Below are 62,836 nucleotides of genomic sequence, written 5' to 3'. Positions count from 1 at the left end.
CAAAAAAGAAAAAAAAAAGAAAGACATGTAAAAAAAGGTAGAAGGAGAAATATAAAAAAATTAGAAAGAAAACAAAAAGAGAAATCTCTCTTCTATAAAGAGAGACATTTCTCTCTCTCAAGCGGGCTTCGACTGAACCAGTATTCACCTCCATTCCCTCTCTTCTTCTCCTTAGCTCTATCTCAACCTCATCTTCCCCTTCTCTCCTTCGACTCTCTCTCTGTGCACATCTCTCTCCCTGCTACATCTTCTCCAATGGCTCTCTCCTCTACAGGCTGATCAATCACCTCCATTTACCTGTAACACAGCTCCTCTCCACGTCTTCTTCTCACAGCCCTCCCTCTCTACGTTCTCAACACAGCCATTCTCCCTTCATCTTCCTGCAATAGCCCTCCACAGCAGCCCCCATATCATCTCTCTCTCACATTCTACTTGTTGCAACGCACCCCACTTGCATCACATCTTCATCTTCTTCAACCTTTATCATCCCTAACGACTCAGCCCCCTCTCTTTCTCTGTTGGCTGCTGTACCAGCTCCCAAAACCTTCTCTGCACTTCACCCCTTTCACATATCAGCCCTTTCACCTTCTTCTTCTTCGGCTGGACCTGCAACATCACCTACAACACAGCTTGCAACCATCTGCCCAACAACACAGCATCCTCTCCTTCATCTCCCTCACGTTCAGCCCATATTCAACTTGTTATTGCAACGCCCCTTTGCTGCCCAGCACGACAGTCACTTCTCTCTGCCCAGTCTCTTCACACATTGTTACAACCTCTCTCTCACTGCCCTCGACTCTCATGTCCTCACAGCGGCAAATGCTCACAAGCATTCCGATGATACCTGAAGGAATCCATTCACTATCCTTGTCCAATAGGTAAGTATGTATATATATTTTATTTTATTTTTAACTTTTGTGTTCTCGTTTTCTCCTCGCCCTTCATGGCACTTTTTTTGTATTAATAGAATTAGGGAAATATGATCTATGTAATTTTTATTTGTACTTTTATTTTCATCTTTGCATATTGGTGAGATTAGATTTTTTATTTTTATTTTTTTTACGTCGATACGATTAGGTGAATATTTTGTTTGTGTGCTTTTTTTTTATTTGTTTTTGCACATTATAGGAATAGGAGAATGTCTATGTTCTTATGTATTTTTTTAGTCTTGTCTATTGATCAGATTAGGATTTTTTTTATTCTTTTTTATGTCTTATTTTGTCGTTGCGCATTGATAGGGTTATGAGAGAATTTGTTCTCATCTTTGTTTTTATTCTTTATTTACTTTTAGTTTTATTTTTATTTTTATTTTATGCATCTTTTTCATGAGCTTGTGATGATATAATCTTTGTGTTTAAGCATGATGGTTCCATATGATTTTTGCAATAGTTTTGTGATAAATTGGTGATTAGTTTAGAATTTTTTTTCATGTGATTAGTATACTCATTGACTTGACAAATATGCGTGTTGTCGAATGATAGCTATTTGGACAAAATCAAAAATCATATAGGCATCCTTGTTTTTATTAGTGTAAACACCCCATTTTTGCATCTGCCTAATTCGACAATTCATCACCCGGTTACCGTGAATTCCTAATGATGATCGTAAAAAACTCGAAGGCTTGTGAGTACCATCCCTGATTCCTTTCGTTTTCACTCTTTTCATCTCTCCTACTCGTTACGACTCAACATAGAAATTTATGCACGCTTAGGAACGCTACACGTTACACCCAATTTAGCAAGCACGTACGTTTAGGTTCGCTACATAGTTCGATAACCTAGAAACCTCGCTACGCTAGGAAAATACGATTGTGAATAATAGAAATAATCACGTTGGAACCGAAAGAAACCTCTCGCTAAAATTCGTAAAAATTTGCAAAATTGACAAAATGACGAAAATACCCCTAATAAATTTTGAACCTCTAAAAGACCTCGAAAGTACCTCCATTGCACTCAGAATATGGTTTCAAGTCTAACGGGACCCAAACCGACGAAAACAGAGAAATTTAGAAAGAATCATAAAAATGATCGAAATGCCCCTCAACTTTCAAATTCAACATAGAGATCCTATCGTTAGGAAAATGCAATAAAAATTAAAACCCAATTAAAAATCCGATCTATTAAAAAATAAAACTCAAATTAAAAATTAAACAATTCAAATTAAAATCAAATGGGAATCAAATTGAAAATGTAATAAAAAGCAAATCCAAGATTAAAAAATTAAACTCAAGTTCAAAACCAAAATTCAATGAAAATTAAAAATGACTCAACCGACTAAAATTTCATCGAAATTAAATTAAAAATCAAAGTCAAAATTAACTGATCAAAATCAAAATAAAAATTGAAAACCAACTAACTAATAAATCAAAACCCAACTAAATTAACAAATTCCAAATCCAACTCAATCGAGCGACGAAACGAAATCAAAAATCAAATGGCCAATTAACAATTAAAACTCAAATTAAAAATTAAAATCAAATTAAATTTTTAGTCAAACTCAAAATAAAAACTAACCAATTAATAAAACTTAAAATTTTAAAAATTAATCAACAAACAAAAAAAAATCAAAACAAAAATTAATCAAATTGATAAAATAAAAATGAAACCGACCAATCGTAACTCGACAACTCGAGACTATAATGATACGAGTAGCGGGGGATCAGTCAACCTCCATTCTCTTAAAAGAAGGAAAATACGTGTTAATGGGAAAAAAGGAGAAAGAAAATAAAAAAAGAAAATTAGAAAGAATGAAAATAGAAGTCTTTTCTTATAAGAAGGACGTCTCCTTCTTCGTTTGGGCTGGATTCTTTCTTCTTCAAGGCTGAACGGCTTCATCTTCTTCTCCGTTGGACGGATGAACATCTTCCTCTCTGATTCACGCCTCCCTCTCAAGGTCATTGGGCTGAACCTGAAGCACAGCACTGCTGCTGCAATAACAGACGTCTCCTTCTTCTTGTGGTCTGTCTAACGTCCTTGGGGCTGCTTCCTTCACAACTTCTTCTTCCTAGACGTCCTCTTCTCTTCTTCTTCTCCAAGGTAGCTGCTCAAGGGGCTGAACACGACTGGCTCCTCTTCTCTTCTTCGGCTAAAAACAACTCCTACGACTCTCTCTCTGCACTCTTAACTCCCTCTTCTCTAGGTCTCTTCTCTAACAGCAACAGAACTGAGACAGCCCTCTCCATCCTCCTTTCTCTCTCACGTTCTATCCTGCAACCCTCTCTCCCTGCACTTATCCTGCAACCCTCTCTCTCTCTGCACCAATAGCCCTCCACAGCAGCCTCTTTCTTCTCCAACGTGCAACCTTGCGGCACTCCATCCCCCCACCATTACAGCCCTCTCCAACGACCTTGCTGTGCCAACGCCCTTGCTGTGCCAACGCCCCAGCCACCTTCATACAGCCCTTGCTGCACCATAGAATACCTCCTTCTCTTCTCCATTAACGCCCCAGCCACCTTCATACAGCCCTTGTTGCACCATAGGACACCTCTCTCTCTTTTCCATTAACGCCCCAATAATCTTTTCCATCTCTCCAATCGCTGCAACGCAATCCCATTCCTGCCATTAAAATAGTCCAACAGCCCCTCTCCTTGCTATCTTTGACACCTCAAATAGCCTCCATTGGCAGCCCCGAGTCAGTCCAAGACCACGCCCCTATAGTATTACTGCAACGCTTATTCCCATCTCTACTTTCAATCATTATCCCAAGAGCCATCTCTTTCAACCATTGTGTTCCTTGCACTTAATACAGCCACTCCTCGGCTCAGTTTTTTTTTAATTGCTATCACGGCAACATCACAGTACACATCTGGGCGTCTGTTCCATTATCCTCATCACTCCAGCGTACATTCACAAGCCTTTGAGGATCGTACCTGAAGGAATCAATTCAATATTGTTTTATTCTATAGGTAAATCGTTCTTTAGTTTGTTTTTATGTTTTTTTTTTATTTTACTTTTACACGTCCATAGGATTAGAAGAATTTTTTTATGAATTTTTATTTTTTTCGTATTTTTGCATAGCAATAGGATTAATATAATATATTTTTTATGCATTTTTTATTTTTATTTTTATTTTTATTTCTTTTTGCATATTGATAGGATTAGTAGAAGATTTTTTTATGCCTTTATTCTATGTTTTTATCTCTTTTTACATCTCAAGGATATTTTTTATATATTATTTTTGTGTTTTTATTTTTATTTTATATCGATAGGATTAGGAGAAGTTCGCTTGCTTTTGTATATTGTTTTTGTTTTTTTTTTATCTTCGCATAATGATAGGATTAGAAGAATTTTTTAGGTATTTTCTAGATTTTTATTTGTCTTTGCACATTGATAGGATTAGGAGTGTATTTATTTTTTTTATCTTTATTTTATTTTTATTTCTATTTTATGCATCTTTTTCATGAGTTTGTGATGATACGATCTTTGTGTTTAAGTATGATGGTTCCAAATGATTTTTGCAAGGAATTTGGGATGAGTTGGTGATGAATGTACCCTTTGACTTGATGACTATGCATGTCGTTGAACAATAATGGTTTTGGAAAAAATTGAGAATTAAATACGCATGCCCATTTAGTTGATTTAAAAATTGGATGAATGAGAGTTTCTTTTGCGTTATCTATACTTCCAATTTGGTGATTTGTTACGAATTCGTGATTTTCTACTGTGAGACTCTATGATCTAAAATCCTTCTTTAAAAGTTATAAATTGTTGAAATTTCTTACTCAAATTTGCTATTCCAAAAAGGTGTGAACAAAATTTACATTGAAAAATTCATATTTGGAAAGTTCACTTTCATGGAAATTTGGGAATCTCAAATTTAGAAACTTACATTTTTGAAATTTTCTATTTTGAAAAATGTATCTTTTTGAAATTTCTAATTTGGGAACTCAACACATATTTTTTTTGAATTCTAATTTGGGAAGCTTCAAATTCCAACTTTGGAGATCCTAAGTTCTAATTTGACAGTTTCTATTTTGGACAGTTTGAGAATTTCTTGCAGGTAGAATCTCTTAATTGATCTTAGATCATGGAGCTAATCAGGAATTTTTCAAATTCTTCCATATTTTATGGAATTCAAAGAATGATCATGTAATAATTGGGACAATTTCAGCCATAGGATTTTTGTTTGGCAAACCCAACATAAGTTGATGATGATGATTGGACTATGACATTAACCATAGTCTCTGTATGTTGACCATAGGATGATCTTAGATTGTAGTAGAGACCGATTATCTTGATCGGGCGAGTTCGGTGCCTAACACTTTCCGAAACCCGTAATCTGACCCCTTACCCATTTCTTTGATCCGTGGATCGACCCATATTCATTTGGAATTATTTATGGTTCCTAGACCTAAACTAGGTGGCGACTCCCATTTTTCAAAAGTCCCCCATTTAATAAATCGGACCCCTAACTACTATTTAGTGAAGACGGGTCGAGGCGATTTCAGTTAGTTTAAGGATTCGATGAACATGAAAATTTTCTTATGGATTTTCCTCAAAATTGAAAATTTTATACAATGATATTTATCAATCTCCAATTTTGTAAGTATGATAACCTGAATTCTTTGTTGTTTGGTAAATTTTCAATTTGACAATTCTTGGCAAATTCATAATCTTCTAATTTGGGACTTCATTGTTTATATAATTCTCCTTTTTGGAGATTATTTGTGGATCATTAGAAAATTCATATTTGAAAATTTTCTAATATGAAAATTGCATAATTTTTTATTTTGGGGAAAATACTATTTATAAATTTCTATTTTAGAAATTTCACGTTTTAACAATTTCCTAATTTAGAAAGTTTTGCATTTTCCTATTCAGTATCGTGTCCATAAGAATTTGAGATTTCCTAATTCAGAAATTCGGTATCTTTCGGAAACTTTCCATTTTGGGGAATTCATTTTGTAAACTTCCAATTTCGTAATTCATCATATTTTTCAAATTCTAGATTAGGAAAATTCAAGTTCCTAATTTAGAAATTTCACAAGTTCCAACTTGGTAGTTTTGGTATTCATATTTTTTTTATTTGGATAATGTTCCGGGAGCTTTCTATTTTGAATAATTTGGGAATGTTGCTACATGAATTCTAGAATGTGAGGTGCGATTCAAAGCTTTTTCAAAATTCCCCTTTTGTTCAAAATTTAAGAAATAATTAGGACATTTGTTTCCATAGGATTTGTTTGGCAAACCCAATATAAATTGATGATGATGATTGGACTGTGACCTTGACTGTAGTCTTTGTATGTTGACCATAGGATGATTTTGGATTGTAGTAGAGACCGATCATCTTGATCGGGCGGGTTCGGTGCGTAACACCTTCTGAAACCCGTAATCTAATCTCTTACCCATATTTTTGATCTGTGGACCGATCCATATCCATTTGGAGTTATTTACGATTCCTAGACCTAAATTAGGTGGCGACTCCCATTTCTCAAAAGTCCCTCATTTAATAAATCGGATCCCTATAGTGAAAAAGGGTCAAGGCGATTTCAGCCGAGGAACAAAATGACCACCAATATTTTCATTTATAAATCTGACGGTGTTAGTCTCCAATAACCACCCAAGGATTATCAATACTGGCCAAGATATTAGTCAATGAATTCCACAACTTCAACCTTTCTAAGGTGAAATTTCAGCATAAACACAAGTAGCCGAAAATTTTGAATTATCATCAATGAGGTGCATCTTGCAATGAATAAATTGTGTAGACTCGAAAATCTAAACTATTCTGACTTTCATAAAATTCCACCCTATCAAAATTCTTCTAGAATCATCAAAGGCATAATTATCTAAGAACTTCCAACGCTTATGAATGCTTCTACGAAAACCAATAGCTCTAACTTTTACAACTTTACTTTCACATAGAACTAGAACATCAAATTTTTCCAAAGTGATACGGCCTTTAACTGCTCTTCTTTCGTTGATATGATTTCAAACCTCTTATATTCCAACAACCAAAATTCATAGAGAATTACCTGATTTTGTACCTTCCACGATAGGCACACCCTTTGAACGAGTCATGATTTCTGAAATCGATTTGATTTTTTTCCCCCTTCTTAGACTTGCTACTCGACCCCTTTTTCTTTTGTTTATTTTTAGCTTGCAATGGTGTCTAAGGAGTGCTACTTTTCATGTAAAAAGAACACATATTGTTCATCTCAATAGAAGCCAATACATAATCTTCCAAATCCTACTTACCATTCTCAACAATATCGTCCAACTCAACTACTGCTAAAAATGGATTGGTTGCATCAATTTGGTAATCACAATTTGAGATCTCTACAAGAGGCGTGATCTCATGCGCCATTATTTCTTACCCATCCTCAAATCTACTAGAGTAGGTAAATCATTGGTTGCTATCTAAATTAATGGTGTAGTTACCAAAATCGGAGGAACACAATCAGGAACCAAGCCGTCATTAATGCTTCTTTCCTTATCTATTGCAACCACCAAATTAAGAATTCTATCGTCTTCCACACCATGATCTGCCCTTACTAGTTCTATGGCCATTGACATTCTTGTGTTATCTCTTTGATCTTGTTGTAACATACTGGCCGACTGGTCATTGAGCTTGTCTCCTTGAGGAGCAGGGGCAGAGCTAGTAAGGAGCTGGTGGGGGCAATTGCCCCCACAGAACTTTGAGACACCCCTATATTTTCAACTAATTACATGCCCCATTTTTCCCCACTCCCTCACCCCTCTCCCCATTTGCCCCCACACTCTCACCTCCCTCCAATTTTTGCCCTCCACCACCCCCCCCCCTTCAATTTTTTGTTGATGAGATTGCCTCTTGACCAGGCCTTGTCATAAATTAATTGGAAATGAAGTAAATATCCTTTTCTTCAACTTCTAACCAAAAACCTCTAAATTTCTCCCTAAAACCATTCATCTGTAAGTTCTTCAACTATACAACTAACCATAGTTTGCCCCCACTACAAAAAAATCTTGGCTCCGCCCCTATCAACCCTACTGCTAAAGTTTGAGACATCTATCCTTTGAATGATCAAAGGATACACAGTGATTGCAACATTTAGGTTCCCACTCATATTGAATGGATGCCCATTTACATTTAGGTTTCCACTCAAATAGGGAAATATCCCCACATGCATATATAATTTCAAAATTGGTAAAAATCCCTATATGCATAAATAACTTTCGAATGGGTAAAAAGCTCTCATAGACATAAATTGGTAAAATCCCCACATGCCCAAATGATTTTCAAATTGGTAAACGTAGGCATAAATAATTTCCAAATTTGTAAGTGCACCAAATATATAAATAATTCTCAAAAAGGTATAAAAAAAAACCCCTCACATGCACAAATGATTTTCCAAATTGGTAAAAACATCATATGCTGAAGTAATTACCAAATTGGTTCAAACATCATTACATGTATAAATTGCAACCAAATAGGTAAATATCATAACATGGGTACAAATGATTACCAAATTGATTCAATTCTTTCCATGGGCCTAAAATTCAGCGATTTAACTCACATACTACACAATAATGACAATAATTTTTACCCTCCACGTGTACAAAAAATTCAATGAGTTGACTCGACAATATTTCTCAAAAAACCAGGGTTACTTTTTACTCTTCTTTTCTTTTTCTTTTAAGATCTTTTAGAACTCTGTCCTTGCTACCCCATCAAAGAAAAAGTCTTGCCAGAATCATGAGGGGGAAAGGGAAGGGGAGGGGAGGGGAGGGGGGGATATTATAAGTTTTTTCTTTCCTTTTTGTTTCTCTCATATTTTTAGTATCATTTGTTGGTTGAACCAAGAAGAGGATGAAGGGGATCCTCCTTAGATTTCATTCCTTTTTTGTTTTAACTTTGGAAATTATCACATGGTGAGTTCTTTTGGCCGAACCTTAAGATTTTATTTCATCCTCATAGATTGGTTTCGAATCAATCCAATTAGTTTTAACTCTTGAATTTAATTCTTTGATTGGTGAAATTAGTATGATTAGCTCTTGCATTGATTTGTTCGATCAAAGATCAGATTTTTCGGGGTTATGATTGATTTAATTTTTCTTCAGATCTTAATTGATTGGAATTTATTACCCGGATTGGAAAATTTTATCATTTTTTGATCGATGAGTGTCATTTCTGAGGGACAGAATTCATTATTTTTATGAAATTTTGTCATTCTATATAGAAATTTGTTAGTTCATTTTATGACAAATGCCATTCCATATAGTTAAAATCGTCATTTTATGTGAAAATTTGTCATCTTAAGTGTAAGGATATCTAGATTTCATTTGATTTAAACGAATATTATCGAAAGTTTTACTTTTGTTCCTGTGTCACATTTTTCAATCGAAGTGAAGTTTCTAAAGATGATTTAAGCATCGGGGGTATTTCGATCATTTTGTCAATTTGAGCGAATTTCGACGTCAGATTTCTTTTACTCCCAACGTGATTATTTCTAAGTCTTGAGTTCCATTTTACTAGTAATGCAAGGTCTCTTGGTTAACGAAATATTTGGCAAACCTAAGCGTACGTATTGCTAAATCGAATCTATCATAAGCGTGCGTAATTTCAACGTCGAGGGAATTAGAAGAGTGTCTCTCACAAACTTTCGACTTCTTCGCATTATTCTACGCTCATCATTAGGAATCCACAACAATCGGGTGATGACTTATCAAATTAAGCTGATATAAAAATGAGGTGTCTACACTACCAAGTGTACTAACAATAGAACCAAGACATTCTGGAAACCAGAATTGCAGTGGAAACTGTAAAAGTCTTATCCAAACAGGAATTGAATTGAGTAACTCCCTTGACAACTGCATATTCGAATGCCATCATCTAACACTCAAAGGATGAGCCCCAATTGTCCAAATAGCCAAATTTAGAATTGTCGAACAATCTTCTGAAAGGCTAAATTTAAACAAAAAAAATCCAGCATCTATCAAGGTGATGTCAACATTAGCCTTGATCTTCCAAAGCTTATCTAACATAGCCTTCAAACCCATTAAATTAGGTCTCTTACCCAACACATACCCAACAAGAGTATTTTCCCATCGATCAATTTCTTTTTGGATGTCTTCCTCTGGGATAGAAATAATATTGTTACCTTTAAGTTCTAGTTTTGTTTCGAGTGATCAATCCATAGCGGAGTCTCCTCCCTTGGAAGTATCCATTAAATTACCTCATTATGTCATTGATAACATATATAAATTTCCACTTGTTTACTTATAATAATAATAATAATAAGGCTCACAAATTCCTAGATGAAATCATCTTGATTGGTGACTAGAGGATTTTAATCTTGAGATCTAAAGTTGGAGAGTGGCACACCGAGAATGATGAGCCTAGCTTCTAGCCATACATTAAGTTAAAAAAGAAACTATTTACCGGAAAAAAGAAAGAAAGAAAAAATAGTAATAATAATTTCTAACGTAAGCTAAGTTGGAAATCATCATTTAGACTAATACTTGTTAGGAAACTGCTAAGATTACTTCCTATGACAATGAGTTCGACACTGAGCCAACGTTGATGTGTGCGTGGACCCTTAGATTCTTTCCTTGAGATACAAGTGAACACACCTCCATGTCAGCTTAGCGTCAATCGTAGTGTCCTGCACAGTCACTGTAGCATTATCCTCTACTTGTTATCATCGAAAATGACAAACTCTGGACATGTGGGGGTTCACCAGATATGTACATTCACGTATCACCAGTTGGGCAAAATGGTCGTTACTAGTCTTAATTAAGCTGGACAAATCTAGAAAAAAATCTGAGCCCAGAGTCAGTTTCGTTTGACTGAACTTGTTATTTTGATATATATATATATCCAAAATAATTTAAATTTTTGAATTATATTTAGTTAATATTTCACATAAAAAAGAAAGTTAGTCGAGTTGTTAATACGACATGATTGAGTTTACGGTTGACGAAAGTAGTTGGTTCAAACGAGTTAGTCAACTTAGAATTCAGTAGAGTAAACTCGACTGAAATGTAAGTAACCACTTTTCAACACTTGGCAGTAAAGTATGAGAGCCAATATCACCCCAGTACAGCTCGTTTGTTTAATTGTAGAATTTAATACACGAGCTGATGATCAACTTTGGAAAAAAAGACAAGAAGAGACGGTTGTAATCTTATTTATGAAATAAGAATATTCCTCTGTACTACAATTAAGATGGTCATTATGTCTTTTATAAAACATGCCTCACCATCTCTAAGTCCCTCATCTCATCAACTAAACCAAATTTTCTCCTCAATCCTTCTACATATTTCTTCCCTTCTCCCATTAATTCAGCCAACGTATATAAATGGAGAACCAACAAGGTGATGAGCTTCCAACCCCTTCTAATGGAGATGCATGGATGGATCAGTTGCTTCAATCACCAAATGAATCCGACCTTTCAACGTTTTCGAGATTGATAAACAAGGAATGGTTCGTAAAAGAAAATGATTCGTCACTATTTTTAGAACAGCAAGTTGAGCCTGTTTCCAATCCAGGTAAGGTTATTTCTCTCGACAGGAATGGGCTGATAACAATGGGGGTCCAAGATGGTTTTAATCTGATTTCGAGCAACGAACCTTCCTTGATGAGCTGCAATGGTACTCTTCCATTGACAAACGGCGGTATTTCTAGTGGTACTGATGAAGGTTTGTTAAATTCTAATGAATCCTTTACGGTCGTTGCAGACCAGAGTAATGTTTGTATCCCTTCAAATTCTACCCCTTTGATGCTAGAGTTATGTGGTTCCTACCCTCCAACAAACCAAAATGACCATGTTCTCAACTTTACAAATACTTCTTTTTTTGGCTTAGAGGACCAACTTAGCTGTACCAATTCTTTATTAATTGGTTTAAATGACTCCGTCTTAGAGCACAAACAAGAGGCCCACTTTCATAGTTCTTCCAATGTACCTTGGATCGATTCAAGTAGTTATTCCAACATCCCTATAACAGATACAGCATCTCATCTTCCCATCTTTGATGAAACACCTTTATGTTGTTTGAATGGCTCTATTTTGAATAGAAACCAACCAAATCTTGGTCCTACCTCTACCTATTCATCGCCGCTTGGCCTAAACATCATGAGCGCCAATCAAGCCATTGTTCCTGAATTGGGTAATAATACACATTATGTTTCTAGCATGGGCAATAGACCTTTGGTTGGCTCAATTGGCTCACTTTCAGTGAGAAACGAACCAACCCATGTTCCTAACATTAGTAACATGACTTGGTCTACTTCAAATGGTTCATTTCCCATGTCAAAGCATTTGGGTTGTGATCCCAATTCTCTGAGTACTTCTTTACTTGGATCAAATGGGCCCCGCACTTTGTGGAACAAATTAGTGCTTGTTCCAAGCCAGAACAACCAAAATGAGTCTTGCCATAATAGTTCTTTATGGGTTCAAGAAAACCCATTAATTTGCTCAAGCAATTTTAATGCTGGTTGTGTTACTGGGTCCCAGAAAAAACCATGGCCTTACGATGACCCACATTTATGTCGTAAATGCAGCAAAGTTTTCCCGACATCCTTTTCCTTGAGAGGTCATATGAGTTACCATGCAAAGGCAATGAAGAAAGAAGAAATGTCAACGTTAGCGGCTGTGCCAAAAAATTTACATTGTCGTTACAGCTCGGTCAATTTCTTGCAGTCACCATTCGAGCCCACGGTCTCACATGGGCTCGACTATAGTTCGAACGATTCTACTCATGCATCCTCCATAGAGAAATACTTGGGGATAAGAAGGAAGAAGGGAAAATTGTCCAAAGATAAAAAAGGGAGTTCGTTGGAGCATTCGAAGAATGAGACTGAGAAAAAGGGATGACTTATGAGACTACCAAAAGAGATTGGTAACAAGAAAGAGTGGGCATTTTCTCTAAACTTCTATGCCCAAAATAATACTGATTTGTTTCATTTTCTGGGCTTCCCAAATGATGCATTAAAACATCTTAGTGTATTGAAATCATTTTTTCCATTGAAGTTTGTACCTCTTCAAGAGGAAGTCTTGGTTGTTTTATTAAACTAGAAATCTAGGTGAATTCTAAGCCCAGGAAACATGATTTGACCTCTATGCTCCAATTATCAATATCTTCATGGTTATCTATCATATGCAACCTAATTTAATGTATCGGCAAAAATTGACTATTTTTCTTGAGGTATTTTAATTTATGTGAAGGGAAATATGGTTTTCTTTAGTTATGAAAATGATTTTTGCTAAAATTACAAGAGTAATTAACTTGTTAGTCGAAGGTTTCTTGGGTTAGCCTAAGAACTGCTTCCATTAGCCGAAGAATCCCCAAGCTAATTTTTATCTAGTAGTATAATTAGATTCAGAGTAGTAGGATTGAGGATTTTGAGATGTACTATAATTGATTATTATTATTATTATTATTTTATTGTTGGTTGTGTTTAACCATATAATGCGATTCAAATTTATAAAAGACATCCTACATTAAGCTTGGCTAGAAAAAGGCACCCATACCATGCAAGACGTCGACTATATGGGGACGTGCATGTTGCCGACCAAACAGTGTGGTGGATGGTCTCGCAAACTTTGCAGTGTTTAGGAAGTCATCTTCGAAGATGTTCTTTTTTTATGTCCACTATCTTCCTCTAATGGCTAGAAAATCTCTGATGGGGGACTCTCTCAAGTGAGCCCTGTAGACACCCATTTTGCATCCATCAAATTCGACAAACCATCATCTATTTGTTGTGAATTCTTAATGATGAGCACAGAATATGCGAAAAAGTCGAAAGCTTATGAGAAGCCCACTCCTGATTTCTTTCAATTCCTTTTGTTTTTTCCTTAGTCCACTTGATTTCATCTCTCTTACTTAACACGCTTGACATAGAAATTATGCACGTTTAGGATCGTCACACATTTACATTCAACGTAGCAAATACATTCACTTAGGTTCGCCACATCTTTTGATGATGTAGAGATCTCGTAATGCTAGGAAAATATGTCCTCGAAACTTAGAAACAATCACATTAAAACTAAAAGAAGCCACTTGCTAAAATACAAAAAATTGACAAAATGACAAAAATACCTCCATGTGGGTCTCACACCACTGAAATGTCACGAAAGTACCAATGTTGTGCTTGGAATGTGATTTCGAATCTAACAAGACTAAAATTGATGAAAACGGAGAATTTTACGAAGAATTACAAAAATTATTAAAATATCCTTTGATATTTGACTCTTATTTAGAGACCTCAATTCCTAGGAAAATGTGACTAAAAATAAACTTCCGACAATATTCATGTACATTGAGAAAATTTACAAACCCCACACTTAGATAAATCAAAAAATTTCAAAAGAAATTAAAAAATTTCACGTAAAATGTCGCTTATCCATCCCATCAAATAATGAAATTAAGCTAAAAAGCAAAATCCACTCAATTTAAGCTACCGAAAATTAAAACACTTAAATTTCATTTCAACACATTTAAACCTTCATTCAAAACATTAAAACTTTAATTCGATAATTAACACATCGGTGCCTTAATTTTAAATCTTAATGCAAATATTTAAAATAAAAATAAAAATAAACCTCAATTAATCAACAAATTAAAAACCATCAACCATCACAATTTTAAAACGAAAATTTTAACCAATCAAACCAACATTTTAACAAAATGTTAATCAATTTTAAAAAAATTTAACCAAAAATTAAACAAACAATAATTTAAAAGAAGAATTTAAGCAAAACTTAGATCTCAACAAAATTAAAAAAAACATTAAAAAAAATTAAAAAGAATTCAACCTTTAATAAATTTAAAAACATTTTGAACAAAATTTCAGAAATTTTAAAATATTTTCAAATTTAAAATATATAGGTAAATTCTTTAATTTTAAAAAAATCAATAAAATATGCTCACATATCTAAAATAATTTTTTTTTTAAATCTAAAATATTCAAACAAACATAAACATATTTAAAATCCTTAGCAAACTAAATTGAACAATTTTCCTGAAAAAATGGAAGAGGGGGGGGGGTTTTGTTTTATCCAATTCAATTGAACTTAAAGGTTATAGTTGATTAATAAAACAAATGGAGGATCACACAAGGTTTACCCACGTTGGAAAATCTTAAATCTTTTAAAAATCCCAAAAAAATCCCATTTTCATTCTCTTAACAACTCTATAGGATTTTCGAAATATGGTCAAAGGAAAATTACAATGTTACATCTTGTAGCGAACTTGTAATGGGTCCCACCAAATCAAAATTCTCTCAAAATGGAATCTAGTACTAACCCATGAACGACAGTTTCCTTGTAAAGAAAACTTACTCTTCCATGGGCCCACATTTTGGAAGCTTCCCAATTAAAAAACAAAATAAAAAAGAGAAAGAAACAAAACTTCGAAGTTATAGTCCGTTCACACGTTGCACATAACAAAGTGGAGCTTTTGGAAATTCCACATAAAGGTTGCGATGTTCACAGTTGAGAAGGCAATGACCCAATATTCTTTAGACTCTATAGTGCTCTTCTCCACCTCTCTGAATGCCCCTCTCTCTCTTGAGAAAGCTCTCCCCAGGCTCTTTTGTGACGGTCTCCCTTGTGCTCACCTCCCTTGTTCTCCATTATATACACAATTCTCTCTCTCTCTCTCTCTCTCTCTCTCTCTCTCTCTCTCTCTTTCTCTTTCCATGAAGTTTCTTTGCCTATTAGATATTTGGGGCTTCCTCTATTTCCATCAAGGTTATCGATATCCAAGTGTCATCCATTGATTGAAAAAATTCTTAAAAGGCTTGAAAGTTAAAAGAGAAATCATCTTTTTTATGCTAGTAGAGTTGAGTTGATTAAAGGTATGTTTGGTAACACTTCTGAAGTCTGTTTTCTAAAATTTGGAATTTAAAATCTAAAATCTTATTCTGAAAAAGTTATTTGTTTATCATTTTTAAAAGTTTCTGATTACAAATAGAATTTTAAATCATAATTGCTATTTTGACAATATTACCCTTTTGTAATTCTAATAAATTGTTAACTGAAAAACATAACATATTATGCATAATAAAATTATTCACACATTTAATCTTGATTTCTAACAAATCAAACACCCCAAAAGTATTGTTTTAAAATTGAATTCATACTTGAGAAATTATATTTCATCAAAGAAATACTCAAACAATAATAATCATTCATTTTCTAGTGGAAAAATATAGGGTTTTAGGGTTCGTATAAAAATATAGGATTTTTCGAATACGAAATGAAAGAAAGGGAAGAGACCTTGACAACACAATTATAGAGGAAAAAGAGGTTGAAAAGTTAAAAATAAGGGTTTTATGTTTCGTATAAAGAAAAAATAAGTGATAGAAATTAAGATTTTGAGGAGTATATTTTAGGAATAATAAAAATCAGATCTCAGAAGTTTCATCCAGCATCCCTCCATCGTTGGTTCAAAACTTCTGAATTTCGATTCTAAACTCTAAAATTTGAACCAAAGCAAATGGAAATAAAGCTTCTAAAGTCTGAATTTTAAAAGTAGACCACCTCCATTCATACTTCAGAAGTGTTACCGAACACACACTTAGTCTTTGTCCAAAAAAAAATACCAGAGAGTCCTATGTTGTTGAATCCATTTCACCATTTACAATTATTGTTTAGTAGATCTGGACTCGGACCATTTCAATCCCCATCTCAAATCGAATAATAATGTTATCGTTTGGTTTGATTTGCTAGAAAAATTAGTTTTCTGAACTTGGGTGTATCAAAAATCTTGGATAATTTTTCTTAAATTTTGTTTGTTGGTCCTGTATTATGGGAAAATCGGTCTTTTATGATGAAAAATCTTGGACTATTTTGAAAAAAATAATATTCGTTGACCAAGCATTATGGCAGATTGATCTTTTCTGATAGACTTAAATTGGTCATGAATTTCACTATTTAGTATTTATGTTAGAGCCCCAGTTTTAAGATTTCCTAGTTATTGATTTTGATTCTATTTGTGTTCTCTCTTTTTTTATATGTCTTGCTATTGTTGTTATGTTTATTTTCTTTAATATTTATTTGGAATATAGGATATGGATGGGGTATTGGCAAACGATTAAGGGAAAGCAAAAGAAATGGACAAGTTAGAAGAAATTCCAACTAAATTGAGTGAATTTTATATAAAGTTGGAATAGGGAATGACATTCAATTCAAGGAATGAAGCCTATGACTATTATAATACCCATGCCAAATATATTGGATTTGGTATTAAATATAGAGGCACGTGGAAAGATGAAGACACCAACGAAGTGAACAGATGCATAATATGTTGTGTTAAGGATGGTAAATGCAATGTCAGATGAGGATTAATGTGAGACAAATGAAAGTGGTCTATGGCATAAAACAAAACTTAATCTCGAACATAATCATCTCGTCAGTCCAAGGAAGTCAAGATTTTTACCTGCAACAAAATATTTGATGATCGAGTGAAGAAACAACTTGAATTGAATGACACAGTTGGGATAACAATATGCAAATCTTTCCTTTCATTTGCTACACGAGCAGGGGGCGTCGATAATTTATTATTTGGTGAAAGAGATGCTAGAAATTACGTCGATGGTGCGAGGTATTTGAGACTTGGTGATGCTGAATCAATTCGGCAGTATTTTATGCGCATGTAAAAAAAATTTTGAATTTCTACCATTTTATGGACATAGGTGAAGAGGGACGTCTAAGACATGTGTTTTGGGCCGATGTAAGATCTCGGGCATCTTATCAATATTTTGGTGATGTCATTTCATTTGACATTACATATCTAATGAATAGATATGACATGCCATTTGCACCATTTGACGAAGTCAATCATCATGGGCAATCAATTTAGTTGGGTTGTGGGTTGCTTTCAAATGAATCAATGAAAAGTTATATATGATTGTTTATTGCTTAGTTATCATGCATGCCAGGCAGACCACCTAATCTAATAATTACTTATCAGTGCAAATCTACTCAAGGAGATGTGTCTAAAGTGTTTCCTATGGCACATAATGAAAAAGGTTCTCGAGAAATTGGGTGCTTACAAAGAACATGAAGCATTAATTTTTAAATTGAAAAAGACAGTGTATGACTCGTTAAAAATAGAAGAGTTTGAGCTAACATGGAGAGAGATGGTTGAAGACTTTGCATTGCAAGATAATAAATGACTTCAGTCTTTATACAGGATTAAATAAAAATGGGTGCCAGTGTTTTTGAAAGATCAATTTTGGGCAAGAATGTCTACGACTCAATTCAATGAAAGTACAAATGCATTTTTTAATGGATATATAACTTCAAAGACTTCTTTGAAGTAATTTTTCAGCCAGTATGAAGTTGCATTGGAAAGAAAGTATGAAATTGAAGCTTTGGCTGATTTTCATTCATTTCATAAAAAGAGCGAATTAGTCTTAAGTATGCTTGTACGTAGAAGAGCAATTACGTTCACTTTACACAAGCAACATATTTTCAAAATTTCAAGAAGAGGTAAAGAAGGTGGTGAATTGTCAAAACATAATTGTATCTCAAAATGGACATCTTTATTACTATGAAGTAAAAGAAATGATGATCATTAAGGGGTTTAGTCAGGCTATCTTGGAAAATTTTGAAGTTTGTTTTAATGTAGAAATACTTAAGATGCAATGTATATGTCGTTCAGTTGAATCTCGAGGTATTTTATGCTAGTATGCAATTTATATTATTGAACTTCATGAAATCGAAGAGTTTCCATCCCAATACATCTTACAACGATGGAGAAAAGACGTTAAATAACTTCATGGCCTCTAAGAGCTCTATGGAAGTTGATGTATGTACTAGTGTCCCAATGGATTGTTATAATGATGTTTACATGCATTGTCATAAAATTGCTGAGTTTGGGTCTAAATCAAATAAGAAATACAAGTTTGCATTGAATGGAATTAAAAACTTTCATGAAGAATGATTAGCTTGAATGAGGAGGATTCTGACCGTCACCCAAGTGAAAGGGTTGGGAATGAAGAAACAAATATAACCAAGCTTATTGATCCCATTCAAGTTAAGTATTAAGGATGGTCACGTGAAAGATTGAAGTCAACAGTTGAGAAAATAATGAATGCCAAGAAAAAAAATGTTATTACTTGTTGAATTTTTTTAATATGTTAAAAAATAATATTCTAATTTAAACTTTGATAGGAGACACAAAATAAGTCAGAAAAAATCAAGTTTTGTCGATGAGACCTATAATGACCAACCAACCATCGGAAAGCAAGAAAGTCATAACATTGTAGTGAATTAAATCAATCGTAGCAAGTACATATATGTATTGCAATTTTTTGTGTGGATGTAATATTTTTTTGAAATTTGTAGGAAAACTCGGAGTCAATAGGTACCGAAGCCAGGGTGCAATCAACTTCAATCAATCCTTTACATTCATTTGTACCAATGAACGTTCAAGGAAATATTACTTTCCAACAACAACTCATCTTACTGGATTGGATACATAATCATGGTAATATCTAGTAATATTAGGCATTTTGAGCATACATTTTGAGACGTCTAACACATTCAGGATTATATATATATATGGGTCGGGTTCCTGCAATACACATTGCGACACACATATAGACAACGTGTTTGTCTTATATGGGCAAAAATGTTTGGAATGGGTTGATTTTTTGTGAGAATGATCTCTGTGATGAGGGGATCATCCTGGCAAAAAATCATCCCATTCCAAAACTTTTAACCCCATCAAAATTGATTTACAAAAATTGGACGGTCTATAATTTTTCAATAAAAATTGGACGGTCTAGAAATTTCATAATGAGCTGATTTTTGGCAAGGATGATCTCCTCACCACAGAGATCATCCTCACAAAAAATCAGCCCACTCCAAACATTTTTGCCCATATAAGACAAAACACGTTTTCTATATGTGTGTTGAAATGGTTGTCGTTTGAACCTGACCCTATATATATATATATATATATATATATATATATATATTTTTATAGGAGGTGCTTTATAAGGTCGCTGGCAACACATGAAGGACCATCTCAAAGTATTTTGATGTGGATCAATTTATAATCCATTTACTTTGTTTAAACTGGGATGTTTGATTGATTTAATACTCAAGCTTTTAATTTTTTGACTCTCTAGATTTTTTGTTGCAACCAAAGAGTTGTTATTTTGCTTATGAATACAGACCTCTCTGAATGAATACAACATTTATGTTTGTGCCTATCGACTAGACAAATTGTTTATCATCCATGTTTTATATTCCCATAATCTTTGTAAGTGCCCAAATGTTTGGTTGAATTCTTATCGCTGGTTTAAATGGTTTAGTTGAGTCTTGGTTTGGTAGAAAATAGGCTTTAAACAACATTTATGTAGTGTTAATTTCAATGTGTCAAGATTTTAGCTTCATAGTATCGTCCAACATCACGAAGAAGACTTGGAGGTTGCACAGGCATTGTTTCTATCCCTGTCACAACCATCAAGATGCATTATGCCACTGTCGAGAGGTTTGGTGGGCAGTCTGGGAGCATCATCAGGGAAGAGGACCCACGGAGAACAGACGTAGGCAGGTAGCAAAGCAGAAAAAAAAAATGACATGTCATGGCAGTAGTATGGAGCCAACAGGGAGAAGGCCTTTTTGGGGCTGTTTTTTCCACGGTATTTGTCTCATGCCAGTTCTGTATAATAGTGTTTTGTAACCTCAATGAATGAAAAGGAAATGGGGGAGCTTTCAGCCACCCATTCTTTCAAGCAAAAGATTTTTGGGTTTGAATTATGCCATTTTTTTATTATTTATTTGTTGTATTTTATGGAAACACAAATATCTCACGAATTCTTTCAATCATTCTGTCTATTTTGTGTGCTAATCTCCTACATGATCAAATAAGTAAACTAATGAAATCAAGGGTTCCTAAACCGAACAGAACGTAATTCAAAGTAGGTTTTGAAACATATGATCTTGCAACAAGAATCCCAAAGTCAAGAATCAATTAGATTTAATTGATGAATCATCCAGAACGAATCCTCGATGATAGTTGAAAACCCGAAAAACAGATTCAGCTATAGAGTATGGGAATATGCCTAGTGTGTCAAAATGGGAGAAGAATTTCAAGGCAACATGTGATCAAAGACTTTTTGCTGAACTTGAATCTACACGAGCATTGGATGGCAAATTATTTAAATTGGTTTTAAATAGAAGCTTCTTCTGCTGTTGCTGGAACCTTTGCTCCTAGAAAGTCTTCTCGCTTCCATTTTCCCGTTGCTCATGACTTAAATACAAATATGCCAAATGAAATTTTAAACAATTCTACAAAAGTAGTACTTGCGAGTGCTACGAAAGCTGTAGCGACTGTGTCTGCACTTGTAATTGGGACAGTTGCTGCAATCTATCTTCACTCAATCAAAGTGATGGGATGGACTTTTATCCCTGGGCATGGAGAAAATGAGATGAAGCTTTTGTTGAATGAACAAGTTCTTATTGAAAAAATCAAGGGTCCTTATAAACAGATTCAGCTCCATGATACCACTAATGTCCAGCCTGTGTAGTACTGGGGCCTGCTTAGTAGAATCCATCACGAAATCAAAATATAATAGTACCTAATATCCATCCACCAACCAAAAAAGAACAACCATTACGCGAATTAGACAACATTTTGTTCAAATAGAGCAGACTATGTGGATTTATAAAGTGTAAACTGCAAACACAAATCAAGACATGATGAATTCAAAATCCAAAATCCCAAGATTAGAAAATCACTCCATACATACAAGACCAAAGCAAAATATTACATCACTTATTTAAATTGGTTTTTCCTACAAAATTAGCACAAAAATCATCACCGTCCATCTCCACAGTAATTTTAATTTTGCCTCCTGTTGAATTTGAAGAGTTACTACTAGTCTTTTCCTTTGAAGACGGACCTGAACTTGATGAGTTGCTACTAGTTTTTCCTTCGAAGACGGACTTGAAGAGATAGAAGATTCTGAACTCGTACTAAGAGGATTCACAGCATCATTAAACCACTGGAAATCTCCACAGAGTTGGCACTTCAAATTTTTTTTTACCAAAGCTATGTGGTTGCTTTTACATTAATAGTTTTCAAGTAGTGGAACATCTGGTATCCCTACACAGGAGACCAACCCAAGGACAATCTTTTACCTAATGTGTGGATTGAGCACAAGCAAAACGCTAAATAAAAAAATAAACAAACATAATTTTTTTTTTTACCAACAAAACCAAAATCAAAATCTTTTACAAGATGAAACTTACCTCGAACTTATTCCCTCCACCCATTACATACAAGTTTAGCAAATCTGATGTTAGAACAAATAAAAAATTAGTACAGTGAATTGAAATTAGAACTTAGTATAAACAATAGATCTATATCTATTTATTCTAAAAAGAAAAAAAACAAAAAAAAATACAAGATTCTCACTGCTATTTATTCTAAAAGTGACGATCTAGCTAAAATGCAGGTTTTGGGAATTAAAATGAACAGTGTATTGGAATGGGAAGTTTGTCATATTCAGCACATGAAATGGTAATTTACCCTACAAAATAACTAATCCATCAAAAAAAGAGAGATAGACTAACTAGACTATTGTTGAGACTTGAGACATGAAACTAAATTTTTTTTTTTTCACAATGAAAAATATAGAATTTCACTCTTTTTGCATCAAACCTCAAGTTTTCAAAAACAAGGGAATTACAGTAGTGCCAAGCCAAGAACAACTTATTAGAAGAAAAAAATGGGGGTTAAGGATCAGAGAAAACAATACAAAATCTTTTTACTCTAATAAATCTTCTGTAAAGCAGCTACTATGGAAAACAAAAAAGTAACAAAATTTCCCTCTGCATCTCTACTTTCAACCCACACAATACGTGAAGAACCACATTGTCTATCACAGGACCACAAAATACTAGATCTTTTGTTTGGGTTGTAGTGAAGCTAATGAAACAACAGAACACATGTAAATCACCACATGACACAAAAAGAATTTTTTTTTTTTAAATATCTCCCCTGCTCACCAAAGGTATCTAACAAAATAAAAACTAAGTTCAAGATTTGCCCATAATGCCTTATCAACAAAAAATATTTAAGAAAAATAGTCCAATATTTTTCATCATAAAAGATCAATCTGCCCATAATGCCTGATCAACAAAAAAAAATTTAAGAAAATAGTTCAAGATTTTTCATCATAAAAGATCATAGTGCCTATAATGCCTGATTAACAAAAAAAAATTAAGAAAAATAGTCCAAGATTTTTTATACACACAAGTTTAGAAAAATTAATTTTTCTAGCAACTTAAACTAAACAATAACATTATTACTCAATTTGAGATAGCGACTTGTGGACATGAGATTTTCGTTGCCAAATATCTCTCCTACTTATGTTTGGAGTCGCCACCATTCCTTTTTGTAAAGGGTATGAATGGCCACCCAAAATGTTTTTTTTTTTTTAATATTTTTTTGGCATTTAGTGACTCTCATACGAGTAAAATCCATTGGTCCACCTAGATCTAGGTAAGGAAGTCCACATTAGGGAGTAGGGAAGGTGTTAGGCACCCTACTCCATCCACCATTAATGGTAACCTCTAACTCGATTGATTTGAAAATAAAAATAAAATTTTGGAAAAATCCAATTTGTGCCCTCAAATGCGAAGGACTTTTATTTAGGTTTAAACCTTTGAGGACCTCCTTATTGAAGAAGGGTACCTTATATGGTTCCAACCTTAGGACAATTTTAAAAGTGTCGACTTTTTAGTCAAAAGTCCATTTCCATAGGAAATGGCCCAAGGCTTTAGTCTCAAACCTTTTGTGGTGTGTGCATAAGTGTAAGTAGAATGAGAGAATTAGAAGATGAGAAGTTGAAGAAGGTGATTATTTTTTTCTTTTTTTTGTCCAAAAACCCACCTTATTATTCTTGATTTGTCCTTCAAAAAGATGAGTCTTCTTTGACTTGTCTTGGTTCACTTGTGTTGTAGAGATTAGGGTTGAATTGGTAAATTAGGGAATTGGAAATGAATTGAAGGTTGAGAGTGAGTAGAGAAAGTTGAGAGTAACTTTTTTTAATTCAAGTCTTGGGAATTTTAACATGTGTCTCAAACATGTATGTCAAGCATGGGGGGATTGTGTTGAGAATGATGGGGGTTTATAACATTTTGGAAGTTATTTTTAGGGGTAGGATAAGGTGAAATGATGAAAAAAAAATAAAATGATTTGAGGTTTGTGAGAGGAAGTATGTTTGAATTAAGGGTGGTGAAAGGGCATTTGTTGAAAAAGGTGTAAGTGGGTCATGTGTGACCCAAATGGGTTGGATCCTTCAACCCATTTGGGTTAAATGTTAGGTGGGGGAATATGAATGGTGTTTGGTTGATAGAATGAGAGTGTAAGAAGGTGGTTTGTTGATTGAGTGTTAGGTGAGTTGAATGGAATTAGTTTTTGTTAGAAAAGTGGGTTGTGTAAGGGATTAAGTGATTAAATTTTAGGAAGGTGAAAGATATGGTGACATGTGTCCAAAAGGGGTGGAGATAGAGTGTTTAGATGGATTGATTAAAGAGAAAAGGTGTGGGTTGACTTGTGAAGATGGGTTTGTAAAGAATGATTAGGGTAAGTTAGAAAAAGGCGTGGGTAAATGATTTTTTAAAAAAATACATAGGGATAGGTAGTTGAATAAGGGAGGTGAGTTGAGGTGGTGACATGTGTCCCACTTTAATGATCTTAAGTGATTGGTTGTGATCTTAGGACTTAGGTTAAAAATTAGGCTTAGGTAGAATGGTTGGGTTTGAGATAATGATTGGGTAGTGAGCTGAATAGGTATAGTGTTGGATTTTAAGTCCAATGGGCTTAGGTGGTAGGTTGAGTAGGCATAGTGATGGGTTGAGTTGTTTGGATTAAAGTTGAGTTGGGTTGAAAAGTGATGATGGTGTAGAGGAAGGGTGAGGTAGGTCTTTGGCCCATGGGCCATGTAGGAAAGCCCTTAGGCCATTTATTGAAAGAAATAGAAAAAAATATACTTAGATTTTTGAAGGTTTAAGCTTTGAGGCCCATTCCAATTTTGAGGCATTTTGCATGAAAGGCTTGTCCAAATTCGGGTGTCTACCAGATTGAAATGGTTTGAGTCCAGATCTACTATTTATAGTAAATGGCGAAATGAATTCAACAACATAAGATTCTCTCGTATTTTGTTTGACAAAGACTAAATCTAGAATTAAAAGAGAGAAATAGAGAGAAAGAGAGAAGATTTACCTGATTGCTAAGAAAATATATGCCCACCAATATTCGATAGTTCGAGAGAGATGATCTTATTTTTTTATTTTTTTTAAGAAGAAGGCGATCGAGAGAGAGAAAAAGAGATGGGGAAGAAGACAATCGAGAGAAAGAAAGATGGGAAGAAGATGAGTTCGTCTCCATGAGTCATTTGGGAAGAAGACTATTCATCTCTATGAGATCGATGGGCAGAATCTCGATTTTTTCTGATTCACTCTTGTATGTTTTATTACGTTTGACCTAAGTCAATGAAGTCTCCTTTCAATATCAACAAAGATTTTTGTATCCATGTAAGTGAGTCGATTGAGTACTTGGCGAGTTATTTTATCACGACTTTATATATATAGATAAAAAAGAAATCTGTGATGGGTCGAGATCCCTCGACTCCTAGGAATGACTCATGAAAAAAGCATATAATCCTAATCCTTTAAATACAAAATCCAATGATTGAGATTTATCCTCGGGATAAGTATGTGCGAGATTTGTATTTTAAGATAATCATAAATCTCGACCACTAGATTTTTGTTTAAAGGATTGGGATATGTGTTTATTTCACTAGTCATTCCTGGGAGTCAACCGATCCCAACCTATCCGTCGTATCTAACGTCATCTTACATCAATTTTGTCTGGTTTCGTGTTTGAATGTCCAAGACAAAGTTTACAATTTCAGTACGATACGGTTGGAGACTTTGACCGAAAGATGGTAAGCATTAAGCAGCCCCCATGATTCATGTGATAAACACAAATCGACGGCCTAGATATCATGTTTACTGATAAGGATTAAATAATCACGAGGAATGTTACAATATAATTAATTATTATTAGATTCTAGAAACCAAATCCACTACATAGGTGGTGACGTGCTTTTCTTTTATTATGATACTTGCTCTTCAAGGAAATAGAATCGTCACCTCTGACGAGAAAGACCTTCTTACTTAATATCAGTCGAGGGTATTTTCGGTAGGAACTGTTTTCAGGGCATTTTCGGTAGTAAATATAATCTTGGAAGTGTATAATATGCATCTTACCGTGTGCCCACAAGTTCATAGCACCATTATTGAGATGCCTAGTGTTCTCAAATCTGTTAGACTTTTGACCTGCAATAAGAGACTAATTTAAAATTACATAGGTACCCTCATCTTCAATCTCTTTGTAAAAGGGTGAATTCATTTTTAACCTATTCATCCTCATCACCAAGTAGTCAACCTTTTGTTAAAAGCTTTTGATTTTTTATGCCAAAAAAAAAAAAAATCAACTTCAACTTTCTCAAATTAGCTCGTGCTCTTAAGGTTTAGATGCAATGAAACCTTGAGGTTGAAGATGAATGTGACAAACAATAAAAATTTCGTAGAGGTTAAAAATGAATGGTCATGACTTTTGACTTAAGAGAATAAAAGTCTTTTCTTTTTAAATAAATAATAATAATAATAATAATAATAATTGTCAGAGAAGTTGAAGACACTGTTTGCATTGTTTTTCTCAATGTCTACAAGGCAATTATCAGCTAGATAGTTTAGTTGGAAAAATCTTTGGGTGATGATACTAAAGGGCTTGGTTCCAATCCCACTAGCATCTTAATGTTAAACTCATTAAAAATAGGTCATCGATATTTTTTTTTAAGTTCAAGATAGGGTTATGACATCAATTTGATAACACATCGGATTTTTATTTTGAGTTAGTATTGTTGTGTATGAGACATCTTGTATTCTATTGGCACCAACCAAAGTTGCACTTTTGTAAGGGATAACACACTCGTCAGGGGTCTGAAAAGGGTTATTGTAAAATATTTTCCTAAGATTTTTTTTTTTTTTTTTTGAGGGGGATGGGGGGTTTGTTTTTAGGAGATAAATACATTTTAGTAATTTCTGATTTTATAAATAGAGTTCTCTAAGACTGTAAAACATAGGAGAAAAGAGTGATTGTTCTTACTCCTATCTATAGACATAATAAGCACACTGCCGAACCACATAAGCGATTGTTCTTACTCCTATCTATAGACATAATAAGCACACTGCTGAACCACATAAGTCTTTGTGTGCATTTTTATCTCTTTATTATTTCTTAAGAAACATCAACCAATTTAACAAGTTGGTACCTTTAAAAAACAAGTATATCTAAATCCCCCCTTACCCCAATTTTTTTATTATTATTATTAAACGAGAGCACAACTCGGACTTGGTCAATTGGATCGGCCTCAAGCTGTAAGGAATTCAACCCGAAATTCCAAACCTGTGAGAAACAAGAAATAGAAGAAAAACACACACGTCGAAAAAAAAAACAATCACACGCACAAGACAGTATTTACGTGGTTCGGCAATTTGCCTACGTCCACGGAGTTGTAGAGATTTCACTATTTCGAGAAGAATTACAAAAGTGCGGCTCTAGTCTCAAAGACGACAACCAAAACCTTAAAAAACCCTAATCACCAAAAACGGCTTTTATATGCTGCGCACAAGATACACAATGGGTTAAGCCTCCACTCCATGGATTAAGCCTCAGAAAATATCCCATCAAAATACCACGCAAACATTATTCGGGTCGAGTCGTCAACCGGATCAAAATATAACTAGGCTCCACAAAGCCCAACACAAGCAATTCAGTTCAAATCAAAGTAGCCCAAAATTCAATAGAATTACAATTGGCAGTTTGATTACTGCATTTCTATGGCATGTTGTTGTCCATTTTCTTCGTAACAAATGTACTTTCTCATTGCTTATAACAATTGAAGAAAACAACAAATAAAGTAAAATGGGCACTTGGGGAAGACGTCCTCCTCCTTAGACTTTGACAAACCTTATCATCTAGAAGCAAAAAATTTATAAGCTGTGGTCATATCTAAAATATTGTTGTTGAACTTTAGGGAAATTACATGATATGAAAATGAAATATGAGAGGTGACTAATAGACAGCTTCTTTTTCCAAGTGTAAATTTCATTAATCAAAAGAAGGGAACAAGACGGTCAAAGGATGTCAAGGCACTCATATATATCTAAAAACAAAGAAAGCAAAGAAAAGCGAAAAAAGAGAAAGAGCAATCACAACTTCCATTCAGTTATGTGGCATCTTAACAAATCATCTGAAAATAAAATATCTTCGAGAAAAGATTATCCATCTATTCAAAAACTTCGCACACCATAAAATAGGCCTAAAATTTTGATGATGGTCTTTTGGTCGTAAAAATTCATGACCCTACTCAATATTGTCAATATGCTTTGACTTTGATATCACTCCAATCCGTGTATCTAAGTATAAGGAGTGAACCGTCAAAGACACTTTGATGCTCATATTATACCAAAATGTGGAATAAAATGTTAATGATTTGTTACTCTTATGTTGATGCCAACTATCTTAATTGATAAAGTTTTTGGGTAATGATAACAGAGCGACTTGGGTTCAAATCTTGTAAAGAATCGATCCAAGAACAATAAATAAAGAAGAATAAAGTAAGATGCAATCACAGAAAGACACACAGACATTTTTACATGGTTCCCACAAGATTGGGATACATCCACGGACCACACCGATTCCACTATAAAGAGAAAATTCACAGTTACAGATTAACTAAGATTTTACATAATATTGGTGAAATTATGAAAATACCCTTGAAAAAATTTCTTTTAGGGGTTCCGCCCACAAACCCCCACCTTCCGAGTGGGGGGATTATTAGCCCCCCAGCAAGCTCAGCATCACAGTGTTAAATGTTAGACTATATTCCTTCTTGAATAGTACCATCAAACTCCAAAAACATAATAAATCCCACCAGCATAGGCTTATCGGTCAAAAAAATTCTTCTTCCCTTTTTTTCTTTTATTTATAATTTTTTCCCTTAAGATAAATTCACTAGCATCTGCTCTTGATTTAAGGTTTTACTTGCCCATTAACTATGCATGTTCTTTAACCAATTCAACGATGACAGAACTAATTTGTAAATCGTAAATAACTGTGAACTATTTGGACTCACCATTTTTTACTACCCAAGTGATACGTTCTAAGTCTGACTCCATGAAATACTCGAAGAAATACTATGCAAGTCCAACTCTAATTTCAACCCAATTATTGAAACAGTACACCGAGTGATTGACTTGTATCTTGAGATGACACATGCTACCATTTTGAGAAATATTAAAAATATTCTCCACAAATCTCATGATTATAAAAGAAATGTGGATTATTTATTGTTAGCATAGCTCAAGAAATTTAAAATGTATGTGTTTCTAGCATAAGACTAGTTAATAAAAAAAAGGGTTGAAGTGGTAAATGGAATTTTGAAAAATAAAAAATAAAAATTAAGCAAATTCTAAGGAAATCAAATAGCTTTTAATGGAGCGTAGAGAATTATTAATTCAATTTCAATAATAATAATAAGAAGAAGAAGAAGAAAGGCGGTACTCCTTGCACCCCACATTTTCTTAAAATGTCCAATACTTTAAAAAAGAAAAAAATTGACACCCATGCCCTTCTTCTCCTCCACCACCACCACCTCTCTCTCTCTCTCTCTCTCTCTCTCTCTCTCTCTCTCTCTCTCTCTCTCGCTTCTCCTCTACCACCGTCATCTTTGTGGATATTCAATTTGAATTTGTTTAGATAGAGATTAATAGTGATGTAAACTTTTGTTTCTTTGTTCTTATCTACTTTTATGAAAGTGGAATTGTATCTCATTGAATTCCCTTCGTTACTATATTCTACTTTAAAAGAGAATGTCGAGGGATTCTCTTATGTAAGGATGTAATCTACTTTTCTGAATTATTTTATTCAATAGATATCAACTTAAACCCTCAATTACCTTTCAAAATCAAAAATTCCACATTTAATTGAATCTATCACATTACTGTTGTAAGATCTATAGTTAATATTATTTATTGGATTTTATTAGGAGAAAGATTTGAACTCAAGACCTTATTTTCTCTTGAGTGTGGTTGGTGTAGGGTTTTTTTATTTTTGGTGAAATCTTAATTAAAAGAACATTTTCCCTATTTGTAATAGTTGAAAATTCAAATATTCTTTCTTTTTCTTTTTCTTGAGAGTTATAAAGATAACTCTTAAATATGTAGTCCCACATCGATTAAATATAAGACTGGTGTTCAACTTATAAATGTTCTTACTCTCCTAATTACTTGAGTGTGAGAAAGAAAGATATTAGATCTCGTTTATACATGGGGGCCCAAGGCATCATGGGACTACAGCCCATTGTATTTGGGGTCAATCCATCAAAAATCCTTAGTACGCTTGGGCGCATGTGATGCTCGCGTAAGGGGAGTGCAAATCTTAGATTTAAGCCTCACGTGGGTGCGTGTAAAACAAACTTGTCACTATTGAATCTTAAAAATCGATTGTCTGAGACCGACTTGTGGATGTCACATCTTAAGGGGTCAAAATTGATTTTAAAGACAACGATTTCTCCGTGCCTCAATCCAATAAATTCATTCCAACTATTCTTATTGTCTGATTTATATAATATTTTTCTGATTCAAATTTATATATTAAGTTCAACAATTACCCGATAAAATAATTGAGAACTTGATTATTATGTCAAGGTTTATAGCCTTCAATTAATAAGACTATTCATATAGTAGTGGGCTACCCCTTTTTCCTTCTCCATTTTGGTTAGAAATTTGATGATCATAAAGTTGCAACACATGACATTTTGCCCAATAATTCAACATGTCATTATTGTGTAAAAGTTTTGTATTCTATTGGAGATATGTTGAGCTAAGGATGCGTAGGGGCAACCAAACCTCTTAGGATTTTGGCAATTACAATTATATAATATTTTTTGAAGATTTTTTATTTCGATGGTTATAAACACGTTTTTCTCTCCTCATGTTTTTATTAAAGATAGCTAGAGTTGTAAAATTTAAAAGAAATTAGTCTAATTACATTTTTTATTTGATCCCTGGACATAAGTACACAACAGAGCCACATAAATCCCTGTATTTTGTATGTAATTTTCTATTTTTTTTTGTTATTTCTTTTTTTCACAATCACGTTCTTAATCATAGAAAATATAGTTGTCTAATGATTCTACCCTCGATAGCCATCATCGTGGAGTAGGGATTTTCTGTTAATAAAGAGACTGCTAAGCTGTTATGTCAATATCAAAATGCCACGTGGACGTTCATTACAAAGCATTTTATAGGTTTAGCATGGGAGCTTTCTCCAATGAATTTTACTTTTTCTTGGACGCATTCCATGTTGCTATTGATGTAATAGCTCATTTGGCCACCTCATCGGTTCACAATGAATCACTACTCATTTTAGTGGGGCACACATAAATTAATAGTGAGAATGAGATTGACAGAGAGAAAGAGAAACATTTTTCTTATTAACTCGGTAAAGATTTTAAATTTTAGTAAGCGTTCTCAAAATGGATTATCACAATGCCAATCCTACACCATAATCCTCTAAACTCTATCGAAAAATTCAAATCTAATTTTTTTTTTTTTATTTGATCCAAGGTTTTAAAAATGGATGGCTATCGAACTTTCACATAATTTCATAATTTAAAATTAAAATTCAATGGTGAAAAATAACTTGCAATCAACTCCGTGCATTAATTTATATCTACGTAACACTATGCTACCAAGGCAACTACACCACTTTTGACATTTTACAATTCAATTCAAAGATGAAAGTACGAATATGCCTTTTTCACCAAAAAAATTACAACACCATATTTTATTTTTTCTTTTCTTTACCTATTAATTTACTCAAATCTTATCTTTACTATTATAATGAGTGAAGGCAGAGTAGAAGGGATTCGACACAAAAATGGGCATCCCATAAATGCCATCACCTTTACATTTAAATTTAACAAATAAAAATCATTTTGATCAAAAATCAAGAAAATTGTAATCTCTTGGTCCTATAATCACATTATTTAATTTTCAAATATTTTGAAGTCCAAATAAGCCCTTATGATATATATGCACATTCTAGTTATTATAATTAATCAGAGAGAGGGAATATATTGAAAATAATCTATTTATAATAATGATTCACACAGAAAATTCAAATTCTGATCAACTGAGTAAACATGAAATCTAACATTCAGATATTACTCACATCTCGAGTATATATTGTGTATCACTACGATAAATACAACCATTCGATTTCATGTTCACATTGTCAAGATTTGATGTTTGTTTATGTGTGTCCTTTTTCATGAGTTTTTGGATCCCAATCAAATAATGTTTTTATTTTTTAAAATTCTCTTTATAAATAACAAAATGTGCAATAACAAAGACCCATGATTCTAAGGAGTGTGTACCCAAACCATGATTTTAAAACCCATTCAAGACTGAGACGTATCGTCCAGTTAACTCGGTATCTGGGTTAAACAAGACCAACTCACAAGTCACTTTCTTAACCGAGATTTAATACCTCACATTCAATTTTTTTGATTTTTTTGAATTAGACATCTTAGACGTATCGAAAAACTCTGGACGAGACGAGATGCAAAATCGAGTTTTAAAATCATGACCCAGACAACAAGTGATTAATTCTTTCCTTCTCTAAAATATTGATTTATTTGTTTGTTTGAGAAGCTATTAATCTCGAAGTTGACCAGTTGATCTTAAGATCCTTGGACGTGGAATAAAGAAGCAAAATATCTCCTTCTTCTTTTTTCTTTTTGGACATGGACATAGATGGCAGTGTGTGTTTCAATCATAGTTTTTGGGAGAATTTCTTTCTTTAAAAAAGGTATATTTATATTGATTTTCACCGAACAATTTAAGATTGAAATTTCATGAGTTCTTTCTCTAAACAACATAGATTTATATTGATCAAATTAATGTAAAACCAATCCAGATGACCCAATAAATCTCCAATATAACAATTGCGAAGTTGAGCTCAAATGATTAAATCTTCTATCATTTCCTTCTATTTTTAATTATATCTTAAACTTTATTTTAATTCAATTGCAATGATCCTAATTTTATAATGCACATTTTTAATTCTTTCATTTTCAAATTTAATATTATTTTATAAAGGACAAATTTGCCCTTTCATAAATTTGGACACCTAAATTAATCAAAATTAGTTTTATGGATTTCAATGTCAACTCCTTCAAAATAGATTACAATCTCTACGTTCTATCTCCCAATTACAAAGAGTATTTGGTCAACTATTAGAAATCTTATTCTTAAGCCAGCTGTCAACTTCAAACCCACCACAGAAGCCTCTAGAGTCCTAAGAAATCCAAGTCTATATTCCCTATTAAAAGCCCCTTTCACCCCATTTGGGACCCCAAAGAAGATCCTTCCCCTTCTCCTCTCTCTTTCTCTCTCTCTCTCTCTCTCTTTCTTTCTCTCATTCAGCCAAAATCTCCCCCCTTTTCAAAAACGAAAAATCCAAATGGGTACTTTAGTCGGACATGTTGCACCAGGTTTTGGTTTCCTTGTCATTGGCTTATGGCACCTCTTCAACCACATCAAGATTCATGTTCTCCACCCCAACTCCTACACATCCTCCCCTTGGTTTACAACCTCAATTCTAAAATACTTGGAACTCTACTTGATCATGGTTGCTACAAGCCTCTCTATAGCCATGGAACTCTTCATAGGCCCAGATCGACACCAACCGTTTGATCCTGATGGAACGATTCCATCAAACCATCTCCATAATTTCGAGCACGCCTCGATATCAATGTCCTTCTTCATCTACGCTGGCTTTGCAATCGTCCTCGATCGAATTCGACCGAAAGCACATGATGGGATGGTGCAATTGCTCGCTGCTATGGCTTTTAGTCAACAACTCCTCCTTTTTCATCTTCACTCAGCTGATCATATGGGTGTTGAAGGCCAATACCACTGTCTCCTACAAATTGTAATTTTTGTGTCTTTAGTTACCACCCTTATAGGGATAAGTCTCCCTAAGAGTTTCTTAATAAGTTTTGTGAGGTCACTTAGTATTTTCTTTCAAGGTCTTTGGCTTATGGTCATGGGGTTTATGCTTTGGACCCCAGAGTTGATTTCCAAAGGATGTTCTATGAACTTTGAAGATGGTCATTATGTTGTTAGGTGTCAAGGTGATCACTCACTCCACCGAGCTAAATCACTCGTAAACCTCCAATTCAGTTGGTTCTTCGCTGGGGTGTTCATCTTTGCTATATTTTTCTATTTAATTCTAGTTAAAATTTACGGTGAAAAGGTGGAATATTGGTCCCTAGGGAATGAAGAAGAAGAAGAAGAAATCGAAGACGTTGAATCACAGAAGAAGACAATTGATGACGCCCAGATTTTGATCAACTATGGGAAGGGATCACCCCCGATTGACATCGAAAGATAGAAGAAGAAGAAAGATTAAAGAAGTGGATGATAAGGTATTGTGTAAATTTGATTGGTGTGGGATCCCACCTTTAGTTTAATTAATCCCTTAACAAGCAAGGTTTAATGAGAACAAAGGTATGGGAGAAAAAGTGCATATAAGTAGGTGAGAAGAAGTGTGTATATTTTGGTTTGTGTTGGTGGCTTTTACTAGAGGGTGAGCTCATTGTGTTTGAAAGAAAAGAAAAAGTGTAGACAGATGATTTGTACATCTTCATACAACCAGTTTGTAATTTTTTTTTTTTTTTTTTTTATTAATTTGCTTTTTCAATTGGTCATAAACCATTGCACTTTTCATCTTTTAAAGAATTTTATGCATTTTGTCGAAATTACCGAATTAGCCATTTCTTTTTAATATTTATTTATTAAAACAGTGATATATCTGATTTTCTAATTATTATTATTTTCTGAAAAATGATTACTGGTGTACAACTGCTTTGGTAAAAATAAATAATTATAAAAAAAAGGGTATATGTCCATTTTTCTAAGTACTAAAAAGAAAGGGCTGATTTAGTAATTTTTGCAAAATGCTCGGGCCATTTTTGTAGAAGACCAGCTTGTTTATGTGGTTAATTAGGGTTGTGTGGTTGAGAGCTAAGATTAAGACAAGAACTTTACTTTTTCGGTTATAGTTGACTATTGCTTCAATGGTAGGTGTGTATGATACTTAGAAAAATCATTTTCTTGAGATGAACAGTTTATTGAAGAAATTATAATTTGAAATGACTTTTTCAAGAAAATACCTTAGATGATTGATTGCACATAAGAAAATGTCCTTTATTGTGGTTTGCACGATCACGAGAACAGCCAAGAAAATTATTTCCCTGTGAAATGCTTGTTCCAATGCTTTTTTCTAGAATTAGAAATGATTTTCTCTTTAGACCTTAAAGGTCTACCAACATAATAAATACATGGGACACATGTAGGGACATAGTTATTAATTAAATGGGTATAAAATTGGCCCAAGAGATACCTTGAAGTTGAGCCCAACTATTCAAAATGGTGAGAGGAGAAGTGAAAGTGAAACCTGGACAGATTAGAAAGGCACATTTAGGGTTAAGGACCCTTTTAGAGTCTATAAATTAATAGATAATGGGTAATTCCTTTAGTAACAGTTGCTTTCTTAGTCTAAATTTCTTCATCTTTACACAATTCATTAATATCCTTCCTTAAAATGGTAGTTTTCTTTGTTAGCAATGTCACCTTGCCTTGAACACAAACATGGAAAATGACCTCAATTGGAATGAGTGTCAAACCTCCATACCCTGGGGATTAGGACCCAAAGTTGGTTGTGCTTAGGGCATGTGCAACGAAAGCAAAATATCATTCAATTAAACAGTACATGTGAAGAGCGAGAAAATGAATGATTTTGAGGAGAAATTTAGAGATTTTTTTATTTGGAAGTTGAAGAAAAGGATATTTAAGTCATTTCCAATTAGTCTATGAGAAAGGACCCAGTCAAGAGGCAATATCATCTTTAAAAAGAAAAAGTGATAGGAGGGCGAAAGTTGGAGGGAGGTGAGGAGGTGGGGGCAAATGGGACATGTAATTAGTTACAAATACAAGGTGTCTCAAAATTCTATGGGGGCAATCGCCCCCACTTATCTTTACTAGTCCCGTCTTGCAATTAAAGGAACATAAGATTTCAAAGAATGATCGGTATATAAAATATGTTTTGAATTGAAATAATAAGAATAGATATGACTATCATAGTTTAAAGTTCCGCATTGTCTCAAAATGTTTTGGTAGAAATCAAAACAAAGCATTAACACCAAAACAACATTCAATATTTCAATTTGTCTCGAAATAATTTGACCAAGACAGTCTCGAATTTTCTCTTAATCGAAATATTGTTGTGAGATGAAATTTTAAACTTCAATGCATACAATTTAATTAAACAAAAGAAATTACTTCAGATAAATTGAATAGATGAATGAAATTCTAAGCCAACCCCAGATTATGGAACAAGAGTTTGATGAAGATGATAAGAATTTTTTTAGTACTAATATTAATTTATTAGTAGCTTTAATTATATTAGAAATTATGTTTAATATTGATTTAGAGTTTACTAATTTTTGGAATTGGTTTTATTGGGGATGATGAAGTCACATAAGGAGAATGATTGAAGTGTTTTGTTTAAGAGAAATAAAATACTATTGAGAGTGGTTGGTTAGATCAAGTTATTATGTGAGAAAGCTTTATATTAATAGTTATTTTATTACTTTATTCTCCTCATTTTCCACATTTGTTAGGCATATGAACTATCTCACTCATTCAGATTCGTTAAAGTTATTAGTTAACTAAAAAAAATGATTGATGGAATGGCAACCTTTAGAAGTATATAATTCCTAATTAAACAATCTAATCTTCTCTTTAAACCTACCTTTCATTGAATAACTTGTAAATGTGTATGCACCCTTACATTATGTTACGTTACGTATAGGGAAATTGCATACCAAATTTTGATACATAATTTACTTTTGATTTTCTTTTTTTCTTCTTTTAATAGATTATATTATTTACTTTCAATTTTCTTTGAATCCATTATTTTTTTTTTTTTTTATTCAATCCTTTAAGCAAAATCAACGGTGGACAAGACAACAAAGCAGATTCATGCTTTTGTTTTTCAAGCTCTATTTGGATCTTCTTAAGGATTGCTAAGAAACATGTACTGATCTCTAAGAAACCTCTGGTAGAGAAGTGGTCAAAAGATTTTTTATTTTTATTTTTATTTTTTTCCCTATGAAGATCAAATTTTTTCTATTTTTTTCAGATTCTACATTATAGTGAAGCAAAGAATTATATTACTTCCCATCTACAAATTGCATTTAACAAGCAATATTTACTTGAAGAATTCTCCATAATATTTTCTAGTTTAGAGAATTTCCCAAACAAGTTTCCAAAATCTTGCTGACATCAACATTTCTAAAAGGTATAGGAGCGTTAGAAAATTTGTCAGCCTACTTAACTAAGAAAAACATATTTGGATCCCATCTAAGAAAAGGTCTAAGACTAAGAGGGATTTTAATAATTTTCCTCAATATTTTGGGAATAGATTTTTGCAAAATGGCTTTTTTATCATCGTAGAGTAGAGTTGAACACTTTTTTATTGGTTCATACTCTGGACTTGAACCCAAGACCTCGTATCATTTTTTTTAGGAAAAATTACTTAAAGGACCTTGACAGAGGGATTTATTTTTAAACAGTCGCTAAGTTTTTGGTTGTAACTTAGTACGACATTTTATTTTTTAATAATAGGCTATCCCTGTAGACAACGGACCGGGGTCCGTATCTGGGCTTTGCCCAGTCCATAGACCATGATCTTGTCCAAGAACTAGTCCTGGAGTACGTGAGCTTAGTAGAACATTTGGTAAACTTTTTTGTTTCTTAATGTTCCCTCATCATTGGCAAACTCACCATTTTTTATTTATTGTCGAACTCACCACTTTTTATTTTCGATATCCCCATTATATTTATTGTCATACTCGACACTGGTAAAACCCACCCATTTTACATTGTCAAGTTTTTTAAACTAAAATACATGGAAAGATCAATTAAAAACTTGACAAAATGACTTGTTTAGATGATTTTAAATTAAAAGAACCTTTTTTGCTCGATTTTCATCTAAAAACTAAGAAAAAAAAGTGGAAAAAAAAAAAAAAAAAACACGTTGAAAATGGTTGCTTCTTCCTTCTTAAATCCTTTCTCATGGAATAGAGTCTTCAAAACTCAATTGAGATGCTAATAATCCAAATTTTTTTATGAGAACAATGAGTTCAAATGGTTAAGGAATTCAGTTGTGAGAAATGGGGGAGATGAGCTCCATAGACTATTAAGAAAAGAAAAGTTTATTTAATAGACTATGTAGAGACCGCCCAAAACTTAGGGACTATTTAGAAAAAAAATCCCTCCGCCAGGATTTTTTTAAGTAATTTTTTCTTTATATATATATATATATATATATATGGGGCGGTTCAAGGGCCATATGAGAAAACATATGAAAAAACTTTCGTTTTTCAAAATAAGAGTTAGAGGTTTTGGATTGAGCTGATTTTTTGCAAGGATGGTCACTATGACGAAAAGATCATCCTCACAAAAAATCAGCTCAATCAGAAACTTCTAAATCCATCAAAAGTGATTTACAAATTAGTGATAAAAATTGGTAAAAAATCGACGGTCCACATTCTAAATCACTTTTAATGGGGTTAGAAGTTTCAGATTGGGCTGATTTTTTTTTTTTTTTTTTTTTTGGATGATCTTCCCATCATAGAGATCATCCTCACAAAAATCAGCTCAATCCAAAATTTCTAACCCATATTTTAAAATTTTATTAAAAACGAAAGTTTTTACATATGTTTTCTCATATGGCCCTTGAACCTATATATATATATATATATATATATATATATATATATATATATATATATATATGGGGGGGCGTTCAATGGCCAACTTTTTGGCAAACTTTTTGGCAAAACATTTTTCAAAACATGAGTTAGAGGTTTTGGAATGGGCTGATTTTTGGTGAGGATGATCTCTATGGTGAGGAGATCATCATCACCAAAAATCAGCCCATTCCAAAACTTCTAACCCATGTTTACAAGCTGAAACATCGTGGACCGTCCATTTTTTGTAAACTGTTTTTGATGGGGTTAGAGGTTTTGGAATGGGCTGATTTTTGGTGAGAATGATCTCCACGGTGTAGAGATCATCCTCACCAAAAATCAGCCCATTCCAAAACCTCTAACCCATGTTTTGAAAAATGTTTTGCCAAAAAGTTTGCTAAAAAGTTTGCCCTTGAACGCTACCCTATATATATATATATATATATATATATATATATATATAGATAGATATATATAAGTAAGACATTATTGAAGATAAATAGCCAAATAAGATTCACGAAGCCAAGCGAACTATTTGGAACCAAGTATAGATGATGTCTGATAGCAAGGATCATGTGATTTTATATGTTTAAGACAACAAGTATCAATAAATAGTCAAAATTTCGATTAAGAGTTGGAATGTGTACAAATAATTGAATATTATTTGAGAATTTTCTGATATTTGATAAATTTTTATTTATATTTCTGCTACGATAATATTTGATAGACATATATAAAATTTCATATAATCTAATTTACTTATCACAAGAATCAAATTGGGATCGAATTCAAATATTGATTCAAAATATATTTGTCACCTTTTGAATTAAATTCGAATACTAGTTATCTATATTTTAAAGATAATGCTAAAGTGACCTCAGGTTGGAATCTCATATTGCACTTCTTAACGTGAAAGTGGATAAGAATCATAAATCCTAAAAATGGGAGTCATCACCTAGTTTAGGTCTAAGAATCAAAATAACTCTAAAAAATATCCGGATTGGTCCACGAATAAGAGACACAGGTAAGGGACCGAGTTACGGGTTTCGGAAGGTATTAGGAATTGAACCCACTCGATTGAGGTAATCGGTCTCTAACGATCCCAAGAAATCTTAAGGTCAAATGAAAAAGACTATGGTCAAGACTAAGGTCCAATCATTATCAAATTATCCAAAGTAGGCCAATCGAATCCTACGGCTTAATTTCCCAAAAGAATTAAAGCTCATTATTTCCTCAAATTTTGTATTTAAGGAAACTCGAAATAATTTAAAAAATAATTTACATCAAACGTGACAAAATAATGCGTATTCTACTTAAAAGGAATTAACATCATCATTCATGTGAATTTATGGGTTGATTTGATTCGATCTCATAAAAAATCATATTAAATTGATTCCAAAATTTCCCTAAAATCTATGAATGAGCCCAACATCTATTCTTATGAAAGTATTTTCAAACTAAACTCACCCCACAGCTACTAGGTGATGGATTGTCGAATTGGGAAAATGCAAAAATGAGGTGTCTACAGATGCCCATCTTTAGCAGAGTGTGTAAGCAAATTAAATGAAAATTCTACTTTGGTAGATAATGCGACATTCGAATGCCTTTTTTATTTTATTTTATGGGTAAGCTAGACTTGAACACACGACCTCAAGGTTGCTTTGCAATGTGTCAAACCAACCAAATTATGGGTCTAAACCCAAAAATATCGTTACAATTACAAAAATCGGTGGAAAAACAATTATAAAACAGAGGAAATAAATGAATCTGTCATCTATTTTAAACAGACATCACTATTGACTTCAAGAATTACCACTCAAGTTAGTAAATACACTGTTTGCAACATCCAAATTTGAGCTTTGAGAAGAAATAAAGAAAAATGGATGCCAACCGACTTGCTCTTTGAGAAGGCAGGAGATGCATTTGGGGAAAAAAATCAGGATTTTGATCTTGTTTTGAGAAGAAGATAGAAAGGATGGGAGGAGATAAATCTTAAAACAAGGGTTGGGTATTTTTGTAATTATAAAAGAGAGATTTACATGGAAGACCCCTATGGGCCCATATGGATACTGGAGTTAGAAGTACTCTCCCAAAGAGTTGGAGTTGAAGTATTTTATGAAGGAGTTGGAGAAGTACTTTTGTGTTGGAAGTATATTTGTAAATAAACTCTATGAAGTACTGCCAGAAGTACTTTTGTACTGGAAGTGCATTTGAAAAACGTTATTGATGTTGAAATTTGGATGTTTGCACTTAGACACAATTGATGTTGAAATTTGTACGCAATTAATGCTGAAATTTATACATAATTGATGTGTAGTTTAGAGCTTATACATAATTGATGCTGAAATTTATATACATTGATGTGTAGTCTAAAGTTAATACATAATTGATGCTGAGATTTTTAGAAGAAATATATATAACATCAAGGGCATCAAGTTTTCAAAGAAAATCAAACCTTCAATGGTACAAATAAAAATTTCAATGGCAACAACTTATAATTGTGAGATACAATAAAACTATCGCTTTAAGATAAAACATGATATAACAACCAATAAAAGATTTGTTCTTTATATACTTGAGCCAATAAGGTTTCAAGTTGAAACACATTGTCGAGTTTGTTATAAAACCTAAAAACACTTCTTTCAACATCATCAGAAAGTCAGTCACTCCTGAGTCCCATATGTCTTCTTTGATAAATTCACACCTAACAAACATCCAACTTCTGCCAACCTAATACTCTCAATTTACTCTCTTTGTCTCAATTCTTCTCCTAAGATAAACTTCGAATCTCTAAAATTAACAATAAAACAAATAGAAATACATGAAAATACAAAGAAAATCAAAGGAAATAAGATTTTGAAGAAAATCAAAACTTTTTTTAGGCTGGGCTTTTATTCTGCTTATGATGGGTGGAAACCTCTAAGTGGCACCCAAATCCTTCTGCCAAGTAACTAGCTTCTACATGGGTCCCACTAGAAGATGCCTTGTCAAGCTTGGATTGCCTAGCCTTCAAAAGATACGGGGCATATGGCATCATAATGCCCAAATGTCAAGCAAGAGCTACATCTAAGGGGATACCAATCATAATCCACTCTCACCTCTGCCCTGTATCCTTCAAAGATACGGGGCATTAGGCATCATAGTGCCCAAATGTCAAGCAAGAGCTACATCTAGGGGGGATACCAATCATAATCCACTCTCACCTCTGCCCTGTATCCTTGTTGATTTTAACTCGGAGGAATCTGAGAAATTCCGAACCAGTTTTAACCTCTACACAAACCCTGGCATAAGATAACCTGCTGCCCTCGTTCGTAGCATTGTCCACATATAATGGCTTCCCCACACCACTAGCAACACACCCCAATCCTCTTAAGAGTCCAGAAGTGTTTTGGAAGGTTGTATAGCTTTATCCACTAGGGGATAGAAGCTTCTTCTCTCTTTTCCATTTCCACTATGAGATTCCACCTCTTCAGCACCGTCAATTTGCCACCTACAAACTAGGGCCCTTTCTCCAGGATCTCAAGGAGCTCATCCTCCTCTCCAAACTTGAAGAAAAGGAGCCTATTATCATCTGAGCAAACATCTAGCGCTCCATTAATTTTCTAGAGAGTACTAACTGCATTCTTGACAAGCATGAAAGGAAGCTTTGCATTAAAAAAGTACCCCCCATAAGCCACTTGTCCCACTTTGAGATACCTTCGTCTAGCCGAAGCAGTGTGGTTGAATAATTTGGCCCAAGGCTTAGCAGCTCCAGTTCTCTGCTTGAAAAGTTAACTTGTTTTACTTTAGCACTGTCTGAATGAGGAATATTGTCAAACACCTTGTTGGCATCTTTCTTGGCACTACCCTTGGCCATCCCCTGCTTCTGCTTAATGCTGGCCTTCGAGGGTCCATCTAGCTTAAAGGCTCCAGATTGACTAACAGTGTTAACCTCCTTAGCTGTGTCAGGAAGAGACTGAACTCCTGTCTTAGCTTTGGAGGTAGTCTTAACTCCATCGAGACTGGACCACAGAGCCCCATCACTACCCAAGCAAGAGCTATCCCCTCCACTCAACTCAATGTTTTCAACTTCATCAGCCCAGGACGTTCTCTGCCCCTTAGGGTTCTTGTTGCCCTGCATACTAACCCCCCTGATGTTTCTCTCTCAATGTTACATCTCTCTCGATCCTTCTCTATCGTTCGCTTCCTACAACTGTGTTCTTCAATAATGGCTGAACTGAGCAATTGAAGAGGAACAACAAGAGTAATTGCTTGGTCTTGAGCAAAAGCATGACTCAAAGAGGTCTAAACTGTCGATCCTTGTTCGGTCTCGTTGTACCGGAGCTCGTCGTCATCGCCATAGTTATAGCTCTAGTTTTCGGGCCGAAGAAGTTGCCCGAGGTTGGTCGGAGTATTGGAAAAACCGTAAAGAGCTTTCAACAGGTTTGTCGTTTATGTTGTTTGGTTTGATTTGATTGTATAGTTGTGATTTCCTGTGTTTTTTGAGATTCTAGGTTTTTTAGTCTCAAGGTGGAGCTTTTCTGTCTTTAGGTGAGTAGTTACGAAGATTTGTTTGAAATTCTTGATGAATTAGAGGAGAATACAAAGAAATTTGTCTAATTTCAACTAACAAGCCCTTAATCTCAAAGCTAATTCAGTTTTACATCAAATATAGTTCTCAGTGACACAAAGCTTAATTTACTAGAAGTTAAACAAATATGAAATTATACTACTCAAAATTTCAAATGTAAAAGACTAATTTAGTAGAAGTCAAAAAATACGATTTTTTTTCATAAATGGTAAATTGGGATATGAGATTCGCTTGAATTGGAAAATAAGTAAATTATAGATAAACACTAGCAAGTATTGCTTGGCACTTTTCTTCTTTTTTCACTGGGCATTGTTGATGTGTGTTTTTATTTAGGATGTTTATAGAAGAATGCTTACATTTGAGTATAAAATAAGGGACCTTGGCATTGTTGAAATGGGGTTGCTTGGCATATGGAATCTCATCCTCAAGGGATGTCCATAACATGATACCAATTACCCCCGAAAAAAAAAGGCAAAAAACGTATAAAAAGGAAGAAAAAAATAAACAAATAAAAAAAGAGGCATGTCTTAGGCTTTAGTTTATGTTGACACCTTACATCGTAGCTTGTCACAGCTCAGAGGTCTCCTTCTCGCTCTCACCGTTTCTTTTCTATTTGGTTTTATTTGTGGTAATCTCAGCTTTCCAAATTTGGCTTTCTTGGACAGACCATGGATGAAAATGTCAAAGAAAACTCTCAATTTTTCTATGTCCCACTACAAGGACCAAAATATTGATGCTAATTATATTATTATGGTACTTGTTCCCCAGGTAGCAAACACTGTCATTCTCTATGATGTTTACCACATTTGGCTTATTCCTTTGCTTTTAAGAGTAAATTGTTGAATGATACTTTGTAATTCATTTTCAGTCACAGTTATCTCTTCTTACAATAATCATGTGGAATTTCATTGTCTTAAATATGATCAAAAGGCACACATAGCAATCTTGAAAGCACTGAACCTTCTCAGGTTTGTCTAAACTTGCTTCCCATTTGATTTATTACCTTTTTCTTAAGGTTTAATTCTATTGCAATTGTTTACCATGTGAGTGTCACTTGAAATTTTCCTAAAATATTATTTGTACCCCTGAAGTCTTTTAGATACAATCCATTTATGATTCATGTTTTTCATCTATTTTCCTAAAATATTAGTATTTGTACTTCAAATCCCACTCTAAAATATTAGTCAGCTTCCCCATTTCTTTTCGTAAATGGTAAGACTTCAAGCTTGTCATCACATTTGGTTTGGAGTTACATTTGTGTCCCTCCATTGATGTTCTACAGTAATTATAGTTTGCCTATCCATTCAACTTTCTCTTTTTCTGACCTACTTGTTTTGCATCATATAGTCCCTTGTAGCTGCAAGTTATAAGTTTGCTAAAATTTGACGCCTTGGTCCGTCAAATTTTATGAAATTCGACGGCCTTGGGCCATCAAATATAGGTTTTTTTCACGTTGTGCGGTGGTTCTATTGAATTCTATAAATGTGTTTGTACCTACTAATGCTAAGTTTTCTTATTTGTTTTTTCATTCGTGTTTAAGCTCAGAGAAATTGAGTAATAAAGAACTAAAACAATAATAAAGACCATTTCATTTTGTTTTCCCTTTCCCTTAATATATAGAGTCGTGACCCAAAACCTGATGCCCTTTGTACGATCCCCTGACGTGGCAATGTATAGACCATATATAGATCTTTTTCTTTGAGATACACTAGGAAAAAAATCTATGGTTCTATGTACTGCCATGTTAGGGAGCATCAGGTTTTGGGGTGTCAGTTTTGAAAACTCAATGGAGATGAGAAATTTCACCATGTCATAACTCTAGAAGGTTCATCAGGGATATGATTCGGTGTAACACGTATAAGTTGATAATAACCTAAATACCCTCGTCTTAAAACTCTAACCAAGAACAACATTTGATTTTTCTCTTAAAAATCTCTATTCTTCAAGCTCTTCAATCTTGAAGGGTAAATTATATTCTAACACATTTAACACTGTCCTCAACCCATCATCTTCAACCTCTTGTAGAAAATATCCTATCTTGTTCTTGAGGTTTGAAGGTTAATGGAGATGGAAAATTAAGGTTTTGTGTGTGTGTGTGTGTGTGTGTGTGTGTGTGTGTGTGAGAGAGAGAGAGAGAGAGCTAGAGATTAACACTCTGTTTGGATTGAGGGAAGGGGAGGGAAGGGAAGAGAAAATTTGCTAATTTCTCTTCTTTTCCACTGTTTGGATTGTTAAGTGAGGAGGGAAGAGAAGAAAAAAGGGGGGAAGAGGGGGGAAAAAATCTAGAATTTTGTTCCCTCCAAAAGTGGAGAGACGAGGAGGGAAGGGAAGGGTATAAATTTTTTTTTCCAAATTTGCCCTCTTTCTTTTTTAAAATTTCCAAAGAAATGTAATATTGGCAGGCCAACTATTTCTAGTTACACCCCAAGTAAATCTTATAAACAAATTTCAGAAACCTAGAGATGCTTGCGAAGGAGACGAAGATACCTAGAGAGAAGGAACGAAGGCAACGACCTATGTCTCTCCACATGAGTTTGTAAAAGCTTACTCTGCTCACCTCAAACGATCGGGAAAGGTAAATCCTCAAATCTAGGTTTTCTCCAAGATCACAGACTTCTTCTCTTGTTTATTATATGTAAATTTACGTTATAATTGCAGATAGCAGATTAATATTGGAACTTTGATTTTTTACTTTTTTTTCTTAATGTATCTATACAATAATTTTGGGGTTTTAGATTCGTGCTTGTTGGTTGATTTGTTCCACATTTTATTTTTATTTGATTTGCTTTTATACTTTTTCGAATGTGAATCTCTATTATTTGTTCTCAGGATTTGGAGTTTTACTGATCTGATTACGAATTCTACAGGTTTAATGTGTTTTAATGTCAGGGGCTGTTTGAATGCACTGTAGAAAATTATTTTTTTGAAAAAATGGATTATCAATTTAATATGATTTAGGGCTATTTGGATGATAATGCCAACATTTGAGCTGTTCTCCTAGGAGTTAATATTTAACTATTTTCTTTATTAGTTCTAATTTGTCGTCGAGATTAGCTTGAAGTGTGTTACTAATCAATATTTGATTTTCAGTAATATTCTTGCTATGTTGAAAGTAAAATAGAATGCAATTATATTATAAGGGTGGATAAAGAAGTTGGGGTTTTAAAGGGAAAATGCAATCTCTCTCTCTCTCACACACACACAAAAGATTTAAAACCATGTTGATACTTGTTGGTAAATAAGAGACACAAAAGTTTTGAGGAAAAAAAAATATAAATCTGTTAAAGAAGAGCAAATAAATAAGGTAAACATGGAATTTATGATGTTTTATACTGTTTATGTACAAGGAAGGCGATAAAGATATTTACAAACTTGCAACATAAAAGAAGAAAACTGGAGATATTGATGCATTGAGAATGAAAACCAAAATTTTCTATTTTTAGTAAGGAAAATTAAGGAAAGATGAAGGGATAATTTTCATACATTGCAAAATGAAGATCACTTAGTGAGCTTAGAAGTTGAAGGAAATGCTTATGTTACATAAGATATATAAGCTATTGTAAGATTGTGTTATAAAAGTGAAAGGGACTTTGGCTCCGGTTAAAATATAAAAGGCTTTCTGACCAGATTGTATCCCTATAGATACTTGGAAGTACATTGGAGAAACTGTATTTTGTTGGTTTCTTAGGTTGTTTAACAATATTTTTAGATACAAAGAAAATGTTAGAGAAATGGAGTATTATGGTATGGTTTACAATAACAAGCGTGATATGTAAAATTTCGCCAATTATCGTGGGGTCAATGCAAGAAGGTTGACTATCGGTGCTATTTTCTTACTTGGACAATTAATGGTAAAGTTTCGAAAATAGAGACAAATTTGCACATGAATTTACTGACATGGAAAAACAGAGTCCCATATGTTGATGTTATGAAAGATGTGTATTGTGGAGCTGTTGCTAGTTTTAGAACAATTGGTGGCGAGATGTGCCAGTTTCCACTTATAGTGAGTTTGTACCCCAGACCAACATAAAGTCAATATCTTTTTAAAGAAAGATTGGATTTTGTGAGGTGGTTTTAGCAAAGTTTTGTTTTTTTTTTTTTAAAGAAAGATGAGATTTTTGGGAGGTTGTTGGTGTGTTTAGTAGGTATTGAGCTCAAAAATGAAAGAATTGGTTGAAGTGAAGGTGTGTTCTTGTAGTTTGATATATAGAGAAAAAAAAATGGCTTGTTCTATTGAAGAAAGGAGAAAAACAGGGGTTGGATTGGTGAATGGGGCATCTACTCTGCTTGAGGAGATGAAGATTTTGAAAGAAATTCAAGATCAGTCTGGTTAGTTTAATTTTCAATCCCCTACTTTTTTATTGCTTCAGAGTTGATTTGGTAACTTGACCAAGAATATATGAAACTTGGAACTATTGAAGCTTGAATCTTAAACAAATATGCTTGTTTGAACTTACAAGTGATTTACTTGTATATTTGCATTTTGTTAGAAGTTTTATCTAGTGGGAGACCTTCTGTGACGCTGTTTAGAGCTGCTTTATTCCCTATATATGTTTGTTTTTCTCTTATAGAGGACATTGAATTTAGGCTTGTCTTTTGTTGGTTTCAGAGGCAAATTGGCATGCTTGTGCCAGGTTGCTTGTTTCGTTGCCTCAAGTAGGGGGCCTAGTTTATTATTTTCCACAAGGACACGTCGAGCAGGTGTGTTCTACTTCCTTTAGTGTTGATTTAGTTTCTTCTAATAACATCCGAAATACTATACCATGAACAATTATATAATGAATATCAGTTGTGTAATTTCATGAAAGATGAGAGGGAGAGGGGTGTGTGTGTAATTTCATTGTTTAAGGTTCAATGATACTAGATGTGCTATGAGCAATCACCAACTAATAAGAAAATATTGTTAGTTGTCCATTTCTTGGAATATTACAATGGAACCAAACCTCCTCGTGGTTGAAAATATTGATTTTTTCTACTTGGTAACACTACTTTGGATGGTTTTCATTTGCTTCAATAGGTGGCATGTTCAACCAAAAGAGTAGCAACCTCACATATTCCTAATTACCCAAAATTTCAGTCTTAGTTGACGTGCCAGGTTCACAATGTTCCATTACACGTACATATTATTAATCAATATTGTATTTCTTTTCCTTCTTTTACTTATTTATTAAATTTTGTATTTTTTGGTCTTGACATATGTTGCTTGAAAGATCTTCTATGTTCCTCACTTCATGTTACATGATCTTCTCCTAGGCTGACAGAGAGACGGATGAAATCTACGCCCAAATGACTCTTCAGCCAATGAACACTGTAAGCTCAATTAGTTGTCAACTTAGTCTAAAATATTTCATTCCTCAATTAGTTGAGAATAAGCAAATTCTCTTCACACTTTGTTGTGTGAGAGTCAAAGTATATTTTTAATAAAATATTATAGTGTATGTGATGATCTAATTGGATATACTTTGACGGTGATTTGGTAACAAAATAAGAGAAAATTTCAAATCTGTGATTTTGGTAATAGAATTGGATAAGATTAGAGAAGCTAATGTTTATACTTAACATGCCCCCGCAAGTGAAGCGCCCCATTGGAGACGTCGAGCTTGTCCTAAAGTATCTTGAAGCGAGCCATCGATAGAGCTATTGTTATTATATCTGCAACTTGATCTTTCGTGGAGATGTATCGGTCATCCAACTGACGTTTTGCTACTTTATCACGAACAAAGTGAAGCAATCTCAACGTGCTTCATGTGATTGTGAAAAATCAGATTGGCAGGGCACCAACATTATCACACCATAGAATTGGACATCGAAGTCATGGAACATGGAGTCATAGGGGACGTGTAGCTGCCTGACTGCCCCCCTTTTGGGGTGGGGGATCCTGGGGGTTTGGGGCAGAGCCTCGACCCAGTGAAACTCTAATAGGAATGTTTGACATAAAGGAAAATATGGCATTTTGGAAGAGAAGGTTTCGAATTAGGCAACCTACAATTATATAAGTTACACCTATAACCATTCTCAAAAATAGTGAAGCACTTCCATCCCTCATCCATGGATGTAGGCTTAACCAAACCATGTAAATTTTGTGTTTTCTTGATTGTTTTTCATAGCATATAACCACTTGATCAAGGGGCGGAGGTCACATGATTAACTTCATTGTGGGTGGTCTTAGGTTTCTTGTATCTTTTCGGGTTGGTCATCTCGACCTCCCTTTCTCCTTTTTTTTTTTTCTAAATGTCTTGAAAAAAAAAATTTCAATTTCTCAAAGTGAATCAGTCATACTGTCATCATCAGCCATTTTTAGAAGAATGGCTACATTTCTGAGCTAAATTTCTACTTACATGTAATCTCAGTTTCATTGGGCAACTCTGCCCACACCAACTCACCTAGTCTGTGCCACATTTATATGAAGCTTAATACGACTATAGGCTCAGTAGGATTAATGGAGCAACTAAAATACTAATATCAGTACCATTTCGAGATAGAGAAAATCAAATTGTATCTTGGTTTAAATATTGAACATTGATGGAGGCATGGAGCATACAAGTTTCAAACATTCTTTTAGTACATTGCTTCAGTGTACTAATATCTTGGGAGACATTTTATTTGTTAAATTGTGTATAACTTTACTTAGTTAAAAAAAAAAATTAAACTTATTTTTGTTGTCTGTAACGTTACACTTACATGCGTTGTTTCCTTGAAACTGCTCAGGTCCCTTTTGATAATCCCTCTAAAGAAAAGCAATATGGAGACGAGGTAACTTTACTGCATTTATTTGGTTTCCATTTTTTTTTTATTAGATAAGAGCTCATCTTAGTTCCACTAGACTAAGCTGATAGTTTGAAACATTTTCACCTTTTTCTCATACCTGAGTGCTAATTAATTTGTGTTCTCAATCAAATTGTAGATATGACCCTGTCCGCAGAGAATTCTCTTTTCTAGTGCTCTTGTATCTTTTGGTTGTTTGTTATAAACATGATGAATGGGTTATAGACTATACACGGTTCATCCAGTCATCAATTTAGACTATGCAATCAGCGGGCCATGGCCCCAAAATCATGCTCAATCATGTTATCCTAATCCATAAATGGATGAACTTGTTCCCTATTTGTTATGTCTTGTTCATACTTGGATGATTAGATTGCTCTATTAGTATGGATTTTGGGTATGACCCATCCAAGAGGTTGTTCACTGGATAAATAGTTGCAATTGATGGCCACTTATCTGCTAAAAATCAGAGTTAAGTCCAAAATTCTCACTATTTATTAATTGTTTCTTATTGCAGGAAGGACATGAATACAATTCAGTTTCTTCTTCTGGACTAATTAGTTTCGAATTCCCCAATGGTCATTCCCATGTTCCACTTGTTCCAACTGCCATAGATGATGACCAATATGTAGAGTACCCGCTCGACAATCCATCAGATTTCCCATGCAACATGGAAGAAGAAGAAAGGGTAAAGCTATTATATATTTTAACTTTTTTTCATGTTCAAGTTGTTTTCCGTGGGTTGGGGGGACTTGAACATTAAGCTCACCTCACAATAAAAAAGATAATATGATAAATTGAAAATGTTCTTATCACTTGGACCTGTGATGTACGTGCCATGTTTTGAGCACTGGTGGTAGGCTACGATGGAGATTGCATATGTGGAATTTACATATCTATGTATTCATCATTTTTAATATCCTGCATGGAGATTTTACGAAACTTAATGTTGCCAGGCAGGATTTTTTTTTCTTTTGTGTAAATTTAATGTTAATCTGCTCAACAGGTGAAGAACACTTCAGCCCGTGTCAAACATGAAGCTAGCACCTCAAAAATTAGTGAAGATCAGCTATTCTACTTTCAGCAAAGGGGCATTGATCACGAGAAGGCAGTCAAAGCCCTTATTTCTAGTTTCTGCAAAGATATCTTCAACAAGCTTCCTGCCGAGTTCAGTTCTGAAGTGAACGAGCTCATGAGTTTGAAGCTTGAGGGATCTGTTGGGTAGAGACCAATAATTGTGATAATGTACATTTTTTTTTTTTTTTGGCTCCTTGACGAAGAAAAGCAAATCCTCCACTGATCATACTGGTTTAATTGTGATGTCCATCATGAGTTGGTCCAAACAGTCCTAGGAGAACTTGAAGATGGCTGCCTAACATCTATATATGGAAACCATATTGCGACCCGAAACATAACATCCTTTATGTAATTTGACTACTATATATGACTATCCTTTTATCAAAATAAATGGCTATAATAACCTTAAAAAATGCCACCAAGTAGTAACGCATGAGGAGTCAACAATGAACCATGTCACACCCAACAACCTGATCTCATTTGTTAACAAACAACTAAGGATAAGGGGTTGAGAACATGTGGCTTAGAAAGGTTAAGCAAATTAATTCAAAGATCAAACTCCCAACCATCTGGCCCTTCAATCTTTTATTGACAGTTGATCTTGTCTACAACTTCTTAAGGTTCTTAACTAAGCTCTACTACTATGCTTTATATGGGGAAGGAAGAAATTTTTTTGAGACTTTATAAATATTTAGTATGAAATATCCCCTATTATTGCCAGTCGATCAAGAACAATTAATCTAGATCAAAATAGTCTAGAAAAACATTATAACTTTACGATATCAATAATAAAAAAATGAGCCTTTTTAATCAATGTTATCCACTCTCACTAGTAATTGATCGAAAATAAATGGCTTAATAAATTGTTATAATTATATAATCTGCTTGAATTTGGGTTACAGATGATGTGTGCTAGTAATTGTTGGGAAGTTGATAGCTTACTTCAACATTTTGAGAGAGCTAAAAATTGTAAGAAGCTTGAAAAGGTCCATCATTGTAGGCTTAAATGTTTAGGACCATGTCTTTAATCTCAAATTTGCATATTTTAGTGTGCCAAATGACTTGGATTTTGAGTCAATGAGATGAACAAGTATTTTTAGTTTTTTTAATAAAAACATACATCTGTCCAACCAAATTGAACCAGGGAATCAATTTGATTTTTAAAACATTGGTGGAAATGTAAGCTCTCATGATATACAGTCTTGTATTTCTTAAGTTTGATAATAGGGAATTTCTGCAAGAAATATGGTATTAAGGTTTGTATCATTGTATAAGTAGAATTGTATAAGTAAAATTTTGTTTTTACTAAGAAGGGTATAATAGTCATTTGACAATAATAATTTCTCTTCTCTTCTCTTATGAATCCTAACCGAACATGAGAAAGTTGACTTTTTCTTTTCTCTTCTCTTTCAATCCAAACAGGGTGAAGAGAACCTTCCCTTCCCTTCCCTTAATGAGTTTCTCTTCCCTCCCCTTCCCTCAATTCAAACACAGCGTAAAGATAAGAAGATTCTATTTCTATTATTCTCTAGAGAATATTGAGGTAAAAAAGGGTATGCCATCCCCTTTATGAAATGAGTAGTCGAAAAGTATGTTTCCAAATTAGTGCATTAAATTTTGGGTTTTAGGATAGCCATTTCTTCGAATATCCTGCATGTGTTATTGTTACTAGATCTAAATTGTTATGCTTTCGTAGTATGATATGGTTTTTTCCTTTACTAAATCACAAGGAAACCAAAAAGTTCCTAAGGGTTCAAAAAGTTCTAGAATAGTCCAGAGATATATAGAATAATATAGAGATGTAGAATTATTGAATTATATATACAATTTGTTATATAATCTTACATACCATGTGAATGATTTAGAGTAGGTTTATGATAATTCTAAATATATATTATGAAGATAATAGAAAATTTATGTTCTCGTAGACTCATCTGAAAGTCTTTATACGGCAAAAGAAGTCTTCATTTATCATCATCCTCTTCGAGAACACTCCAACCACTTAGGGTCTACATGATTACAAGGGAATACACTCCTTGGAAAATGGACATGGAAAACTGAATTTAATGGGAAAATGAATTCTTCCATTTGATTATTTTCGATAACAAATTTCACGATCCTTGAGATACATGAAATAAAATCGTAAATGATTTTTATATTGATTTGATAATAATGAAGATACAGATCTCAGTATTATTCTTTGATTAATAGTCCAAAAAAAAAAAAAAAATAGTGGTGATGTGTGTATAGTTTTCTTCTCTCCAGGCTTCACGTATGATGGATTGAAAATGTTATTTTGATAGTGACTTTGTTGTGTCTAATCTTTTTAGTAGATTTATGTTCATTTCCTTCTCTTCAAACTTCGTATTTGATCAGTTTAAAAGTTTGCTTTAATTTATAAATTGTGATTTTTTATGTTTAATCTTCTATAGAGACTTTGCCCTTGATCAGATGAGAAAGATTTCTTGACTTTCGGAGAAAATCTTTTAGGCTTGATATTCTCCTTAATCAAAGTCCAAATCTCTCTTGAAGAATATTATTTCGTCTCTAAAGAAAGGTTTGAGAGTTTCTTCTTCTCTGAAGGATGCTTCGATCTTCTAAGAGAAAGTGATCCAGAGATCCTCCCAAATAGCCTAGGCTTTTATAGTTATAGACTCGGTAGGAGGATATTTTCAATTGTAACCTTAACTTAACCGGATTTTACATTATTGGTTTAAATGGTATTTGATTATTGATCAGACCTTTTTCAGTGGGTTTTGGAATTAACCATGAGCTAATTCATTTGTTGGGTACCCAATATTTAATGTAGATCATTTGAATTTATTGGACCATAAATTTTATCTGCAAATATCCAAACCCAAATTATAGAAGGCTTGTCTTCAAGCAATGGACTCTATTTGCATGGGTGGGCCTATTTATAATTTTGAGGGATTTTTTTGTGATTTATGAAACTTGTAGGGACATTCATAACATTTTGACGCCTACAATTGCATATAGTAAGATATCAATTAAAAGGGGAGTTGGATTTTGGCAAAGTACTTTAAGGCTCATCAAGGCAAATCGAATCAAATGGACTTCTAGGTGACTATCCCAAAATTCGATGGATGAAAAAAAGAAAAACTCAATGAGTTCCTCGTAGAATCGTCTAATCAACTTGACCGAATCACTTGAAAATGTATCAATTAGGTCAGATAGTCAATTGAGTTATTTGGCTATGTATAATATTTTGTGGATAGAAAAATGTTAATTAATTATTTCAAATTATTAAAATTATTTTTTATACATAAGTAAATTTAATATACTTTTAATTGAATTGTTTGAGTCTATTCATTTGTTGTTGACTTGACTCAATGGATATCCTATTGAAGTTGAGTTTTAGAGACTTGAACCTATGTTTTTAATTTTAGGGGTGGGGGTAATGGTGAAAGAATATCGCGTTTGGAGGTGGAAAAATCAATTTCTAGATGGTAAGAAAACACTTTTTTCCTTGGGCAATACTCGCTTCAGTTGTTTGTAGGGAAAAACCGTAACCAAACACCTAAAAATTGCATTTTCAAAGGAAATTTTTTTTTTTTTTTTTTTTTACATGCATTGATAAACCCTTTTTGAGTGTTGTAATACAAGCAATTTTCTTTTCAAGTTATTTTCATTTAAGTGGGCGAGTAATTTGAGTTGAGATGACTTATAGGAATCATTCGAGAATATTGGCTTGGATTACATCAGAGAAGTAGTCAAGTACCATATGGTTCGTGTATTGTGCGGACATTGCATGTCTCCTGGGAAAAGTCATGGTCTATGGACTGGGCAAAATCCAGATACGGGCCTAGTCCGCTGTCTACAGGGATACCCAGTTATAAAAAAAATAAAAAAAATGTACCACATAGACATTACGAATGATAAAGCTATGCTTGCTTTGAATACTCTCATTGAGGTGATGTCATAAGGGGTTGTGTGAGGTATTCCTGTTTATTGGTGAGCTCAACAATGGAACTTGGAGATCATCCAACCAAACACTTTCCGCCTCACCAGATGCTTGATTCTCGTACACGAAGTTGGTCTATTTTGGATCTTTTAATGAATTGTCACTCGACGATTACTCAAGATTGAATAGTGATAAGGTGTCTGGGCTAAGATATAGAGTCATCCTACACTCCCTTCGTTGAACACTGTATTCAACACTGAACTGATGTGGTAGTGCACAGATAACCACAGATTTCTTTCCTCGAGATATAAATAAAAAAAATCTAAGGTTCTCTATGCACCACCACATCATCTCAGTGTTGAACAGTGTAACAAAGGACGTTCAGCATTTTCATAAGATATAATGACGATGTACATGCAAAGTGAATGGTTGCATTCATGTGGTGCATCATTTGGCCCCATGCAGTCCCTGAGCTTTTTATTCAATTTTTTGAATGAATCATATCGTGAAAATTTCTTTAGTTAGAAATACGTCTATATTTTAGGTAGAATTAGGATCCAAAACGGTGTCTCATTCCCTATAGAATAATAACAATGCCTACGAGACAAGTTTGGATTGGTATTTAAAACACATTTGTGCATGCAGTCCTATGTGCCTTAAGTACGACCAAAACCTGTCAAGCAGACACGATATGCTGCTATTGGAACATGACACCAATCTTGAACGCCTCTCTTTTAATTATAGTGCTTCGAAGAATAATGATGGCTACTAGGATCGTAGAATGTGCTACACAGCATTCCAATCAATGGTCCTGACTTAGGGATCAAGTGAACATTATCTAAAGAGTTATGATAATTTAAAAAGTAAGATCTCGATGAAAAGTATCTATGGTTATAACACACATGTACAATGTTACTTCAGCATTATCATTCAAAAAATTATTAGGAAACTCCATTGTCTATTTCTTGGTTGATATTCAATCCAACGACTAGAAATCCTTATAATCATTCATACTTTATGTGGTGGTTCATCAAAGGATGGGACAATTGATAATGGAAAAAATCCAGCAGATTCCCACGTGGCATTTATGAGTAGTCATTGAAATATAGGGTCATGAGAGAATTGTGTATATGAAAAAAAACTTGGGAAAATTATTTAAAGGATCCTTGTAGAAGGATTTCTCTCTAAATAGTTTCTAAGTTTCGAACGGTTGCTTAACAGGACATTTAGTGACATTTTTTTCTTTCTAAATAGTCCCTCATACTGTCGAGTTCAAAAATTTTACTATCGAACTCAACACATTTTTATTTAGTATCGAGTTCAAAAAATTTAGTATCAAACTCACCATTATTTATTGTCGAGTTCAACACTTTTTTTTTATTTACTGTAGTACACGATGTTTTTTAATTACTGTCGAGTTTACCACTTATTAAATAAAAAGTGGCGAACTTGACACTAGTCAAATCCACCTATTTTCAATTTTTGAGTTTTTTTTTTTTTTTTACTAAAATTCATGGAAAGTGTAGATGCGCGATTCTTGAATTTCCAATAGTACTCTACGAAGGATTGGAGTTGCCATCATTTATATTTGTAAAAGGGTGTGAATGGTCACTCGATGCGCATGTTAGAAAAAATGTCATTTTTGACGTTTAGTGACTCTTGATGGATAAGATACCGATCTAACCTTGAGATCAGGGTAAGCGACTCAATTGGAGAAAATGAAAAGTGTTAGGCACCATTTTCTCCCCATCAAGGTAACTTCAACTCAACTCAGTCATTTTTGGATGAAAATACAAGATAAAATAAAAGTGTCACGTGTCAATAATTTGTATCTTAAGTAAGGATTTACTTTTTGCTCGATTATAGGATCATTTCATTAAAAGGGACGATCCTTATAAATCCTTAGCCTTAATTATATGTGTTTTTTTTTTAAGTATTGGCTATAGTTGTGGGTCCATTTTCATGAGTTGAGAGGGACCTGAATATCGGGTGCCTCAAAACAATTTAAGAGGTTTAAAAATCGATTTTGTTTGAAAATAGTTACAACCCCTATATTTTCAATCGAATCGAAGTCCGATCTACTAGAGATAGGAGAGGGAGAGCATCACATCCTATGTCTTTCTAAAAAGAAATTAAAGAGATGAGGGGATAGTAGAAGAGGGATATGGAGAGAGTAAAAAGAAAAGGGGGGTATGAATTCCTTTGACTCACCTTGAGACCTTTTCTTCCTTCTTCTTCTTCTATATCTTCTTCTTTGAGCTCTTGATGGAATATGAGAATATTTTTCTTTTAGATTAATGTGATAGAGTGAGAATGAAATAGAAGAGAGTTGAGGGGAAAGATTTTTAGTATGAGACTTAATACCCATTTTAAAAGGGAGAAGGGGTATTTATAGGTGTTTAGAGGATACTTTAGGAATGATATGGTGAAATGTTGGGAAAGTAGAAATGACATAGGTTTTGAAGGTGAGGGGTATGAAATTTAGAATTGGGAGGAGAGTAGTTGTGTAATGAGTGAAAATAGGTAATGTTTTGATCCAAATGGTCTGGATCTTACCTATCCGTTTGGATAGAGTGTTTGATGAGGTGAGATGGGTGATGTGTGATGGAGAGAATGAGGGTGTAAGGAGTTAAGTGTTTGATTGAGTGTTAAGTTGGTTGAAGAGGTGAGGTGTTTGGATTAGGAGAATGGGTTGTGTAAGGAGTCAGGTGTTTGGATTTTTAGGAAGATGTAGACACCCCAATTTGAGCGAGCCCCCACTCAAAAGGGCCCAAAAATACCAGATTTTCAATAAAATTAGTCAACAGGCCTAAAATGCCCAATTCATCGAAATGCAACGCTTTAATCGAACCAAAGGCCCATAAGGGATTAGTGGACCCATAAAAAAGGACTTGACCTACCCCCACCTTCACCGTTCCACTCTTGAAATCAAAAACACCCGATTTTCAATAAAATTCACTAATGGGCCTAAAAAGTCTGATTTGCCAATACGTGGCATTTTAATCAATTAAATGATTTCAAAAAATATCAAAAAAATGAATAAAATTAAAAAAACGAGACTTGAGATACCCACCACCTCCCATAACCTTCACCGCTCCGCTCCCGAATAAAAAATACCCTAAGCTCACCTGAGGCCCATAAACCTTCAACTTTCCTAAATCAATCTCTCACCTCCCCTCCTCTAACCTAAGTTCAACCCCATTTTACCTAAACCCTAAAACCTACCCACCATTAAAAATCCAATCCAAAATAACCCTAACCAATTCCTAAAACCTTAAAACTCTCCTAAAATCCAATCTCAACATTACTAAGCCCAAACCCATATCCAATGCATATCCAACCCATAACCCTAACCCACAAACCACCACCCACATCAAACCAATCATCAATTTTTCATCAAAAATGACACATGTCATCACCCCATCTCACCTCCCTCATCAAACCACCAACTCCCATTACCTTTCTCTAAAAAAATTAACTACCCCATTATTTTTTCTCTAAAAAAATCACATTAACCCACACCTTCCCCTAACCTACTATCATTACTCCCTACTAACCAACCATCACTTTTCTCTAATCTATCATTATCATTACCTACAAACCCATCTCTACAACCTAAACCTATACCCCTCCTCTCAAATCAAATACTCATTCTCTCTCATTAATTAATCTAAACCCTTAATCTCCACACATCTTGTCACATGTCACCATCTCCCTCACCCTCTTACACTCTCCATTCTCTTAAATCAAACACCACTCAATCACAATCATCATCTTAAACACCCATCATCTCACCTCACCAAACACTCCACCCAAATGAATTGGGTAGGATCCAAACCATTTGAGTCAAAAATCACTCATTTACCTTCATTAGACAACTACCATCATCCTAACTCTAAATTTCATATCCCCACCTTCAAAACTCATATTATTCTTTACTTTCCCAATATTTCACCCCATTATATCCCTAAAGTATTCTCTAAACTCCTATAAATACCCCCCTCATCTCCTAAAAAGGTAACCCCATAAGAAAAATCATTATCTTTCACTATCATACTCAACCCTTTAATCTCAACTCACAACTCACATCTCCACTCACCTCTCTACTCTCAACCCTCTTCTATTTTATTCTCACATTACTCTAAAGAATACATTATCATAACTCAATAAGGATTAAAATAAGAAGAAGAAGGATGAAGGAAAAGAATATCAAGTTAAGATCTCAAGGTGGGTCAAAAGAAGCATTGTACCCCTCTCTAATCATTCTTTTACTATCCCTTCCTCTCTTCACTTTTTTCTTTTAGAAAGTCTCTAAGTTGTTATGCTCTCGATTCCTTATCTCCAATAGATCGGACTTCGGTTCGATCGAAAGTATAAGGGTTGTAACCACCTTCAAAAATAAAAATATGATTTAAACCCATCATACCGTTTTGTGGCAACCGACATTCGGATTCTTCTCGACTCATGAGAATAGACCCGTAATAGAAACCAACACTTTTCAAAAAGTGTTACTGTAGACACCCCATTTTTGCACTCGCCTGATTAATCAACTCGTCAACCCGATCGCAATGATTCCCAATGATGGATGTGTATTCCATTACTTTATTTTGTTACCAGATGTGTTTCAGAAATCCAGATGAGGTATCTCGAATTGACAAAACCTTAGAAACCACACTACGCTAGGAAAATACGACTCCAGAAACATAGAAATCATCATCTTGCAGACCAAAAAGAAGCTTCACGATAAAAATCACTAAAAATTGACCAAATTACCAAAATACCCCTAACCTCAAAAAAACTCTAGAGCCTACGTTACGCTTAGGAAAATTCTCTCAAACACATAAAATAACAAATCAAAATCAAATAAATCATTTCACCAATTTTAACAGAATTCGACAAAAATTACGAAAATGCCCCTCATAAAGTTCACGTCCATTTCACACAAAAAATTTCATAAATAACACAAACTAATATTTCCATTGAATTTCTTACGAAAAATCGATTCTAAAACATCCTAGAACATTAAAAATCGACTTAAAACGTGAAAAGTCCTCTCCGGGGGCAAAACGGTAATTTCACAATTTTCATAATTAAAAAAATTTGAAATTAATAAATAAAACATTAAATAATTAAAGTGAAACATTAATGAAATTAATTTAAAATTTTGAACCGAAGAAATCAATCAATCGGATTTTCAAGTAAAATTGTTGAGGGTTCGTGAGATATTTCTTTAAGGACCCCTCCATTTAGGGGTCCAAAGAATTAAAGATATTTTAGAGGGGGGTTCTCCAAAAATTAAAAGTAAATCAAGCAAGACTGAAATCAAGGTATTAAAGTCAATCAAGTGAGACTAAAGTCAAAATTAAAGTTAATTAAGCAAGACTAAAGTTAAGATATTAAAAGTCAATCAATTAAGACTAAAGTCAAAACATTAAAAGTCAATCAAATAAGACCAAAAGTCATAATAGAGTTCTAATTAAATAATAACTCAATCTAATAGAGTTCTAACTTAAAAACAATTCTACCTAAAACAATTCTAATTAAAACAAAATCTACCTAAAACAAGTCTAACTAAAATACAACTCTAATTAAAAGAACTCTAATTAAATACTAACTCTATCAAAATCAACCCCTAAAAAAATCTATAAATAGAGGTGCTCACACCCTATTTTCGAATCAAATCATAAACCCTAAGAGAAGTAGGTCTAGAAGCCCCCATAGCATCCCATAAACCCTAGTTTTGGAGTCCCAACTCCTTACCTAACATCCCTCCTTCAATTTTAGCCTAGAAAACACCTAAAAGCCCTCCAAAAACACCCCCAAATCCGCAACAAACTTGAAGAGTTCAGATCCAAAAACAAGGAGATACCTTGATCTCGGAGATTCGAAGTCAAATCCGGAGACAGAACAAAGCAAGGGAGTACGGTACAAGGAGCTATTTTTGTCAGATCTGAGGGAGCAAAATCCTTGCTATCGGAAAGGTATAAAATTTTTATTTTTATTTTTATCTAGGTTTTTAGCAATGTGATTTATTTGGGAAGTTAGTAGAGACCAACTTTGGCCGGGCGGGGTTAGTGCCTAAAACCTTCCAACCCTGTAACGTGATCCCCGGACTCTTTTTCTCTTTCGTAGATTAGTTTGCTTTTTTTTAGAGTCAGTTGGTTCCTAGACCTTAACAACTAGGTGGCGACTCCCAAACCTCAAAGGTCAAAAGCGGATCCGCGCACCCCGCGGATCAAGGGCGCTTTCAGTTACTTCCAAGGCTAGGTCCATGTAAGGATCATCTCCTTCAATGAGATGATTCTTATAGGATAAAGCCGATAGTAAATCCCTACTTGGGTACAACTTATCGACATGTGGCACTTTAATTTAATTTTTTTTTTACATTCAAAAATGACCAAATTGAGTTGAGATTACCACCATTTGGTGGGGAGAAAAAGTTGCCTGACACCTTCCCTTTTCTCCAACCGAACTACTTACCCCGATCTCGAAGTTGATCGGTATCTTATCCATCGAGAGTCACTATGTGCTAAAAATGACACATTTTTTCGAAAATGTACTCGGGTGACCATTCACACCCTTTTTCAAATATGAATGGTGGTGACTCCAAATTTTAGTAGAAGTGAACTTGAAAATCTCAGATCATGCATCTATAGAAGGTTAAGGGGATGATGACATATGTTAAAAAAAATGGGGAGATGAGGTGATTAGATGAATTGATTGGTGAGAGTAGGTATTTGATTGAAGATGAAGAGTATGGGTTAGGTTTGTGAGAATGATTTTGTAATTAATGATGAAAGGAGGTGTGGGTTGTGATGTGAGTTTGTGGAGTATTTAGATAAAGGCGTAAGGGATATGGGTTGTGATGTGGGTGGTTGGCTGGTTAGAGAAGGGTGAAGTGGGTAGGTTAGGGAAGGGTATGGGTTGAGATGATTTTTAGAGAGAGAGATGATGTAGATAGATGAATTGTTAAAGAAAAGTGATTGAGGTAAGTAGTTAGATGAGAGAGGTGAGTTGGAGTAATGAATTGGTGATCAAGATGGTGGTTGGTTGATATGGATAGTGGTTTGTAGGTTAGATATGCATTTGATATGGATTTAGGCTTTGGAGTACTGGGCTTGGGTTTTGGGAAGGGCTTTAGGTTATTTGGAATTGGTTAGGGTCATTTTAGAGTGAATTTTTTAGGGTAAGGTATGCTTTAAGATTTAAATGATATGAGATTGAATTTAGGTTATGCATTTCTAGTGAATTGAGGGTTCGTGGGCTTTAAACGGGCTTAGGGTTTTTTCAGATTCGGAGGTGGAGCGGTGAGGGTAATGGAAGGTGGTGGGTATCCCAAGTCTCATTTTACATTTATTTATCTTTTTAAGGACTTTAAAAATCATCGAATCAATCAAAATATCATGTTTTGTCAAATTGGGCCATAGAGGCTGTTGGTGAATTTTATTAAAAATTTAGCATTTTTTATTTCGGGGGGCAGAGCGATGAAGGTTGAGAAGGTGTAGGGTAAGTCAAGTCCTTTTGGTGAGTCCATTAGACCCTTAAAGGGCTTAGGGACCTTAATTTGATCAAAATGTCACTTTTTTAATTATTTGGACCTT

At 34.0% G+C, this 62,836-nt stretch overlaps 2 protein-coding genes and 1 long non-coding RNA gene across 3 annotated transcripts; all 3 read left to right on the top strand.

Annotated features, from left to right (window-relative positions):
• Positions 1-33,430: 33,430 nt before the first annotated feature.
• On the top strand, positions 33,431-34,768 carry LOC147396791 (uncharacterized). Its single transcript, XM_086450879.1, has one exon. The coding sequence runs from the start codon at positions 33,546-33,548 to the stop codon at positions 34,476-34,478; it is 933 nt and encodes a 310-aa protein (XP_086307005.1). The 5' UTR covers positions 33,431-33,545; the 3' UTR covers positions 34,479-34,768.
• Positions 34,769-44,199: 9,431 nt separating this feature from the next.
• Positions 44,200-54,322, top strand: LOC147396789 (uncharacterized). Its single transcript, XR_015181000.1, has 3 exons — positions 44,200-44,239; positions 44,340-44,439; positions 53,746-54,322. It is a non-coding gene; the product is annotated as an uncharacterized LOC147396789 (long non-coding RNA).
• Positions 45,965-51,678, top strand: LOC147396790 (uncharacterized). Its single transcript, XM_086451966.1, has 6 exons — positions 45,965-47,800; positions 48,081-48,172; positions 48,725-48,781; positions 50,180-50,224; positions 50,754-50,924; positions 51,243-51,678. The coding sequence occupies exons 1-6, from the start codon at positions 47,632-47,634 to the stop codon at positions 51,459-51,461; spliced, it is 753 nt and encodes a 250-aa protein (XP_086308092.1). The 5' UTR covers positions 45,965-47,631; the 3' UTR covers positions 51,462-51,678.
• Positions 54,323-62,836: the final 8,514 nt, after the last annotated feature.

Source organism: Akebia trifoliata, chromosome 8 (assembly GCF_017979445.1).
Source record: "Akebia trifoliata isolate Shusen 1 chromosome 8, ASM1797944v1, whole genome shotgun sequence".
Lineage (NCBI taxonomy): Eukaryota > Viridiplantae > Streptophyta > Magnoliopsida > Ranunculales > Lardizabalaceae > Akebia > Akebia trifoliata.
Note: the sequence above shows the minus strand (reverse complement) of the source record. Positions and strands in the feature narration are given on the sequence as shown.

Excerpts from the sequence above, each read along its gene's own strand:
- LOC147396791 (XM_086450879.1), top strand. The coding sequence starts at position 33,546 with ATGGGTACTTTAGTCGGACATGTTGCACCAGGTTTTGGTTTCCTTGTC.
- LOC147396790 (XM_086451966.1), top strand. The coding sequence starts at position 47,632 with ATGAAAGAATTGGTTGAAGTGAAGGTGTGTTCTTGTAGTTTGATATAT. Across the intron at positions 47,801-48,080 it reads AGAAATTCAAGATCAGTCTG|AGGCAAATTGGCATGCTTGT; the intron begins GTTAGTTTAATT and ends TGTTGGTTTCAG. Across the intron at positions 50,225-50,753 it reads AAAAGCAATATGGAGACGAG|GAAGGACATGAATACAATTC; the intron begins GTAACTTTACTG and ends TTCTTATTGCAG.